Consider the following 72,089-nt stretch of genomic DNA (forward strand, 5'->3'; position numbering starts at 1 on the left):
CCGAAACTTTTCATACTCTTCCTCTCTGCTCCCAATTGCCACCCTGACCAAGCTCTCCTCTTTCCTTTTCTCTGTATTTCCTTTTGATTTATTCTTTTTTGTTGTCTGTTTGTTTTTCTTTGCCCTGCTAAGCAAGGCTGCTAAACTTTTCCTTTAAAAGGGAAAGACTGCTAGCCTGAGGATAAGGATTCTATTTTGCTTCCTTTAGAATCATAAGGCCTCTGAACATGGCAAGAGCTCAAAATGTTGATGTTTGCAACCCCTGATAATTGAACTATCTAGCCATCAAGATCCTGTCCTGTGGAAAATCTCAACTTTTATTTTAAAGAAATACAAGGCTGTGATTATTTTTAAGTGTCTCTAAAGCAACTTGATAGAGGCATGTGACAGAATAAGTAGGATGAAGTCTCAGGAAACCTAGTTGGACTGCTAAAGTAAACCTTTTTAAAATAAATAAATAAAATGATTTATAATTAAAAAAAAAAAAAAACAGGCCACCAAGTTGCTTTGTTGATGCATGTATTTCCAGGACGCTGCTGGTTGTGTACCAGTGTGGCTTGCTTCATTTGAAACAGCCCAAGACCACCTGTACTGGGGAGTTAACATGATGTCTTACAGTAGAAAGACCCAGATATAACACATGGACATCGAAGGGAGTGCATTCTAAGGATGGTTTACTTGTCTGCAAGGTGATCTTATTATTTCTGATATTTTAGAATCCACTTTGAGGTTTTTCCACTCAGACATTCTACAAAAATTTCTTTTCCTTTTGTTTTTAATTTAAATTTTTACCACTTTAAGGATGTTCAAAGTGTGTAACACATTGAGTACTGTTCAAAAGAAAAGCAGAATGAAAGCTCCTTGGATTCAGAGACTCTGTCTGTCTCATTGACCACAATTCCCCACACCTACAACACACCCTGGAAAATGTATGTGTACATGGAGAAAACTGGCTCCAAAGTAGGGAAATGTTTAAAACTTTTAAAACGTAAAGCAAAAAAAGCAAAAAATTTGGACTTTTCAAGTCACCAAATTCTCTAATCAATGAGAAGAGACAGTAAAGGATGATTTTTTCAATTATATTTTTAAAAATCAAGCTATTATTGATCCAAAACTACTGAAATAAGAGGCTGAAAGGAAAAGCTGAATAACAGCAAAAGAATGCTCTCTAACCTTTGTGTGCCAGACACTGTTCTAAGTGCTGTCACAGATCAGCTCAGTTAACCCTCCTAACAATGCCCATCATCCTCATTTCAGTAGATGAGCAACGGGGCCACAGAGAGGCTCACTCACTGGGCCAGTTTGCACAGCTAGAAAGTGGGGAAGCCGGATTCGAACCTCGGAATCTGCTCCAGAGACCGGGCTCCCCGCCACTGCACCACACTGCCACGACTGCACCCAGTGAAAGCTGCCGCACCACTGCACCACACTGCCACGACTGCACCCAGTGAAAGCTGCCGAAGACTGAGAGGGCTCCCGGGACCAAGACTCAGCTCCTTGGGGCCACAGCCCTGTGAGTATTTGAGAAGGAACATTCTAGAGGAAATTCAGACATTGCGTGGGAAGAGGCAGGTTTGAACTAAATTACTTTTCCAGTTTCTTTCAACCCCGAGATCCACAATTCTAAGAAGGCTGGTGTCTGATTTCTCTAACATTTTGTATCTAAATTCACGTTTTCCTTCAGTGCATCCAGTATGCTTGGGTTTACACGAGTGAGTCCATAAAACTGGCTAATACATTTGGAGGGGAGGGAAGGAAATGGATTCACCCAGATGAATATCTGCAGAGAGCAAAATTTGCCAGATAGCTGCCAAGCTTCCAAATTAGCCAAGACCCCAGAGGTTAACTCAGGAGGAGCACGCTGACACCCCAAGAGAACACCAGCCCAAACAACTAAGAGCTGATCTGATAAGAACACGATAGAACCCCTCCAAAGTCTGAAGAAACGAACTTGCCCGGGCGGAAAAAAAAACCTTGCTGGGCAACTTAAGAGGCCTAGGTGATCCCGGATGCTTTTTCTTGGGTTCCTTGGCCCAACCCATAAAACTTTCCAAGCTGCGTTTGTGTTAAACTGTTCCTGATGTGCTCCAATAAGTGTGCTTTCGACACATTGTTAACATAAGGCCAGATCTGTAATACAGCATGGACAATTAAGCCCACAATTTTTGTATAAATGCAAAATCCCTCACTGTGAATTATTTAATTAATGCTCTCCAGTTCATTTAATAGAGCTCTTTCAGAGGCCATTTCACTCACAGAAAACTAATTTCATTCTCTGGGTTGATTTAATTAGATCGTATGATATATGGATGGTATTGCTAATTCAGCGACTCCGGACGCCGTGCCTGGGCCCGTTGTCCCTACTGTCGGCAATCTGTCAGCCCCATTTTTAACAGTATTGAAAAATTCAAGCTTTATTATTGCTCGTTCACTCTTTCTCTCCCATCAGGAGGAAAGTAATGAGCTTTTCTTCTTACGAGAGCCGGCAGAGAGCGTGGTACCCTCAGTGCTTCAGGCATGAGGCAGTATTAACAGGGCTGATTCATGAGTTAAGTTTCCAACTGCTCCTGGCTATTAGCACTCAGTCCTTTGCTGTCATTTAGTTAAAAAGACTCTTCGGTTAATTCACTCTTTTAATGAGACGGCGCTATTCAACTAATGTATTTTACTGTATGAAAGGTCACACCAGGAACCAAAACAGATTGGAGGGAATGTAGCAAGAAGCCTGGCTGTCAAGAAACAATTCAAGCCTCCGAGGCATTTAGCAGCCCCTGCGTCTGTAATAAGCTACGGAACTGATGGGCCAGCATTCACCTCCAGAGTTGAGCGCCATAAATCAAGGCTAAAGAGAAGGCAGATTAATCAGAGGCTCAGACAAAAAGAGCACGTGTTTCATTACCCATATAATCACTAACATGATTGCCAGACAAGCTGAGGAACTGGATGCGGGGCTGGAAAAATATAGTTGAAGAGAGCGCTGGAACTCAGTTCTGTTTAGCTGCAAGCACTAAATCTTTTCATTAAGGCCCCGTTGCCTCCATTTTCTGAGCTGCCGCGCGGGGTGCGGGACAGAGAAGAGGAGGACGGAGGGGCCGTAAGTTTGGGGTGAGGGGGCATGGTCGGCGGGAGAAGGCTGGGCCGGGGCGGGGTGGCGGAGGCAGCTTCCACAGCCTCCGCATAGGACGAGGGTGCAAGTTGACAAAAGGGTCCATCTGCGCTGGGCTGCGTCAGACCTGGTGGGAGGCTCCAGGCCCGTCCTCCTGGAAGCTCGCGGACCAGGATCACAGGACCAGATCCACAGCCCTCATTCAGCTCTTCAAACACACATGCACACACACACACACACACACACACACACACACACACACACATTTTTGAGGTGGTGTGTGTGAGAGACTGCTGACACCTCCTCAAACTTCTGCTGTCTTATATCATCCTGCCAGCCTACATTGGCAAAAAGGCTCTGCACAGATGTTGCTTATTTGGGATTCCTAAAGCCACCTCCCACCCAAGGCCTCCGGACCACATTAACTTCTGAGGGGACAAATGAGATGACTGGACATTGTGACCTGCCGGTCTCCAGCTTCTTTCCCAGTGATTTGCAGATCAAGTTCACGGTTTCCAAAGTAAGCAGATCATAAGAAGCTGCCCTCCCCTGGCACGGGACCCATCCCTCCTTCTCAGATATCTCTGTACACTTCATCTAATTCCTGTTCTTGGGAAGCAGAGCAACTAGGACCTCGGGTGTGGATGAGGGATGGGGGGCGAGGGAGTAAGAATATTTCCTTTAGAACTCGAGTTTCCTCCAAGTGAACAAGTCATGCCAATTTGAAATTCCTCCAGCTCTCCAAAACAGGGAAACCGTATGCTTAATTACGAAACATCTGTTGCCGAGAACACCCCTACGCTTTTGCGCAGCTCCGATCTCGCGGTCTGAATTTTAAAATCTGTCAGCAAGGGATCACCAAAGCTCTGGGAGCAAAGAACTTCTCATGTTAACCTCTGAACCAGATAATCTAACGGTAATCCATTCAGAACTAATCAAATATTTACAGAACCGCACCGGCATGCTGGCAAACAATTCGTCATCTTCACGCACTCATTACCTTGCACCCTCTCAATCTACCTATGCAAATGAAGCGAGGGAGCTGACGTCGGGACCATGGACAGAAATTATAAACAAATATTCATCCATTATGCTGCTGAAATTTAACAGCTGAAGTACTAACAGTAGCTGAACTTCAAGCCCTGGGTATCAATTATTTATGAACCTAAAACCGACAGGACTGTGTAGGTGAATTAGCTGCATATGTCAAGCTTTGTTATAAATCCCAACCTACTGTAAAACTCATTTTCATAGAATGTATGTACAAGGCTGACAATATATCAACAGCACGGCATTAATAATTTAGAAGAATGGAACCGGGAGGGAACACCTTGGTAACTGCGCTCTGCTCCGTAGTTGATATTACAAATAAAAAAGTCAAATAAAATGAATTTCCCATAAACAGAGAATCAAATAAAGCATTTTCTCCATAATTTTATTTTCAATTTTCAAAAACATACCGGTTGATACTTTCATGTTTCGGTACCTTAAGCATCATCTTAAGTTATCTTAATTTCCATCTTTTTTTTTTCCCAAGGAGATGGCAGGGAAATTTCTAATCCAGTGATGAACGGAAGGTTTCCTTCTCTTTCTTATTTTTATGACAAGCTAAGTTCAAGGAGGAAGAGGACCTGGAGCCTGCATAGTGCTGTTGGCCTTAGTGAAATTATTTGCTATTGTTTGCCAAGGAAAGTATATTTTAAAAAAAGAAGTGCTGCACAGTAATAAAGATGGTTAACTGAGACTCTTTCTCTGGAAAATGTTAGGATTTTCCTAATTGTCACTCTCTATTCTGAAATGCAGAGCTGTAAGCAGTTGTGAAATCTCACTGACTAGCTTGATTTGCACGGTGCAGATATTCTTCTGCAGGGCTCCAACCTGAAGATGCTAAAGGGGGAGGAGTGGCAGAATTCTCCTGGATGAAACAGTGCCCGGCCTCGCCCGGCCTCCACCCCATGTGCCTCTCCTCTGACTTGTCTCCAGCCTTAACCTTCACAATCGTTATTAGGCAAGCGATGCTCAATTATGGGGACCCTTTGTCACTGCTAATGACTTCTCCCTGCCCATCTTCTCCCGACTCGGGATATTTATGGCTCTGTTGCCACATTTGTCACCTCTGACCAGTGAGGAGGCATCTCTCAGTGTGAGGGGAACTTCAGAGCACATTCTGGGTCCTGGCCTCCTTTGAATGATGAGACGGGAAACACTTCCTCTCCTCCCATCTCCCGCTCTCCACAGACTTGTCCTCCAGGTCGGATGAACTGAGAGTCTCCATCTCTAAGCCCCTTCTTGCATCTCTGCTGGTGGGGCCATCCTCACTCCTTCCCAGCGTGAGGCCCCTTCTGAGACCCGGTAACCCTGGCCAGGTGAGCCGCAGGGAGCCTAAGCCCACATTAGGCACCACTAGGTAGCCCGTTCTACCTCCTGACTGACTCCCATCCAGATGCCAAACAAATAAGGAACAGCAGCCAGAGGACCCAGAGCGCCCCTCATTTGCACGAGGCCAAGGTAAAAACCAAACATTTCTACCAGCTCACAGCCCAAAGGCACAGGCCAAGCTTTAAAATCTCCCAGCATGGCACAGGGAGATCAGCTCGGTGCTTTGTGACCACCTAGAGGGGTGGGATAGGGAGGGTGGGAGGGAGGGAGATGCAAGAGGGAAGAGATATGGGAACATATGTATATGTATAACTGATTCACTTTGTTATAAAACAGAAACTAACACACCATTGTAAAGCAATTATACTCCAATAAAGATGTTAAAAAAAAAAAAAAAATCTCCCGGCAACAGACAGGTTATCTGGGTCTCCACCCTGGAGGCCACGCTTGTGTCAGGCGGAAATTTCTGCTGGAGACAGACAAGCACCTTCTGAAGTCTCCCCGGCAAGGCCTGTCCTAACACTTGCTGATGCCAATACTTTTCTTCCTCTGCAACCTCTCAGGGCATCGTTAAGCTTTCCAAGTTCTCCCAGATGGCCTTTAGTAGACGGAGCCTTGGCAAGGAATCATTTCTTTTTATGCTACGTGAAATTGCACTCTGCAAAGTACCTGCTTAGACAACCTGCTTGGGCCATGGAAATTCTCATTTGTGAAGGTTCGTTCTGCCCCATAGAAAGACAGTGGCCCTGTTCTTTCTTTTTAACCTTGATGTCAATGATTTGGAGAAAGCACTATCTCTTCATGTGTCTTGGACTTGGACTGGCCCAAGCCATCTTCCACCACCGCCACTTTGTCCCAGACAGACACACTCAATTTATTGTGCCCAAGGCAAGAGAAATCTCCCTGTCCCTTTACAAGTGAATTCCTGAGTCCAAAGTGGCAGAAATGGGAGGGAGGCAATGGTGTGACTGGGTTGGAGTTGGACCATTCTGCTCCCTTGAAAAATGACTCTGGAAAGCTAATTGATTAGAATGGGTAGGAAATACTTGCTGTTATTCAAAGGACTGTGAAGGTAGCCTCGTATGTTTCTAGTTTTATGAAATGCTAAAATATTTACACTCTTTTTACTTCAGTCAGGGGGAAATCATTTGGATCTGTTTAAAAGGGAAAAGAATTAAGAGAGCTGACATTTCCGGGAGAAACAACACTCGTGCACGCAAGTAGAATTTAAATAAGAACCTGCGGACGATTCTGACAAAACAGGCTTTCGTTCCTGGCTGATGATGGCTTTTGCCATCTTACGGCGCCATCTTCTAGGGCCTCCTCAATCACCCACGGATTCACTGAATTCAACCAGCTGATAAGTGAAGGGAGCGTGTGGAAGATTGCTCAGGTGTTTCATGGCCAAGCCTGGAAGTGATGAACACCTTTCTGCCCACATGCTATTGGCCAGAACCCAGGGATCTGGCCCCAACCTAACTGCAAGGGAAGCTGGGAGGTGTGATCTTCATGTGTGTCCAGGAAGAGGAAACCAGACTGGAGAGTGCACTGGGTTAAACAGTGTCCTCCTAAAATTTCCAGAACCTCAGAAGTGAGCTCACTTGGAAATCGGGTAGTTGCAGATGTAATTAGGTACATGAAAATGACATCATACTGGAGTAGGGTGGGCCCTTAATCCAATATGATTGGTATCCTTATAAGAAGAGGAGGAGAAGAGACACACAGCAAAGTCAGCCATGTGATGACAGAGGCAGAGACTGGAGTCGTTCTGCCACAAGCCAAGGAACACCAAGGATTGCCAGCAACTACCACAGGCTAGGAATAGACAAGGAAGGATCTTCCCCTGGAGCTTCAGAGAGAGTGTGGCCCTGCCAACAGTTTGATATCAGACTTCTAGTCTCCAGAACTGTAAGAGAATAAATTTATGTTGCTTTAACCACCCAGGTTGTGGTACTTTGTTCTGCAACCCTAGGAAATAAATACACCTAGTGAGTGTCTCTGCCACAGTGCCTGTAGACAATTTACTTCTCTAAGCCTCAGCTTCCTTATCTGTAAAGTAAGCATGTTAATAGTAGCTAACCAGAAGTTCTCTCTGAAGATCAAATGAGATAAAATATGTGAAATGCTTAGCACACTGCCTGGACCATAGTGCCTCAAATAAAGATATTATGATTATTACTATCATTAGTCAATTCAGAGGTAAGTATGAGGCATACAGAGCATAGGAAAAGAAGCAGGCTAAACGGATTAATCAGCTTTGAAAATCATCACTTGCCTATTGGCCCTTTTTTTTTTCTTTTAGAAAAATGAACATGTTTTTATTATCACAGCTACCCTCTCTTTTTGATAAAAAGAACCCTGTTATTTTTCAAAGGTCTTAATTTTTCAATAAGATATGCAGGTATTAGAGTAGAGACAGTATTTACTCCTGAAATAATATATTTCTAATAAACTCAGGTGTGGTTTCTAGGAGATGCACAGCATGAAATGAATAAAGTCTTCTCTGTTCTTCTCATGGTAAGATGAGAAGAATCTAAGCCTCAGCATCCTAGAGGAATATCCCGAAGTGCAGAAAATGAAGGATTAAGAGCTTGCAAAGCTGGGACTGAGCCCAACTGTAAATCATTATCTGTGTGTCATTGAGCAGGTAAATCCAACCATCATTTCTTTATCTGAAAAATGGGGACAATAATAAGTGCCTACCTTACCTACTTTGAGAGTGTGTTTGGAGTCTGAAAGGAGATATACAACCTTTTACCTAGGAGTACAGCTTGTGAAAAGCAAAAAACTTTACCAGAGATGAATTCATCCAGAATCAAGTTCTAAAAGGCTGTGTGAGGCTGCAATCACCTAGAAGCAAAGATGCCCTTGGAAAATCCACTAGGAACCACCTGTTGGGCACCACCGTCCTGTCTCCCAAAGTTCAGCCCTGCCAGGTTTTCCTCCAGGTCTGAAAGAAACCAGTTTCTTCAGCTAAGTTTAATAATAAGTTTCTTCAACTAAGTTGATACTGAGCTGGCTTGCATTTAGGAGCTATGTTGTATGAATATCTTTAAATTGTAGACTCACACTCAGCATGGTGAGACGCCCCCATAGGAGAGGCAGAAAGTACAGCACATAGGAATGGGGACCAGGAGGGAACATCAGGGTCACTCACTCTGTGGCAAACCTCTGATAGGGAAGGAAGCAAAGACTTTCTCTCACTCTCGCTCTCCCTCCCTCCCTCTCCCTCTAAAAGGCAAATAGCTGAAATCTCATAAATTAAAGGACAGTAATCCACTGTACCTAAGTATTTATGGTCGTGGTTGTTTTATGGGGAGAGAGAATTCAGATACCTGTTTGTGCATCTGATGTAGAAAGATAATCCTTGGGATCCCACGGCCCCCTGGCAGAGAGTTGAGAACCTAACCTAATCAAAGAAAACTGATTTTGTCTGCAGGTAAAGGCACAAAGCAGCAGTAGATAAGTGGGTGCAGAATTTGGAGGCACCAAGATGACCCTGAAAATGCCCCTTGTCCACCTATTCTGCAAGCAGTGTCCTAACATTTGGGTGCATCTGGTGCCTCCTTAGCCATAAGCCAAATTCTCAAAGGGCTGCTTGGATGGTAGCTAAACCCACTGCCCCTGCAATTTGCAACCTTTTTCCAGGGCCACGGGAAAAATGTAAGTACAAGTGCATTCTTTCATGGACCTTTGAACTGGATTAGAGTCTGGCCGCTTGGCCGTACCCTTTAGACTCTATATCGGCTTCTGCTCGATGGTGAAGTCAGGAGCGAGGGCAGCTGCGTCATCACAGTTGACCGTTTCCCTTTCAGCTGAAAGCATTGCCGTGATTTTCATAGTTGTAACCTTAACTTTGGATCCAAAGGATTACTAAAGTGTATTTATGCAGCTTCTGAGCGATCAGAATGGATTTTATGACGACAGCTATTGAGGACCCAGAAATTCAGGATCAGAGGCGCTCCAAAGGACACAGGTCATCAAATTCCAACCGTATCATAAGTATCTGTGATGACATCGAGATTAATTCCCAGCTCCCTGCATCTCAACCACACTCTATTTCTGACCTTGACTGCAGTCAAATTGATACCCGGACCAGTGAGCTCTTCAGAGGCAGGCAGTGAGCACATCACTTTGCTATAAGAACAACAATAATAATCAGAAATCAAACAGAACTGCTTTTTAAGATGTGCTTTTTATCCAACGTCAGTATTTTTCCTGAACATGCTGCTGATAATTCCTGAGGACTCCAGAACTCTTAAGGCTTATACATCTAACAAGGCTATAATCAATGGATATAATCAAATAAGAAAGACCTGTGGGCCCAGCACATGACTCCAGCTACCTAGAAATTGGAAGACAAGAAGAGAGACAAGGGGACATCCAAGAAAATATGTTTGTTCTACCTCTGGTGACACTTGAGAATAATTGGGTCACATGCGGGAGCCCCAGATGAAGAATAGTCCGAAGTACCAGGAGACACTGCAGATGGCAGCCCACGCTGTAGACAGAGGTCTGGACAGGCGGCACTAAGAAAGAGCTGTTGAATTGAGATCAACCTGAACAGGCGTCTCCGACCACCTCCCAGACCCTACATGGGCACCAGAGTCCTGAGCCACTGGAGATGAAGCAGAGAAGCAAATGTCTGCTCAGAGGAAAAAAAAAAATCAGTGGCTACAGGCAAGAGAATCTATTTTGTAGACTAAGGTCACCCTGAAATTCTAGAGGCTTAAATACCACATACCCACTTAAGGTCTGGCATATGAATTTCTCATTTCTTGTTAATTAAAGATCTTAATGTAACTTCGGGGTACGAGTATTTTTCCAGTGTTTTCAGAAGCATTCCCAGGAATGCCAGAGAAGGGGAACTCTCTCTCAAGAATCATACAGTAAGGGCTTCCGTGGTGGCACAGTGGTTGGGAGTCCGCTTGCCAATGCAGGGGACATGGGTTCGAGCCCTGGTCTGGGAGGATCCCACATGCCACAGAGCAACTAAGCCCGTGCACCACAACTACTGAGCCTGCGCTCTAGAGCCCACGAGCCACAACTACTGAGCCCACGTGCCACAGCTACTGAAGCCTGCGTGCCTGGAGCCCATGCTCTGCAAAGGGAGAGGCCACCGCAATGAGAGGCCTGCGCACCGCAACGAAGAGTAGCCCCCGCTCGCCGCAACTAGAGAAAAGCCCGCGCGCGGCAACGAAGACCCAACGCAGCCAAAAATAAAATAAATAAATTTTTAAAAAAAGAATCAGACAATAAAACAGATCATCTGATGAAGTTTATGAAAAAACATGCATGCAAGGATGTGCGTCTACAGCAAAAGGTGGAAGTGGGCAGGGAGGAGACCTAGCCCTTTCAGCCAGGAGCCGGGAGCAGCCTGAGTCCACCTAGATACCTAATAACAAATTGGGCTGGAGGGGGAAGGATGGGATGGTTATTTGTAGCACAGTAATGGACTACTTTACAAAAACTAAAATAGAATAAGAAAAATTACATAACTCTAGTAAGAAAATAACCTGAAATATAATAGGGTTCCATAAGAGAATGAAGAAGCTGGAAAGAGCCTTTGAGTTCAGCATTCACTTCACCCTTTACTCCCTTTGCTGGCTCCTTCCATCCCAGCCTCCAGCCCGTTCCCTACCATACACACACATACACACACACCTCCTTGAAGCCTGAGTCCCAGACAGCTAAGCAAAGATCCTGAGATCATCCAGCTCCGGGCTGCCATTCAAACCCCACCATCTGTGCTCCAGGGCATGGCGCTCTCCACTCCATCACATTTGCCTTTAGGGGCAAGTCTTTAGATGATAAATGCCTTACAAAAAGTTTTGCCACAAGGCTTCTTTAAAAAGTCATTTGTCCTAACTATTTGTAGCATGATTTGGTTCTGAGAAATTTCCTTATCATGAACAGATCCATGACCAAAAACAGGGTCTGTTTGCAGAAAACAAAGACCACTTGCATCCAAACCTTGTCCAATGCAAACATTTAAATTAGGAGATAGAGTGTCTTGATATTTCTCCTTTACCAGGGGTTTCCAATGTGGCTTATTAAGAATCATAACCTCCTGGACCTCAAGCCAGGCCTGCTGAATCAGAATCTACAGGGATGAGGTCCAGGAATGTATATTCTAGAATCATCCCTGGCTGATTCAGATTCAGTCTGATGCTCGCTCAGTGACCACTATTTGTGTCTATATCATAGAAAACACCAGAGTGAGACCCGCTATTGCATTACAGCAGGCATGCCCCACTGGCCCAACCATGCAGGCAAAAATAGTGTGTTATGATGACTGGTAAGGTGGAAAAAAGTATCATTTCATTCCCCAAATGACCAGTTTCATTTTTGACTGTGTACCCTACTCAAGAATCTTAAACATCTTTAAAACATCATTTATGCATCCACTTTCTCTCTGAGAAGACTAAAGGAATTCGGTGCAGAGGTAGCATTTGCTCCTAAATCACATGCCTTTGATTTCAGAAGCGTCCCCCCCCCCATCTCTCCTCGTGCACAAAAAGACCTCCCTCCCAGAGCCCCCAGGCTTATTGAGGTTGGAGCAGGAATGCCAAATTTTATTTTGGATCTCCCTTATCCTCTCTCTCCTCTCCTCAAAATAAAAATTGATCTCTAAGGAGCACAGGTATTGGCTTAACTCGTTCTGAATTACTCTAATCTCAAGTGACTCTTTGTCACTCACCATTTTACGGGAAGCAAGTAAGATACCTATTATCCTGTTATCTCCTCCCAGAAAAGAACATTCTAATGGGAACTCACTGTTCTGGTTTGCCAGCAGCCAGGCCTCAGAGCCTCTGCACAGAACTTTATGGGGACTGAAGGTTTCCTTCTCTGCTCCTCTTACAGAAACAAGGGAAAAAACAGATTTCTCGCCATCAGCCATGTGCCCACCTCGGCGACGGAGGACCCTGGCACTGGGAGTCAGGCAGACCTGCGTTCAGATCCTGGAATCTGCCACTGGATCACGTGGAGGAGTCTAGGCCTCTGATTAACGCTCTGTAAAATGGAAACCATGGGTTTGTAGGATACATATGGAGAGATAATGGTTTTCAAAATGGTATAGCTCTGTATGAAAACGCTATGGCTTATGTTATATTTTAATTAGGGTAACTAGATAAAACAGTTGCCCAGTTAATTTGAATTTCAAATAAATGAATAAACTTTCATTGTAAGTTTGTCTCATGTGATATTTGGGACATACTTAACTTAAAAAATTATTCCTTGGGCTTCCCTGGTGGCGCAGTGGTTGAGAATCTGCCTGCTAATGCAGGGGACACGGGTTCGAGCCCTGGTCTGGGAAGATCCCACGTGCCGCGGAGCAGCTGGGCCCGTGAGCCACAACTACTGAGCCTGCGCCTCTGGAGCCTGTGCCCCGCAACGGGAGGGGCCGCGATAGTGAAAGGCCCGCGCACCGCGATGAAGAGTGGTCCCCGCACCGCGATGAAGAGTGGCCCCCACTTGCCGTAACCAGAGAAAGCCCTCGCACGAACCGAAGACCCAACACAGCCAAAAATAAATAAATAAAGTAGCTATTAAAAAAAAAAAAAAAATTATTCCTTGTCTATTGGAAATTCAAATTTAACTGGGGGCTTCCCTGGTGGCGCAGTGGTTGAGAATCCGCCTGCCAATGCAGGGGACACGGGTTCGAGCCCTGGTCTGGGAGAATCCCACATGCCACGGAGCAACTAGGCCCGTGAGCCACAATTACTGAGCCTGCGCATCTGGAGCCTGTGCTCCGCAACAAGAGAGGCCGCGATGGTGAGAGGCCCGCGCACCGCGATGAAGAGTGGTCCCCACTTGCCACAACTAGAGAAAGCCCTCGCACAGAAATGAAGACGCAACACAGTCATACATAAATAAATAAATAAATGAACGTGAATTTCTTAAAAAAAAAAAAAAAAAAAAAGAGTGGCCCCCGCTTGCCACAACTAGAGAAAGCCCTCGCACACAAACGAAGACCCAACACAGCCATAAATAAATAAATAAATAAATAAATATTTAAAAAAAAAAAATTTAACTGGGATTCTTGTATTTTTATTTGCTAAATTTGGTAACCCTAATTTTTTTTTTTTTTTTGGTCATGCCATGCGGCTTGCGGGATCTTAGTTCCCCAATCAGGGATCAAACCCACGCCCCCTGCAGTGGAAGCGTAGAGTTCTAACCACCGGACCGCCAGGGAATTCCCTGGCAACCCTAATTTTAATGGAACATTTTATTAACATGATTTAATCAAATTCCAAGATAGAGGAAAGAATGTGCTATTTGTTTTTTTAACAACTTTATCAAGATATAATTCACATACCTTGTAATTCATTTTTTTTTTCAATTCATTCAATTTCAATTCATTTTTTTTTTCAGTATGGAACTGTGTAACCATCACCACAGTTTAAGCTTAGAACATTTTCATCACCCGAAAAGAAACCCCACACCCAATGCAGGAACTCTGCATTTCCCACACCTGACACCCCTGACCCTACACCAAGCTGCTTCATGTCTCTATGGATTTGCCTATTCTGGACATTTCATATAAGTGGAATCATACAATATGTGGTCTTTTGTGATGGCTTCTCTCACTGAGCATCATGTTTTCATGGTTCATCCACATTATAGTATATATCAGTATTTCATTTGTTTTTATTGCCAAATCATATTCCATTGTTGATAAACCAAATTTTGTTTATCCATTCTTCAGCTGATGGATATGTGGGCCACTTCTACTTTTGGTTATTATGAATAGTACTGCTATGAACATTCATGTGCAAGCTTTCATGGAAACTTATGTGTTCAGTTTTTGCACATATACCTAAGAGTAGAATTACAGGGTCATGATGTAACTCTATGTTTAACTTTTTAAGCAACTACCAAACTATTTTCCAAAGTATCAATAGCTGCACCATTTACATTCCCACTAGCAATGTCTGAGGGCTGCAATCTCCCCTCATCCTCATCAGTTCTTATTATTGTCTGTCTTTTGGGCCCTAGCCATCTTGTGGGTATGAAGTGGTATCTTATTGTCACTTTGATTTGTATTTCTTTAATGACTAATGATTTTTAGCACCTTTCCATGTGCTTCTTGGCTATTTATATATCTTCTTCAGAGAAATGTCTATTCAGATCCTTTGTCCATTTTTTAAATTGGGTTATTTATCTTTTTATTATTGAGCTGTAAGAGTTTTTAATATATTCTGGATAAAAGTCCCTTCTCAGATACATGATTTGCAAATATTTTTTCCCATTCTATGAGTTGCCTTTTCACTTCCTTGCTGGCTTCATTTTCAGCACAAAAGTTTTTAATTTTCAGGAGCCAATTTGTTTATTTTTCCCTTTTGTTGCTTGTGCTTTATCTGAGAAGTCATTGCCTATCAGAAAATCACTAAGATTTACTCTTTGTTTCTGCTGCTGACAGATTTTTAAGACCTTTAACTTACACTGGATTTAGAAACCTTTTTGTTCCTAAATGCAGGTTTATCAGGCTCTAAAATTTGAGTCCTTTCTTCTGGACCCCACTGACATACGCTAACCTGTTTTAATTATTTCTGCTATGAATGAGAATATGGGGTGGAATGAAGTGGGGGGAAGGCAGGCATGTGTGATTTATAAATAAAAAGGGATGCTGAAATATAAAGCAAAATGCCCTTCCAACTTACCAACCCTCAAATAAACTTCAGTGTGATTTCCAAATGGAAACTAATCATAAAAGTGATACTAACATTTCCAATTTCTATTCTTCCTGTATGTGCCCCCATCCCTGACCTGGAATTGGCTGGGCCAGGCATTAACAGAGAGGGTGGAGTGAGCACTGGGTTCCCAGGGTAAGGCTGGTACAAGGAGTTTCTGGGCAAAATAACAAGAGGTGATGGGACTGGAGAGACTGATTAAGTCAGAGGCTGGGAGAGTTGAGGTCCAAACACCAGCTTAACACATTGAGAGCAAAGGGACAGAAGGAAGGCAACGGCAGAGAGAATCCATAGTCACAAAGCCAAGAGTTGTGGGGAGATGAAGGATGCTGAGGAAAGAGGAGTGGTTATCTGGAGCAGTGGTCCAGAAAACTCCAGAATTTGAGGCTTCCTGGGATACGGCTCATCAGAAGTGTGAGGAAAAGGGGGAGGGGGTGTCAATCCTCCTTAGAGCAGCAGGAGTGGGACAAGCAGAATAGGTGATTGATAGCCACAGCTTCTGAAAGCAAAAGTTATTTCAGATACGTTACTTTATCTTCTAAACAGTCTCATGAAGGAACCAGTGTTGTCTTGCCCGTTTTATAGATGTGAACACTTCATCCATGAAAAGTGTATGGATTTGGACTGTCCTGCTCCATTTGTTTCACTGATAGCCTTATAAGAGATAAGGTCAATGTCTAGGGATCTCCCTTTCCCATAAATAAATAAATAAATAAACAAACAAACAAACCTGAGCTAAATATAACCTGCAGCAAGCAAATAAGATGGGGTTGCACTGAGCACAAACGCCAGCACCAGCTCTGCAACTAACATAAACCCTGGGTTGTCACTAAGGTGGAGGAACTAAGCGTAAGACTATCATATTAAATTAGAGACCTTCAGCAGAGTCTCAAGTGACCCTACATGTGTAGCCCTTCTTATTAACCAAAAAGAAAGCTAACACAAAACCTTTCCAGAGGAGAGCATCTCTTACCAATTAAGAGCGTGCAAATGTAATTCCACAATAAAAGATCACCAAACACATAAGGAAGCAATCACCATGATTTAAAGTTAGCAGACACATCAAACAGTAAACTTAGATGGCCAGTAATTCAGACAGTGGAATTATTAGATAGGTATAATATGAAATAATTATTCATTAACTGTTTAAGAAAATTAAAATTAGAATCACAAAAATAAACAGCAGTAAAAGACCATCAAAACAACAAGGTTATCTGAGAAATAATCCAATAAAACCTTTAGGAATGAAATTGTTGTTAAAATCAGAAATACAACGGATAGTTAAACAACAGGTGAGACACAACTGAAGAGATATTAGAGAACTGGAAGATAGAACTGAAAAAAACTGCCCACAATGTATCACAGGAGGCAAGGAAATTTAAAGTATGAAAGAAAGGCTAAGACCTATGAAGGCTAGAGTTAATAATTCTAAATCACATTTAATCAAAATCCCAGAAAAAAAAAAAAAAAGAATGCAGAAAATGGAAAGGGGAATTTTTTTCAAGGAAAATGGCTGAGAAATTTTCCAAACTGATGAAAGACATGAATCCATAGATCCAGAAAGCATCAATCCAAAAAGGATAGAAAAGAACATAGATAGATCTAAACATATTATATAGAAATTGCAGAACATCAAAGACAAAACAGCTAGAGAGAAAAGACAGACCACCTGCAAAGAAACAAACTGATAGCAGACTTCTCAACTGTGACAATGGAAACCAGAAGACCAAATGGAATAATATCATTTCAGTGCTGAGAGAAAATAACTGTTAACCTAAAATTTGTTCTCAATAAAACTATTTTTCAATAACATAGTTTGAACTAAAAAAGCAACTTTATACAATTCTGTAAGCAGAAATAAAAATTTAAAAAGAGGCTTGCCACCAACAAATCTAAAGGAACATCTTCACTCAGGAACATCTAAAAGACATTTATTAGGAAAAAAAATTAAAGATTACCGAAGGTATGACTGTGCTACAAAAAGGAATGATGAACAAGTAAAATGGAAAAACACACAGGTAAATCTAAACAAATTTCTATTATAACTAAATATGGAACTAAAATACCAAAAACCCACAAAGTGTAGGTCAGAAGTAGGTGAGGGGAGAAGTGTATTTGGGTTAAAAAGTTTTCTAAAGTCCTGTGTTTTTCATTAAAGATTTTGCTAAAAATGCATGTACATTTTAAAACTAGAACTGTCCTGGGAAAACACCTGTTATCCCACATGACTATTAATAGCAGTCCCTTTCACTCTCAAAAGTGTCCTGGTTTGAACAATACATTGTCATCCTGTCTATGACCCATGTCTCACTCCTGGGTACACACCCCAGAGAAACTCTTGTACATCTGCCCTGGGAGATGTGTACAAAAATGTTCACTGAGACAGATATTGCCTAATGGGGCCTTGTAAACTGTTCAGCCTTCTTCCCAAGAAAGGGAATGGCGGAGGCGAGGAACAGATACAGAGCCCTATCCGGTAATGAGTACACCATGAGCCCGCCTTGCTTGTCCCCCAGCAACACCATTCTCCAGCCCCGAGCCCTTGGTCAAGTTACCAAGCCTCTCTGAGCCTTAGCCTCCTTACACAGAAGATGTGGAGAATAACTGCATCTACCACATAGGGCTGTGGAGGTGCACATCAGCAATAGTAACAGAAATTTCCATTTACTGAACACTCACTATAGCCACACAGTCTGCTAGAGGCTTCATAGAGAGAGCTCATTTTTTAAAATTTTTATTTTATATTGGAGTCGAGTTGGTTAACAATGTTGTGTTAGTTTCAGGTGTACAGCAGAGTGATTCAGTTATACATATACATGTATCTATTCTTTTTCAAATTCTTTTCCCATTTAGGTTATTACAGAGTATTGAGAAGAGTTCCCTGTGCTATACAGTAGATCCTTGTTGGTTATCTATTTTAAATACAGCAGTGTGTACATGTCAATCCCAAACTCCCAATCTATCCCTCTGCCCCCACACTTCCCCCCTGTAACCATAAATTCGTTCTCTAAGTCTGTGAGTCTGTTTTCTTTTTTGTAAATAAGTTCATTTGTATCATATTTTAAAATATTTATTTACTTATTTGGCTGCAACGGGTCTTAGTTGCAGCACGTGGGATCTTTAGCTGCAGCATGCGGGACCTTTTCTTAGTTGTGGCATGCGGACTCTAGTTCCCTGACCAGGGATGGAACCTGGGCCCTCTGCACTGGGAACACAGAGTCTTAACCACTGGACCACCAGGGAAGTCCCATTTTTTTTAGATTCCACATATAAGCAATATCACATGATATTTGTCTTTGTCTGACTTACTTCACTCAGTATGATAATCTCCAGGTCCATCCATGAGAGAGCTCATTTAATCCTCACAATGACCTTTAAGTGGGTATTATTATTATTCCCATTTTACAGGTAAGAAACCTGAGGCTTAGCAACACTAAACAACTTGTACAAGGTCACACAACTAGCAACACTCAAAACATCAGCAGCCCGACAGTAGCCCCAAGGCTCCTCACACTGCAGCCCCCGTCGCCGCCCGCCCACTGTGAGCACCTCATGCTCACATGATGATGACCATGGCAGTGTCATCCTTGTCGAACCAACAGGGGGCAGCAGAGGATGGAGGGCCTGCAGACCCTCCATGAAAGGTGGCCAAAGACTGTGCACGGGGTGGTCTGTGGCCCACTGTGGCACCCAACAGATTCTCCTCTGATGCCATTGGGTTGAAACACCAGTATCCCCTGTGACCAGCTGCTGGTGACAATCCACGCTCCAGCTGTGCTTGGAGAAACCACCAAGATTCGCAGACCCTGGCACACTGCCTAGGTTATGGACCAATGTCTCTCTTTAACAGAAATGTGGACAAGCTGGAAGGAGGATATGGGAGACTTTCTCTTGGTTTGTGTTTCTCTGGATGTGCTTTACTGTTCAACATCAGGCAGGGAAACAAACAAGAGAAGCGGGTGAGAGTCTGGGACAAAATACCCACTTCTTTCTTGGCCAAAACAATAGAGCAGATTCATCTCCAAGGATATTGAGGTTTAGACTAAACTTGAGCCTGATCTGCCCTTACTCCTTTTTGGTTCCTTTCAGTTCTAACTTTCTACAATCCAAGTGATGAGAGAAGAAATGGGCCATCTTTTTTACAGATGAGGAAACAGAAGTTCCCCTTGAGGCAAAGGGGCCATGAAGGAAGAGGACTGGGGAGGAGGCCAGGAAGGTGGCCAGGAGATGGCTCACCCCAAAGGGCAAGGGGGACCCTGAGGTTCATGAGAAGGGGAGAGGCGAGAATGCCCTGTCAGAGTGGACTATGGGGCTGGGAGAGAAGTCTGCCTTCCCCCTTTTCTGTAAGTCCCTTACGTCTCCTTCCCTCCTTCCTTCCCTCCTTCATGTAAATATGTATTGAAGGCCTACGGAGGCTGATCTAGGCCCTGGAATACTGTGGTGAACCAGCAGCTTATTCTGCACTCTTAAGGAACCAAAGAATCTGTCCCCAAAAGATTCATAGGAATCTTTCTGTGAGCCCCAATCAAAGACAGGGGGCCCTGATCTCAGGTGCCGAGCCTCTTTAGGCGGTGATTAGGTATCCAGGCCTTGCTGTGGGTCCCCCCGCCCCCGACCCAACTTTAAAGCCATTAAGACTCAATCCATGCACTCATGCCCATGTGGGCCACAACCCAGGCCCCAAAACTGGCCTTGCTGCCCTCAGGACCTGACACGTTCCGCATCTTCCAGGTTTCGATGGATCCGGAGTCCCCACCTGCATTTTGCTTGTTCTCAGGCCTGGTTACGCTTGCCTCGATACAAAGCTCTTTCCCAGGAGCTAAAGTAAAATGATCTCTCCGGTTTGCAGCCATGCTGCCTGGCTTTCTGATGCTAAAGGTTTCATTTTCTACAGCCACAAACAAACCCACTGCCTGTGTGGCTTTGGTCTCCGAAGCTGCCCTTGTTCTCCCAGGCGGAGTCAACGGGGGCAGTATGGGGGCCCATCCCACCACCGGCACCGAGGACCCCCATCACCTCCACGGGCTGCCTGACCCTCAGGCCTTTGGCAGAAGGGGTTTCTGTGGCTTGGCCTCCAGCCCTTCTGTGTGGCCTCACCTGCTTTGCCTATCTGGTGCCCAATTAACACCCCAAGGCAAGCATGCGACTCCCCAGCTGGACCTAACTCAGTCCTCCCGGGTGTGCTGAGCACCCACGCGTGCCAGGTGTGTGCAAGGAACTGGAACCCACTGCTGACCCAACTGGACGCAACTGGGCCTTCCCCCCACCCCCCGCCACTGTGCTTGCCATCCAGCGAGGGAGGGCAACATTCCTCAAATCCTGACAAAAATACTCACCTCCAATTGTAACATAGGATAAACCATAAAGGAAAAACACAGGGTCATGGGAGTAGGTGGCAGAGGGACCTGACAGGGACAGGGAGGTCCTCTTCTCTGATCTTTGAGCTGAGAGAGAAGGATGAGTGAAGAGGTGAGTGCTGCTGGGGGGGCAGGTTGCAGGAAGGATGTTCCACGAGAGGGAACGGCATGTACAAAGGCCCTGAGGCAGGAGGGAACACGTGTGCAAGAAGCAGGCTGCCCAGGAGCTGTGGCAGCGAGAGCAGCTGGGGAGGGGGCAACGGCCAGTCCAGGGGGAGCACCTGCCTTCCTCACCACCTTGCCACCTTGCGCACAGGGTGCCCTCTGCCCAGTACACCCACTGCCCCTAGCTCTGTGCATGCCTACCCTTCCCCTCGCACCCAACCCACATACCACCTCCTCTGGAAACTTCCTTATTCCCTCATTTGCAAATGTTCTCTCCCCACTCTGAGTCCCCACTGGTGAGAGGTGCTCCAACAAGCCCACGAACTTGCACTGAGCTGCCACTCCCCACCTGACCCCGTGCCCGGGAGATGCCAGGACAAGGAGCCCAGTGCCTGACCCCAGTGGGCAAGACCGACGCGTAACAACTGTGAGCAGGGTGATTTGTGCAGGTTTAGGGGCATGGATGAGGGGCTCTGGGTCCACAAGGGACGCACCAAATACTCCTCGAGCCCCCATGATATGCCGGGCACTGTTCTAGGGACCGGGATGCAGCAGCCAACTGAACAACCGTGGTCCCTGCCTTCATGGGGCTGGCGCTCAAGCAGGGACAGAAATAAATGCGTATCAAGTCAGAGACAGACTTGAGACAGAGATGGTGAGACAGAGAGAGGAACATAAAGCAGGTTGGAGAAATAGGGAGTGTGGAGGAATGTGCGTGTTATTCGAGTCTTAGGGCAGCAGAAATCTGACGAAAGTGAAGAGATGAGCTCTGAGAATATCTGGGGGAAGACGTGTCTAGTCAGAGGGAGCAGCAAGTGCAAAGGCCCTGAGGCAGGACCACGTCTGGCATAACTGAGGAGCTGCAAGGGGGCCAGCGCACCTGGCATGAAGTGAACAGGGCTGGGGCAGGAGAAGAGTCTGGAGAGACAGTGGGGGTGTTTCATCGTGGCACCTGGAGTTTAATTTGTGGAAGTGACTGAGTGACAACATGGAGGGGTCAGTGCCATTGAAAGAAGTGTTTATATACTTACAGTCCCGAGAGGAGGGGACACACCGGGCCATGCAGGGCCACACAGGAAGGAGGAAGAAGGAGGCCAACGCAGGCACAAGCCTCTAATGTGGGTAGGGAACGGCAGGGCAGGCAGGGTAAACAGCTTAGGACCGGCCAGTGTGAATAATGCCTGCAGACTCCGGGCTGTCAGGGTGGTCTCCAGTTCTCTGGTACCTGGCCATGGGGTGACTTGGGGCAGAGGCAATACTGGCACGGTGTGTTGTTGTGAGTTAGGTTAAGGAGGTGACGTGAGCTTTGGATTGGTTGGTTTGCATAGGAGCGGTGCAGGCAAGCTGTTTGCTCTCTCTCCCTGGCCAGCAAGATCCCCAGGATGTCAAAGCATAATAAAATATAGAAAATTTTAAAAACATGATTAATACAGGGGTCCAGATCACACAGGGCCTGGAAGGAAATTGGGAAGACTTGAGATTCCGTTTAAATGAATCCCCTTTGGGATTGCTAGATCTGCCTAAGGATGACTAAGAAAGTTGCAGAGAGTAGGCGCCCTGGGAGCAGGATCCAGAGAAGACAGGAATTCTAGGTAGAGGAAACAGAGTTAACAAAGGCTCAGAGGTGTGCCCGTGCATCGGGGAGAGGGGCGGTCAAGGTGATAGGGCTCTGAGCCTATGGCTAGGGCAGCAGGGGCCAGAGTACAGAGGCTGGGCACCGGAGACTGTGTTCAGGGTTGACACAGTAGCCCCTAGGCCCAAGGATCAGCTGTCAGAGGTCCTCAGGCAGGCTGGGGAGTGGCTAATCAAATCTCTATATTATTAGACTTTTATATTTTATATTTGGACCTATGCCACCTCCCTCCCAGGATACTGACATATCCCTGGGGCCAGAACCTACCTTCGACTCAGCTGTGAATCCCCCTGAAAACCCAGTGCTGTGAGCTTCACACACACTATATCGCTTCATGCCCTGTGACCCCTTTAGGGCAGGTGCCACCTCAACCGCCACACAAAGAAACTAAAGCACAGAGAGTTCAATAACGTACTTAAGGACACCCAGCTAATAAGATGCAGAGTCAGGAGTCCAATGCACCAGTGAATATTTAGCCAGGTCTCTGGGAAAAGAAGCCCTGATTACTAGTGTTTGCCAATTGCTGGGGCGTAAATACTGCCACCACAGTTGATTTCAAGCTACCAACGTGAGGTCACAGAAGGTGGGGTTGGGACGAGAGGAGCAGGAACACAGTTACAGAGTGTTTCTGGCAGGCAGATGTCGCAGACATAGATAACCTCAAGGGCATGGATTGGGGCTGGCAGACTATAGCCCAGACTGTGGGCTAAATCTATGCTACCTGTTTTGCAAATAAAGTTTTATTGAAACACAGCCATGCCCATTCAATTAGTGCCTAAGGCTACTTTCACCCTAGTATAGCAGAGCTGAGTGATTGGGACAAAGATCATACACCTTGCAGAGCCCAAAATATTTACTATCTAGGCTTTTAGAGAAAAATGTTTCTGTCCTCTGACACAGATGATAAAATCTTGTAAAATAATTAGGCGGTCATGACTTTTGAGTGTTCATTACCTTTGTTTTTGATATAATTTATTTCATTCATCATTTAATTTTTAATAACGGCTATATTTAACAACTGGCCAATAAAATTCCTGAAAATTCCATGGACAACTTTCAAAAGCTGGTGCGGTCCCACCCCAGCACAGCACAGAGTGATGCCCGCATCGGGTGCCCTTCCCTTGACACTTTGTTAATGAAGGAAGGAAGGAGGGAACAAGGGAGGGAGGGAGGACGCACCTGAGGACTCGGGAGGCTGGAGGGGAAGGCTTTTTGGCTCCCGCGTTGGGAAAGTGCTGCATGTTTGGGCAAGGCCCCAGATTCAGTCAGAGCAGAGGCTCCTTCAAAAAAGCCCAGCGGACAGGAAGAAAGAAGGGCAGCAGACCTCCCTAAGTGGTTAAAGGAAGAATGGGAGTCATCAGGTCTGAGCGGGAGACTCAAGAGGAGCCCTTCATGCCACAATCAGGCTTAATTCACACAAGCAGCACAGAGACGGCCGCGCCACAAAAGGGCTGTGTCCACTTCAGCGGCACGCCTGTGGGTCCCATTATCAATAGAAATGAAAGTCTAATTAACAGATGCTGTTTTGCCCCGGGCTGAATGCAGAAAAGTCTAACTTGGTTCCTTAAAAAGCCATGGATGCGGAGGCGGCTGGCGTCTTGTGTGAGGCACTTTGTCAGTTTTCTTGTAGAATCCTTTGCACCTAATGGGAAACCATTTGGAGTGAAAACCACGTGGGCAAAAAAACATCAGGTCTAAGATGCGACTTGAACATGTCTTTAGGAAGGGATGCCGCAGGGATAAAGATGCCCGCCCTCGAGGGGCTACACACACACACACACACACACACACACACACACACACACTTGAACATGTCTTTAGGAAGGGATGCCGCAGGGATAAAGATGCCCGCCCTCGAGGGGCTACACACACACACACACACACACACACACACACACACACACACACACACTCTGCATGTTAATACTGGGCCTGTCCCTTCCCCCAGGCATAACAGTCCCTGGAGCCTCTGGCCCTTCTGTCCCTCGAGAACTGCATGCAACACAGTGCAAGACACACAGGCCAGAAGTTCAGCCACACAACACCGTGAAAGGGGAGAGGGGCCTTAGAGGGGACAGCGGGGGAATCTGCAGAATCCTGAGCACTGGGAGGCCACGGTCATGCCTTTTTCTCCCAGATTGTTCCATGTGCCTTTTCTGGCCTGGCCCAGCCAAGCGGCCCCAACAGACAAAGAGCAAGAACTCTGACTTTCTTTTCTTGTCAGGACACTTCCCCCCGAACCCTTGCCCTTTCCTATTCTGGACAAGGCCGCTCTCTGGCCTCAAGATCGCCCCTCACCATCTCTTGGATGGGATACCCAAGGCTGCTCATGCCCAGAAGAAATGCCTGCCGCCCTGCCTTCAAGAGATGCCCTCGGCCAAGAGATGCGCAGTCTTGCCGGTCCCTCCCACTTACCCCGGGCCGCTCGGGAGACACAGGCAAAGGGCCCCAGCTCCCAGCCCCGGATTGACAGGCTCATCATCACAACCCCACACATGAAACAGACAGAGAAGGGGACCCGCCCAAGGTCCCCCAGCTGGGCGGGGTAAAACCAGGCCCAGAATCCGGGTCTCCTGTCTTCCAGGCCTCTCAGAAACTGAGCAAAACCCAGCTGCCGAGAGGAAACTGCCCCTTCCTCCTACTTTCCTATTATCCGCTAATGACACAAGTTATCAGCACAAACTTTCTAAACAATACAAAGGCCACAGTAAGTGTTCTTATGGGAGTGGGAGGGGAGGAAAGAGAAACTTTATACATAATAATTTTTGATATTGAATGAGGAATGTAGGTGACGAGCAGAGGCCGAGCGTGGCACATTTAATTTAAGCCGTGGCAGCGCGGGGCAGCTTCCGTTGCAGCCATAATAAATTACATACAAGTGCCACCGAACAATAACAAAAAACTGTGGGCCATCTATTTCAGTCCCATTTACAAGAAATCAATATCAATACTTAATGCAATACTGGTGAAAAATGAGCAGAGATACAGAAAGCATAATAAACCAGGAATGGGAAGCTCGCAGTGTTTCACTCTGGAAGAAAAAACTAACTGTCTATATTTTCATGTTGAGGGATATTTCACCGAAACCTTGTGCTGGAGGTATGAGGGTTTTCCAGATCTAAGTTTAAAATAACTTCTTTATTAAATTAAGAGAGTTCTTTAAACTGTGGATTACTAGCTGGATAAAAGTCATACATATGGAAGGAGGTATTTCCTCTTTCCCAATGTACTGGACATCGTTCATCAAATTTTCTTTCTTAAAATAGCCTTACTTTTATCATGCACATTTCCCACAGTGTTTATGCTGTAAGTAACAGCCTACCTTTGTGTTGAGGGCAGATAGGAAAAACTAATCTCTACTTATTCTTGGCGTCAAACCAGATAAATTGGGGCAGCCCAGTCACAGGTGGGGCAGGGAAACCACACCAGAGGCCCAAGGTACATCTGTGCACACGCACGACCCATTCAAAAGCTCCACCCAAAATGCAGGGCAGACCCTGTCCCCCGTTCCTTCACCTGGGTATACGACAAGCAGACACTGACATCTCACTTTGAACTGCCTGCGGCCATTCAGCTTGACCAGAATTAAGGCCATCAGACCCCTTGTGCACCCCAGCAGCAGGCCCAGAGGGAAGCCTCTGTGTCCCAGAGGTGGCCAGGAGCCAGACCCTCCAAGCCAACCCGAGGCAGAGCAAGCACTGCCCGCCACACGCAGTGGTTTATCAACCAGTCCCCCACCAAGCGGGGTGCAAATAAGAAAGAATTTTATTTCTCTGAACACTGCCCTGACAGTGCCTTACCAAATGTCCCTCCCCTGTGAGGAACATATCCTGTAAGGGTCTGCTGGACAGATTCTAAAACTTTCAGGTTATTTCAGTTGTTAGAACTGAGTCCAGGGGCTTCCCTGGTGGTGCAGTGGTTGAGAATCTGCCTGCCAATGCAAGCGACACGGGTTCAAGCCCTGGTCTGGGAAGATCCCACATGCCGCGGAGCAACTGGGCCTGTGAGCCACAACTACTAAGCCTGAGCGTCTGGAGCCTGTGCTCCACAACAAGAGAGGCCACGATAGTGAGAGGCCCGCGCATCGCGATGAAGAGTGGCCCCCGCTTGCCACAACTGGAGAAAACCCTCGCACAGAAACGAAGACCCAACACAGCCAAAAATAAATAATAATAAAAATTTTTTTAAAATTAAAAAAAAAAACTGAGTCCAGTTTAAAACTTCAATCTCATGCCCGACTTGCCCACCACTGGCCAGGCTCATGGCTCCCGGGGCTCGGGGAGGAGCGGGTCTATTCTGTCCCTCCCCTCCCTTCTCTCCTTGGAGAAGAGCCTGCGTCACCTCCTCCCCCTGCTCCTATAGCTCTCCTCCTGGAGGCTGTGCTGAAATGCAAACCCAGAGGTGTCTGGCTCCACTGGAAGTGGGAGGGGGGAGGGTTGCAGGGATGAGGTCATTAGGAGACATCAGAACAAGCCTTGTATGCCTACGTGCTGCTGCACACGCAGTGGAGATCACTGGGGAGCAACATGGTGAGGTTTTGCAGAATTAATTAAAGAAACCGCAACTAAAATTGAAGTCCGGGAAGGCCTGTAGGGGGAGCTCTCACGCCCGCCATGCAAGGCCAATTACTCCCAACAAAAAGAGACTTAAAAATGCATACACAGGGACTCCCCTCGTGGCACAGTGGTTGAGAATCTGCCTGCCAATGTAGGGCACACAGGTTCGAGCCCTGGTCTGGGAAGTTCCCACATGCTGCGGAGCAACTAAGCGTGTGCCCCACAACTATTGAGCCTGTGCTCTAGAGCCTGTGAGCCACAACTACTGAGCCCACACACCAAAACCAAGAGTAGCCCCAGCTCCCCACAACTAGAGAAAACCTGCGTGCAGCAAGGAAGACCCAATGCAGCCAATAAATAAATAAGTTTATTTTTTTTTAAATGCATACATCTCCCACAGGAAGGTTCTACTTTACCATCCAGCACGAAGAAAAAAGTTTCTCTCCACCCCCAAGGTACACAGCTCAGCCAATCAGAGACTGTTGCAGCCCAACCAATGAGAAGCCTCCATACTTTGGACTATCAACTTCCTCCAATGGATTCTTTGCTTACTGCAGCCCTGCCCAACTCCCCCCTTTCCCCTATAAAAGCAAGCCTGGCCGCCTTTTTCTCTGGATTTGCTTATGGGCCTCCATAGTTCACACTTGCGCAATTGCAATTCCTCTGGCTGTTCTCAAATGAACTCACGTTTACTGGTAAAATACCTGGCTATTATATTATTGAAGTTGACATATTGAACGCTGGGAAGATACTCTGATGGAGGGAAGGACTAGCAGTGAGAAATGGAGCTGGAGGCTGTTAGAGGGTACAGGTGAGGGAGAAGGCGTGGCAAGAAGCGTGTCCAGGAGAACAGAGAGGTGCGCGGTGGAAATGAGAGACACTCAGGAAGAGGAATTAAGGGGGCTCGTGCTCAATGGAACATGGTGGGAGGGGGGTGGGGAGACTGTGAAGATGCCCAGGTATCCGTATCCAGTAGCACACCTGAATGCACGACTGTATCACTAAGCAGGACAGTGGGGAGGTGCAAGCTTGAGGGGGCTGGAGAAAACGTGATGTTGTCATGTAGGACCACATGACTTTGAAGAGGCTGCGGGTCTTCAGAACCTTTTTTTTTTTTTTTTTTTAGATTCCATATATATCTAACACACCATTGTAAAGCAATTACACTCCAATAAAGATGTTAAAAAAAAAAAAACAAGAGGTTGCAGGTCATCCAGGATGGCTGGGGCTGGAGATGCCAGCCTGGGGTCTCCAGTGTCAGGAGCGGGTGCAAGTCACTGTGTGGACGGACAGCCTAGCTCCACCTCGCTAAGACTGCACAGCCCCAGTGCCTTCTGGGGATGAGAGCTGTGTGGGCTCACACCCCAGCCCATCTGCAGCGCCTTGTAGTCTGTTCAAGCCTTCATGCTCTGTGTCGTGCATGTGTCATCGGGTCCTCAAACTTGAAGAGGATTGCTAAGTGAACCAGAGTGTTGACCCTTTGCCCCCAGCCGGTGACTTCTCTCCTTCACAGAGAGCCAGGGCTTTTGTTTCCTTGTTCGTTTGGTTTCATTTGTGATCTTCTGTGGTACTTGCAGCACAAAGTAACCTTTTTTCAAGCAACTAAAAACATGTACATAATACAATGATCCAAAGAGACTGGGCAAACAGCATCCAATGCCTCCTCATTCTACTATTAGGTAATTGTGCATTCATTCATTCATTCATTCAATTATTCACTTGTTCAGCAGCATTCCCCAGGGAGAGGTATGGAAGGAGTGAGAAGATGCGGGTACTTCCACCTGTAAAAGAGCAGCTCAGCCGAACTGGCACTTAACTGAGCCTTGCAGGATGGGGAAGCTCATTAATCAGAGGATGAGGGAGAGTGTCCCACACAGAGAGACCAAGTGAGGAAAGTCTGGGGACTGTCTGTCCAATGGCAGTCTTGAGAATTGTGACCCCAGTTAGAGGGTCACCATGGATTTGTGAAAAATTGAGATGATCGTATTGCAGTCTGCTCTTCCCTCTGACAAACTCCTATTCACCCTTTAAGTGCCAATTCAGTCATCACTTCCTCCAGGAAGCCTTCCCATCAGGCAGGGTTGGACATTCCCATCTTTCTATCTTCACAGCCTTGTTCATGCAGTGATTCCTCACTTGTCTGGCAGGGGCAGGGGGAGGGGCTTACCTCTGCTGGTTTAACTCCAAGCTTCCACAGGGCACAGACCTTCTCACTCTTTTCAGCCTCCTTAGCCCCTTGCACAGGCCTGAAGCAGGGCAGTGCACAGCCGAACATCACAGCTTCGGCTTCCTGGGCTTGCTCAGAGGATGACAGGAAGCCAGCTTTGTAAAGGGTTTAGCATGGGGCCCAGCCATGGGAAGTGCACAACCAATGTCAGCTATATTCTTACTAAATGTTTGCTGAGTGACCAGTGGCTTCTATAATACGCGACCTCTCTTCTTATCGGTCAGTATTTCAGAGCCACACGGGATGAGAAAGGGGCAGCAGAGGTGGGGATCATTCTCCCCTCATTCCTCACCCATGGAAAGGCCTGCAAGAGTAATTGAAGAGAGGAAAATAATTCTTAAACATTCCTCCTTTTGTGCTTTTATTGTTAAATGAAAATGTCACACTTTTTGAAATGCTCTAAGCAAGTTTGCACAGCCCTTTCTGCAGAAAATACTGTGTGTGTTGGGGGGAGATTTGTACGTGTGTGAGAGTGTGTATAACCTCTATCTGTTCTTCAACAAGTAATTGGCCAAAAGCAGGTGGCTTCGAAGGTGAATTAATTCTCTACTGGAAAAATTGTGTTGTGAACACCTAGTGATGAGGGATCTTAGACTCTGCTGTACCAGGAAGATGTCTCAAGCCCCAGAGCCAGGTGAGTAAGATGTGTAACTTTAACGTATGTGAACCTAATTTTTATCTTGAGTCCTCATTTCCCTGAGGAAATTAGCCCTCATTAGCCCTCATTTTCAGCTAATTCGGCGCTGGTTTAGCCAGCCCTGGGGCCGTACTTGGGTTTCCATTGGGGCTTACATGTGGTCAGGTCTGGTCCTGGCCACTGTCATCTCACCACAAGGCTGCTGAGGTGTCCTCCCTCCCTGCTGGTCTCAGCGCTGACCCACTCCCGTTGGTCCAGGGAGGACCCTGCTGCGCCCCCTGCCGCCCAGCTCATCCCCACAATCTCTCCCCCTCTCCCTCCCCACACAGCCCTCCTCTCCCCAGAGCCTCTCCAGCACCCAGAGCCAGCCGGCTGCTCCTGCACCACTCTGGGGTCACTCAAAATCCCTTTGCCTTCACACCCAGTGCCTAGCTACTTCTGCCCATGGCTCTGGCCCCGTGATGGGTGAAGGGCAGCTCTGGGATCCCACCACTCCCCGGACCTTACCCCGGGGATGGGACATGCAAGTATCCTCTGCTCTCAGTCTCCAAATCTGGAGAAGGGTCCGCTTATCCTCCCCTTCCTGTGAAAGTCAAAGCCCTCTCCTCCCCTCTCACTTCCTCCTTCAAGTTATCTAGCCACAGGTTAGGAAGACTGGCTTTGGTTGATTTGCATTGTTCCAAACATCTTTCTGTGCTCAGACCTAGGCTGCTGGAAGTCAAAAGCCCATTACCTGACTTTTTGCTCTTCTGCTGCCTGTGTTAGGGGATAGAAGGAGGGTAGCAGGAAATGCCAAGAAACGAATTTTGTGATTAATCTCACAAAATAGTATACTTCCAGGGCAGCATGCCAAGTCCCGGCTTCCCAGGCTTATGCAGATAACCCAGTCCAGCGGTGCTGCCCGACAGCTGCCTTAGATGCCTCCGCATAGCGTGCTGACGCTGGCATGGGTGTGGGGATGGGGACCACTGGGGCCACAGTGCCTGGGTTTGAACCTGTGCTGCTCCTTCCTCCCTGTGTGACCAGAACAAGCATCGCCTGCCCTCAGCACCCTGGCTCCTTATCTGTAGCAGCACCATCCTTCTCCCAGGACTGCTGCTGAAAGAGAAATCATCTAAGAGGCAATCAATGCTAGGAACCCGGAGAGAACCGCCGAGATGCCCTGTTTGCCCCACGTCTGTTCTCCTGCCCAGCATCAGTCACGCGCGCGGTAGAGAGAGGACCAGAGAGCACGGAAGGCATCTGCCACCTCTGAGAAAAGTAACTCTACCCTCTTTCCCAGCAACTCACAGCCGCTTTGGAACAGCCAGAGGTGCAAAGCCCCCAGATTCCTTGCAACGAGGCTGTGGATGAGACTCAAGGGCACAAAAGAGGTGGTGCTCACACTGCCAGCTTTCCAGAGACTTCCTGCGCGGCTGCTAATGCTGCTGCTTCTCTAAGAACAACTCGCCCACCCGGACAGCCCGACCTGTGTTCCCTGAACTCCCTGGAAGAGGAGCAAAGGGCCCCGGTGCTGGGTCTCCTCAGGTGCTCTTTCTAACAGGTTCCCCCAGACCTCCTGCTCCCCCGGGCGCCTCCCCGCCTCTTGGTCTCTCTCCAGGGAACAGCGCTCAACCTCTGTCTTGTCTCGGTGGAGCCCGGGAGAGGGCTTCCAGGGGAGGCGGCGAGGTTCCGTCCTGTGCTGCGTTCTCATCCCCAGGGCCGCGCAGCCCTCCCGTGGGGTCTCCGCAACTGAGCCCGCTCTGCATGGATTCTGCTTCCGACCCCATCCGCCTCCTTTTCCAGGCAGTCCCACACCGGGGGAACCGATGCCCCTGTTGTCACTGTCAGGGACTGGCCTCGGGCGTCTGTGTCACCCGTGGACGGCGGCCCGTGGAAGTGCAGGGGGGCAGGGGGGGCTGCTGCACGAGCAGGAATCCACTCTCTCAGGGGGGCTGAACATCTGCCCACACCTTGATTTAGGCCCAGTGAGACTGGCCTCCAGAACTGTAAGAGAATAAATTTCTGTTGTTTTAAGTCACCAAGTTTGTCATAATTTGTTACAGCAATAACAAATTACAGTTACAACACAGTGCTACACACACAAAAGACATACACTCCTGAGAAAGAGATACAGAAAATTCAAGCCAGTCCCAGCACTGAACATGGATTGGTGTGGGAAACTGGGAGTTCCGCGTCCACAGAATCTCAGGTCACTGGATAACTGCCCAAACTTTCATTTTCATTTGCCTCAGTGTCCCCATCAAACCTGGGCCTGTGTTCACTCTCATATTTTATCTGTGCGAGTACAAAATAGCACAACCCCTCTGGAGGGGAATTAGGCAAGACATTCAGCCCTTGGCCAAGCTGTCGCGGTATGAGAATCTGCCATGCTGAGATGCATGCCCATAGGCCCCTGGCTGGATACACTAGGGTACATCCCCAGACAGAGTGCTCTGCAGCCATAGAAGGGAATGAGGAAGATCTCTACAGATAATATGGAGTGAGTTCCAGGATCTCTGTTAATTGAAGAAAAGCAAGATTCAAAAGTATATGTATACATACTTTTAATATATATTACCTTTTAATATATATATCACCTTTTAATATATACATTACCTTTTAATATATATTACCTTTTGTATAAGACAGAAGGTAAAATTTATGCATGTATACACATACATACACGCTTATTTTTTAACAAGGTACACAAGAAGGATAAACCAAAACTAATAAAAATGCCTACCTGCAGAAAGTCAGTGGGAATGGGGTGGAAGGAAGAGGTTGGGGGTGAGATTCTGAGTAATCCCATTTATATGGTTTTTGACTTTTGAACCATGTTTGTGTTTTATACAATTTTCAAAATATTAAATCAACAAAGATGAACAAAGCAAACCCTAGAATCTAAAACAAAAGGAAACAAATGAATCTAAATGAATAGCAAATTTATAACATAACCACTCAGAATAGAGAATAAATTCAAGGAATTTTTGAACTTATGCCTCTCACTCTATACCCTTAGTGTGATGCATTCCAAGACCAAGAAGAGCTATGGAGAAATCTGCCACTTTGACTTGGTGATTTTCTTATTGGTGGGAGTAATTCTGACAGTATTCTGATGGTATTTTAGGTGCCTTGAGGATACAGCATATTAGTAACTAGATTGGTGTTGGTGAAAACCATCTTTGTCCCTGGGAGAAGGGAAGTACAAATATGAAGTGAAGGAGGTATCAGTGTCTACATGTGATTTGTAAAAATACAGAGTACATTAAGGGCTCTGCTTCTTCGCTCCTCCCTGCATCCACACCCTTCGCCACGTGACTTTGCAATTCCTCCCACTAAGGAGGCAGAGGACACCTCGCTGTCCTTGACTGTGGTTTGACCATGTGCCTTGCTTTGGCCAATGGAGTGTTAGTGGCCATGATGTGGCCAAAGGCTTGACAAGTGCCTGTGCTGTTGGGTTTGCCTCTTGTGCCTTTGTCATCACCATGAGGAGAATACGTCCAGGCTCGTCCACTGGCCCAGGAGAATGAGAGGCATGTGCAGAAGAGCTGAACCACCCAGGGGAGCCTAGCCTACATGGTCTGATCCCAAGCAGATCCCCAGACACATGAATGGGCACAGCCAAGATCAGCTGATCTCCAGCCAATCCAGTGATCCATGAATATAAACGATTGTTCTCTTAAGCCATTGAGTTTTGGGGTGGTTTGTTAAGCAGCATTTTTGAGACAAAAGCTAACTAATACAATCAGTGGGTTGATGGGAGGGAGCGGCAGGAATTAAAGAAAGGAAGGACTCTGCGCAGGGCGGGGCACGAGCCAGGAGCACCGCAAACAGCAGTTTGACAAACACACCTGGAAAGACGTCACCTTCTGATAACACGTGAGCACAAGAATTGCATTTTTCAATTGAGAGCTCGGGCTAAGACCAGAACCGAGAGAACACTGGTGAGCTCTGTGGCTGTGACTTCACAAGGCATAACTCAAATTTGCAAGGATTATACAAACTCTACGTTTTTTTTAAAAAAAGAATAAGATTAAGGTCATCACATTTTAGAGTTGAACATATCCCCATAGGTCATTTAATCCAATCCCTCCTTTTACAGATGAAGAAACTGAGGCCCAGAGAAACCCAAAGAGACCATTAGGACATAGTGGACGCAGGACAGACCGTGGGTCTCGTCACTGCCTCTTCCCACTCCCCCAGGCTGCCCATGAAGGCCACAGAGCCTTCTTCCCATAAGGGGAGACTCTTGGAAGACAGCCCAAGACTGATCCCAGAGGCTCCAACCCCCTTCCTCTTCCATCTCTCATCATGAAGCTGGAGTTTCCATCACACCTCCGCCCAGGAGAGGGGCTGCCCCCTCTATAAAAGCACTTCATGTCCTGAAGATGCTTGGGCCACAGGCTGACCCCCAGCGGTGTCATCAGGAAGCAGGGGCCGACTGACTCAGCCCTCCGCTTCTTTAAGTTGTGTACCTGTTGCATTTATTGATGTCTCCCCTTGTTCCACCCCACAAAGAATCAAGATGCAGATCATGTAACCAGATGGAATAACATTTAGGAGAGAAAATGTATTAGGAACCATCTTAAGAGGCTGACATGCGCTTATGGATACAAGTGGGACACTGTCAAGAGGCGTCTAATTGTTGCATGGTGAGAAGAAATTTGGACCAAGCACTAGGAGAAGTGAGAACCAGCTTCTAGTGCCAGTTTTGTCACCGCTGGGGGACCCAAGGTAGGTTACTCAGCCTCTCTGGTACCCACCCATCTGTAACCTGGGGATGGCGGCAGCCTCCTGTGTCTCTCAGAGATGGGGCTGGGGGGTAGTTCCAAGACTGTGATGCTTAAATTGGCCATTATCATGGGGGAGGGGTGGCAATCCTGCCTCTGTCCCAAGGCAGCCTGGCCCCTCTCTGCTCCACGTACACAGGCGATTTCTGCTGAAAGTCAGTCTCCTCCCTTCCTCTGTAGGTGGTTTGGTCCCAATCATTCCTTCATTAGTTACACATCCGACCATCTACCTTGTATCTCGCGAATCCCTCCGCTTCCCTGCCCCCATCGGCCCCTCCACCTCCACCCCCGGTGGAGCCATCCTCAGGCGCCCTCTGCCCTGCCTGCTCTCGAGCCTGCCCCTCCAGGGCTCCCCACCCTGCGACGGAGAGGCCTCCCTGACATGCCTCGCTCTTAGGACGGAGAACACATCTCCAGCACGACTACTAGACTGGGCGGTCCGGCGCCGCGACCTCACCAGCCTCCCTCTCCTTCTTCTCCCTCCTTCTCCTTCTTCTCCGCAGCCCAGCCACGCAGGGCTGTACTCTCTGTTTCCTGAGACCTGCTGTATTGCTTTCCAAGCGCTGCCATAACAAAGCACCACAACCTGGGTGGCTTAAGACAACACAAATTAATTCTTTCACATTTCTGGAGCCAGAAGTCCAAAAGCATGGTGTTGGCGGGGTCACGCTCCCTCTGAAGGCTCTAGGGGACAGCAGCGTTCTTCCCTTTGGGGACACGCTCCTCTGCCCACCTTCCCACCCACCTTCATGCCATCCCCCTGTCCCACCCTGCAGCTCAGGTCAAGCACCCCCTGCTCCAGGCAGCCTCCCCTGATCTTTGAGCTCCGTTCCTGTTATACTCGTCCCCTTCTCTCTAGTACCCGTTCTCAGTGTGGGTCTATCTGATTAACGTCTGTTCCCTGCCCCCCCATTAGACTGCTCGCTGCACGAGGACAGGATCAGGCTGTTTGCTCACCACTGGGGCCCCAGCACCTAGAACAAAGCAAGCGCTCAGCACACTGAATAAGGGTGAGTTAATGAATGAACAAACTGATTGAGAGCCCTGTGTGCCAGGCCACAGGGACGCACAGATACCAGGATAAGGAGGCAGGGTGTCCTGATCTCTTGGCTTGGTAGGGAAGGCGAGTGGACAGACGTCTAAAATGGAAGGTGACACACTCTGCACCCCAGGGATGAACGAGGCCAGCGGGACTGGGGAGCGGGGAGGGGATTACCTGCTGGGACAGCAAAGAACTCAGCTCAAAGTTGCTGGTTCAGCTGGGGTTTAGGGGGGAAAGAACAGAGAGAAGGGCATTCCAGGCAGAGGGACCAGCCTCCACAAAGCCACAAAGGTGAGAAAAGGTTCCGTGGGTGTGTGAATGGTGAGAGCCAGCCCTTGCCCAGTGGACCAGCTGTGGCCAAATTAAAGGCAGTTATCCAAGAGAAGGAGATGCTCTGCAGGTATAGACGTGCCTCTGCAACCCATCACTGCCACATCCAGGGTGAAAGAAATTCAGTGATTAGGGTGCCTTGGCCATGGCAAGTGGAGGAAGCTGGCTGGCTTTGCATCTGACTGGAGCCCCTCACTATAGCCACGAAGCCGTGGCCTCTGTCAATGTATATGCCATATCAGTCAGCATCTCAGGGGAACCCAAACCCTGGGATTTTTTTCTTTTTTTAACCAGGTCTCTGGAAAAGCACGGCCGATGCCTTTTAGGAAACTGGGAAGAGAAAGGTCCCCTCCCCCTGCTGGCCTGGCTCCTTGCTCCTTCAGTGGCCGCGAGTGACCCCGGGAGGCCCACGGCAAGGCCTGGCCCCGACAGAGCACACGTGAGCACCCAGAGCCATCTCATCTTAAGAAGTCCTCACCTGGCTTCCAGAAGCACACTTCAGGGACGCTCTGGTGTGTTCCGTCTCTGTTACTTCCTGAGTGTGACTAATGCGATTCGTCCCTTCCCCGCCATGTACACGGAGTCCTTCCCACTTTCCTCACCACTGCAGGAGTGGCCTATCGCGCAGCAAGAAATCCATGCTGATCAATTCGGGACAGGCTGCATAAGGAAGGCAAATTACACGAATATGAGTTAGGGATAACTATGATTAATCCTTTGGCCAGGCAGAGCCCTGATTCCCATCATGCCCTTGGGCAGCTCCGGCGTGACAGGGCTAAGGACAGCACTTCTGATGGCCGCGGCACCCAGCCATTCATTACGGTGGTGTCCCCATCACTGAGCCTACTGATGAGGTTATTGATCCCAGGAAATAATCGTATGAAATGCATCGCGGTAAGCGCAGGCCATTGTCTTTGTAAGTATTTATTGGCAAGGGATTTTTGTCATTTTAGTAGAGCCTCACTTTTATGAATTAATCGATGGCACCTTTTCAAACTAACAGTCGGTACTTCTACTGGAAGAAAGAGCAGAGGAGAGAGGAGGAGAAAACAGGAAGAAGGAGCAAAACCCAACGTGCAGGAAAGGTCTAGAAAAATGGGAAATCTAGCACCCAGTAGATGGTGCTGTAATCAAATTCTAAAACCTGTTACAGCAGAGGTTTAGAAAAGTGTTAGAGAGAAGGAGGGGAAGGAGAGCTTGTTAGAATTAAAGGTATATGGTTAAATGGATTCAGCCATTTCCCTCAGTTTGGATAAAGATACGATGACGATGGTGATGAAAGCAAGGCCTCCTTCCAGAAATCGCAGGCTGGGAGGGTTTCTGCCTCTCAAGAAGTCAGTGCAGGTAGATGGTGGGTGATAACAGCCCCACCCAACCAAACGGACTTGCTCACCACCTACACTGGTCCCTTGGAAATACCAGGAAAATCCGTGAAAAGGCCCTTTCCACACTGAATATTAAGGTGGCACCCAAAGATATCTTTAATTCCACCCCATTGAGAACAAATGTCACTCATACACATTTTCGTCACTTAAGGAAATTTGTCTACGCAAAACTGTCCTCAGATTTGGGGACGGAAAACTGGAGTGGAGCAAGGTGGGAGCTGAGTGTGCAGATGCACAGCCTCTCGCGACAGTGTCTCTTCGCTGGCCCGATCCAGAGCCCTTCCGGACCTGTCTGAGTCCAGCTCTTCTCCAGAGTGGCCCAGGTCCCTCAGCTAGAGGGGAGACGTGCCCTGGAAAACACCTGATCACAGCCTGTTGTTTTGTGGGCAGCTGGGGGAAGGAAGGAGATGGGTGAGCTGCCGATGGCTGGGGGGCAGACGTGTGCGGGGAGACTCGCCTGCAGACTTGCACACTCAGTGGTGGGCGGCCCTGGCGCCTGCGAGGCTCTCTGCATCTCTTAGATCGCAGCCGCCCCAGGCGGCTCTGCCAGGCTTCCAGCAACCCTAGGAGCACCGGGCCATCTTCATGAGGACGTAGAAGCCCCTCCAGAGCTTCAGGCTCATGACTGACTAGTTGACAAATCCCCTACACTCTTGAGACAGCATCTGCATTCTACAAGCCATTCCAAAGGTATCTGGGTGGAACTGGGGTAAGGGTTAAGGCCGGGCACCTAAACTGCTGAGTGGTGGCCTGATTCCTAGGGACAGTGTTGAGCTGGACACAGATAGGGGCACAAGGCTCGTTGGGAGTGGAGGTTGGAATGAGGAGGATGCTGGAACCATGTATATTTCCACAAACAGGCAACTGATCAGTTGACCCTGGTCCCATCTCAGAGACCGAATTAAGGCAAGGAGGGCTGGGGTGGGCTTCGTGGGTGAGATAAACCTTGAGCTTGACCCTACAGGCCCAATAGAATGTGATCGGATAGAGAGGGGAGAGAGGGGTCAGGAAGGGGGCTCAGGTAGGGGTGGGGACAGAGCAGTCAGGAGGTGGGAGGCCTGGGGAGGAGTGGGTCCCACTCAAAGACAAGGGAGGAGCTCTGAGCAGAGACCCCACAAGACATGGGCCTGAGCAGGAAGGCCTACCTCCCCACTCCCAAATTCTTCACCAAGAACACACTGCAGGTCCCTGTGGGACAGGCACCATGTGCTTCCCAAGGGTCACCAAGCTGCTGGGGTCACAGGCTCATTATAAAAGACAAAACTTGAGGCAGTGTCCCTGCAGCTACAAAGCCACAGAGCCTTACTACTGTCAGCAAGACTCCTCTCTCCAGGGAGCAGTGCAAACCCATTCAGGGAACATTTTCATCCTGACCTTCTCAGGCGAGCACTTGGTACACATGTAACTCTGCCACCCCTGCCTCCTGCTCAGCGTGGTGTGGTTGAATTCCGCAGTCAGCCAGGGCCCCAAAATAAATGAACTTTTTTATAACTGAAAAATTGAATCAGAGGTCCAAAACCAAAGGAAGAACTCTGTAAGCCAGCCTTCATATGACAGTTGCGTGGAAACATCCAACGCTTAAAGTCAGCCAGAATGAAATCCATTTTTTACCAGATCCAAGTGGCCACCAGCCTCACATGCAGTATCCTCAGGCCCTGATCTTCACTACCGTCCCAGGCCCAACGTGAGGTCTCACAGAACCTTTGGCCAGGGTGACCCAGTCCTGAGGGCTAGGACCTGCCCCACGCCTGCTGGCCTCTCCTGAGCAGCACTGACCGAGGAGGAGCTAGGGCGTGGCTGGGCACTACAGATGCCTCCGGGCTGGAGTGAACAACAGCACATGCGACGGTTAATTTCATGTTGTCGACTCGACTGCGCCATGGGGCGCCCGGATGAAGCACTATTTTTGCGTGTCTGTGGTGGTGTTTCCAGATGAGAATAGCATTTGAATGCGGACTCAGTAAAGCAGATTGCTCTCCCCAATGTGGGTGGGCATCATCCAATCCTTCGAGGGCCTGAATAGAACAAAAGGCAGAGGGAGGGAGGATTTGGTCCTTTCCCACCTGCTGCATAAGCTGGGACAGAGGTCTCTCTTGCCCTCGGACTGGGATTTACTCCACTGGCCCCCCTGGTTCTCAGGCCTTTAGACTCAGACTAGAGTTACACCTGCAGCTTTCCTGGGTCTTCACTTTGCAGGGGGCAGACTGTGGGACTTCTCAGCATAGCCAGATAGATAGATAGATAGATAGATAGATAGGGATATTCTATTGGTTCTATTTCTCTGGAAATCCCTGACTAATATAAGCACAGAACAAACACCTCCATAATACAACTACCAGTTTACGCTGAGGAATCAACCAAAGACAGACCCTGCAGATTGTTTTATCTGAATCACATAACCATCCTTTTAACTGCTTCTCAACAAAGCCATGAAAAGTCTCTCACAGATGCCTCCTGCATCTGATGGAATTCTGGAATTGAAAAGACGCCCAGCTCGCTGCAGGGTTCAGGGATCTGCCGGGTCTCTCTCTTGAGGGGCATCATCAGGCAACATCTCCTCCCTCACTTGGCCCAGTGGAGCAGGGATTGGCAAAGGCCTGGGCACTCTGAGACCCGCCGGATGGATGCAAGGGTGGGAGGGACAGGGTTGGGAAAGGCGGGCCCGGGGAAGAGGCCACCTCAGCCCCGCTGCTTTTTGCTTTCCACGCCCAACACTTGGTGTGGCAGTTCATTTCCAGCAAATTGTAAATATTTAGACTATTGCCTAAATGTTCAGCATTAATGGATTCAAAGAAAACAGCTGCAAATTCAGAAAACTTTTTCATAAATCACATTCCCTTGTGTAACACTTCTCATGTTACCGGTCTATTGACCCACAGATATGTTTCCTTGGGCTACAGAATTTCATTTAATCCACAGTGGGTTTCTGCTAATAAGGGATTTCAGCAGGCTGATACTTTCAAAAGTGTGAAAGTCAGTTCTAAATACGCTGCATTGGCACTGGGTTGGGGGGTCGTGGGAAGGTTGCCAAAAGTCACGTTATGCCTGATAGTTTTTACTGATGACTAGATTTCTAGTACTCACTGGTGATCAGTCTACCACTTAGATGGCATGCCCAGAACAATTCGCGAAGGATTACTATAATCCCGTGTCTTGTTTTCATTTACATCTTCCTGGCGCACCAGCACCCACTTGCCATGGCCCCGGGCAGTGTGGGGCAGTGGGTACATGCTGATTCTCAGCCACTTAGAAATGGGCTGGTCCATCCACTACCTGAGCCTCAGGTAAACTGCAGACCTACTCTGTGTCATGTTCACAGTAGGCATTCCAGAAATGCTTTCTAGATGGATGCCTGAAGGAATGGTTGAATGAAGAGAAAGTGATTTGTAAACTGTAAAGTACTTTACAGCTCAGGAGGAATGAAGACTCATTGTAATTTAATTTTATGATCTAGTGTGCTACAAAGCTTCCTAAGCAATGATCTAGCTTTGAAAATAATAGAAAACATGGCTTCACCCCTCCATTCAAACAGCAGATATTTTTTGAGGGCCACACTGCAGAGAATTCTGGGGACAGAGCAGTGAACAAGAAAGAGTTCCTGACCTTGTGGAATTTAGCCTGGCAGGGGACCAGGAGAGTAAACAAGTAATTACACAGATGAGCTTTTCATTACACGTGTTACAAGCCATGAAGGAAAAGTGTAGGGTCCTGCGAGAGCAAACAATGGGGCCTGCCTGGGCTTAGGGGTCAGGTGTCCCTAAAAGAGTGACATGGAAGCTGAGACCTGGGGAGGAACAGGAGTTGGAAAGATAATGGCAAAGCGAGAGCATGAAAGCGTTCCAGGACTGCGAGGAAGGAAAGAAAATCAGACCCAGAAAACCGGAGGAGGCAGGGGTGGATGAGCAGGAACTTGACTGTGGCCACGGCCAACAGAGGTCCCCCTACCGCGCCCCAGACTCAGGCTGGTGGCAGTGGGGGAAGAGAGGGCCTCCGTGCCTGGACGGAGGTGAGGGAATGCCCCGACTTCTCCGTGGTCCCCGGCCCATCCTCCTCTGCACCACAGGGGCAAAGCCAGACTGAATCCAGGATCCCTCTCCCCATGTGGTTCTGGGTTAGGGTCGGCGGATGAACTTGCTGTGCAAGATTTGCACGGTGGAAAGGAGGAAGGAGCCATTATTAATCTCCAGGGGCAGCTGCAGGCAGATATACGGACAGAGGGCGAATCTGTGGGCTGAAGTCCAATCCCCCACTTTGGAGATGCAGGCGGTGAGTCTGGCAGAGGTGGCCTCGACTGAGGTTACGGACGCCCAGGATGGGCAGTTTCTAGGGGAGACGCTGGGCATCTCCTAGGCAGACTGTTCCTCAGCCCTTCTGAAGGCAGCGTAAACCTCTATTCTCCTGTATTAAATCCCTTTTCTACTTGGAATACCTAAAGGTCCCTCCTGTCCTGGGGGGAAAGGGCCCCGGTAAAGCAGTTCACACCCAGACTGCAGCATCTGATGACACACAGCTGCCCTCCCAGGATGTTTGCATTTGAAAAGTCTCAGCTTGGTTGGGGGGATTGGGGGGAGGCGTCTTCAAGCAAGTGTCACAGAGTCACTCCCTGTAGGCAAATGCACAAAGAGCAGGCAGCATAAATGCATTTGCTGACACTATTAAGGGAGCAGATCAGCGGGTCCAGGACAAAACCACATTCACATTTGTTCTGTGGGCTGAGGCTGCCGAGACCCATCTCAGCCCCAAAGGAAGGAGAAGGGGAGTCCAGGCTAATTAATTCCTCTCCTATCACTTTGAAGCCAAAGTGAATGCTTCAAAAATGGGTGCAGAAGCAACTGGGATGGGTGAGAGGTGAATTTTGCTCTCTCTCACGCCTACCTTCCTGCGGGGAGGCAAGACTTCTGCTCAGAGTCGACCCCATCCCACTAAGATGGCACTGGCTGCAGGGGACATGGCTCGTCACTGCTAATCCAGACTGAATCAGGGCTCTTCCCCCAAAATACCCTAGCCCCAGAGGCCAGATTTCATACGAAGGCCTTCCTTCATTTTCTATACCATCTCTGCCTGTTTATTTCCAAATCTTGAAAGAAAGAGTTTTAAAAATGCAAGAGTGACTAAAAAATAAAAGTTTATTATCCAAGATCCCACAGGCGAAATTCCAGGTAATTCTCTTCTGAAAAATTGCTACCTTTTTTCTTTCGATAGGGTAATAAAAATTCCATAAACCATCACAGCTTCAGCAGTCGGGAAGCTCAAAGCCAATGTGAATACACAGGGCCACGTGCTCCCTCCTCGTGATAAACAAAGCTGCTTCCTCTTCTTTCATTTTGTGATTTCGTAGTTTGGGGTCTAAAATCTTTAATGTATGCCTAACTTATAGAGAAATTTACATTACAGCACTTATAAATAGAGGCTGATTTTAAAAATATTAACCAACCCATAGATACCAGGAGGAAAAAGAGACAAAGAGAAAAAGGACAAAAGAATAGATTAATAGAATTATACAGATCAAACCTTAGCACCAGGGGAAAACAAGAACTATGGCAGAAATTTCATACCCCCTTAAACAGAGAGCTAAGGCCAATAATGAGTCCAGGTCTTATTTCAAATAAGTACCATTTGAGAAATGTCCTGTTCTGAAACATGGGAAAATGAGAAATTATAGAGCCTATCTAACAAATCAAAAATAAATGAAGTAACAACATAAAGGTAGATTTACCATTATTTATAATTTACCATTTTTACCTTGTTTTCAATTGTCTCTCGTCCTCTTCATTTGAGGAGCCCGTTACATTTTATTATGCTAAACCCTATCTTCTGTCACATAAATTACAGTTAAAGATCTTAATATTAAAGCCTCTTAGCTCTGAGATCATATTTCAAGCTTTGTTCAAACCAGACGTTAATGCTGGAATTGAACACAGAACACTTTGTCATCATTACCTATGATCTCAAAAGTATAATACAATTTTTGCTATATATGGCACAAAAATTCCTCTTGGTATAACACTGAATTATGGAGATATATTGATTTCTGCAGTATTTTGACAAAACAATAAAACTAAACCTGTTAGCTCCTAAACAGATACCCAGACATCCACCCAGCCATGATAGCAATGGTCATGAAGATAAAGGTTTCATTTAGCCCAGTTAAAATAGAAAACTACTCAAACCCATGTCCATCCTGGCAGTTCCTGCAGCTCATAATTTTATGGTTCCTTTCTCTTCTCAGGGGCAGATTATGAGAGGAAAGAGAGAGCCAGTTTTGCCATTGGGTTGGTTCAGGTGGGAATCCCAAACCAGCCCTTACTGACCATCGGGGGAATCTCAGGCCACTAACCTCACCTCTGGGAGATCAGCCTCCTCATAGGTAAAATGAGGACGACATCAGCCTCCTGGGTTTACAGAGGGGAATAAAATGAATGAATGCACCTAACTTACCCTCGGGCCCCGTATGCAGTAGGTGCTTGATAAATGACGGCTGTCAAGATTATTCCTGGGAGAATGTTGCACAGACATGTGCCTCTTGCCCACACGCTGCTGGGAACGAGTTAGAAGAGCTGACCAAGTTCTCATCATGCCTTTATCACTACCTTTTCTTGGGATCCTGGGCAAATCATGCCTGTTTCCAAGTCTCCATTTCCTCATCTAGAAAGCAGGGATAAGCACACCTGCCCAGCTAACCTCAGAGGGTTGTTTGGTGATAAAATGCAATAAGAGAGGTGACAGTGCTTTGCAAAGCGAAGAATCCTACACTCGCATAAAGGATCATGACCGCAAATCAGTCTTACGGTTTGAAACTGTAAGCACCCTCAGAGTGCCATGGCATTCCAAATCAGGCGTTTGGCTGGCACAAAAAGAGAACTTCCCAAGGAATAAATCAACGTGTCCTTTCCCCCTTAGTAATGGTGATGTTAATAGCACCGCAACCACAGAACTAACTTTCCCCCTAGTAATGGGAAGAATAATGCTGCCGCCATAACAGCTCACATTTATTAAGCTCCTACTGTGAGCCGAGCACTGGAATAATATTTCCACATAAAATGGTTATCCCATTTTATTCTCACGACTACTATGATCTGTATTTTACAAATAAAGAAACAGAGTGTCACGGCTGCTGAGTAGACGCCCAGGGTTCAGATGCAGGTCTGCCTGACTCAAGTCCAAGGTTCTCCCCACCACGCCTCTTGGGATCCATCCAGGATGCTCATGTCCAGGTCTCCCTATGTGGTTGCAGAATTGCTGAGATCACTGGGTTGGTTTGCAGTCGTCGGAAAAAGACTATCTCTGAGCCCTAAATCGCCAGACCCAGTCTTCTTTTTTTTCTTTTTTTTAATAAATTTATTTATTTATTTTTGGCTGCATTGGGTCTTTGTTGCTGCACGCGGGCTTTCTCTAGTTGCGGCGAGCAGGGGCTACTCTTCGTTGCGGTGCGCAGGCTTCTCATTGTGGTGCCTTCTCTTGTTGCGGAGCACCAGCTCTAGGCTCGCGCGCTTCAGTAGTTGTGGCTCACGCGGGCTCTAGAGCGTAGGCTCAGTAGTTGTGGCGCACAGGCTTAGCTGCTCCACGGCATGTGGGCTCTTCCTGGACCAGGGATTGAACCTGTGTCCCCTGCATTGGCAGGTAGATTCTTAACCACTGCGCCACCAGGGAAGCCCCAGGTCTTCTTACACCTGCTCTGAACCAAGGGTTTGCCCACAACCCAATCCCCAGACCCGCCATTGACCTGGAAATAGCCCCACAGCATGAGCCAGTGGAAAGTTTGAAGCCTGGAAAAACACATCTAACTGGTCATGATTCCTGGTTATGGGTGATGTTGAGGAAGGAAGGGGGCTTTGGAGCAGGAAGGCCAGGTTGACTCTTGCCTGGCAGAGCATTCATGAACAAAGCCCCCACCTTCTCTGACCCTCGGTCTCCTCCTCTGTAAATAGGACACTGTAAGAGATACAAATAGCAATGACTCTTCCCTGGTCAAATTGTTGTGCAGTGAAGTGAGATCCTAGGTATGAAACAGCTCTGCAAACAGTTGAACGTGGCCCCAGTGTCCCCTCACCTTGTTCCCCATGGGGTCTGAGGTCCCACCTTGGTGCAGTCTCTGCAACTGCATCAACCACATTTCCTGTTCCAAGACCAGGTTCACCCACAGTGAAGTGCAAGTTCTCCCCAACACCTGCACCCCACTGTCCACACAAGCCTAGCACACGATCCTACAGAGCCTCATGCTCTGTGTCTCTATCCCCCCCAGGCAGCAGGAGAATGTGTGAAAGATGCAAACAGATGCACATGGCGCACACACCCCTTCAAAGACTTCAGGGTCCTCCCACTGTTCTCAGGATAAAACAAAACAAAACAAAACAAAAAACTCAGCACTGCTTACCAGACCCCATGTGTGGACCTCCAGCCAGACACAACACACCCTGGGGTCCCTCAATCCACCACCCCATTTTGCCTAGTTACCTCCTAGTTTTCCTTCAGATCTCGATTCTGTCATGATGTCTATGTATCTTCCTGGAAAGCCTTTCCCCAAATATATGTGAAACAAGAGACATCTATTTCTTAGTTCCTACCACAGTAGTCATTTACATTTATTTGTGCAATTCTTTCATATCTGTCTATCTATTTTCTAGAAAATAAATTCCACACAGGCAGGAGATGTGTCTATTTAGATACTATTATGTAACTCTAGAGCTTAGCCCAGTGACTGGCACCCAGTAAATTCTCAAAATAATTGTTGAATTAGTTAGTTTATGGTTGAAAACCAACATTCCTCTCACTTGCCCTTTTCAACTGACCTATGCCTTTTAATTCAATTGAAAAATATTGATGAGCCTAGACCCCCTACCTCACACCATACAAAATGTTAATTTGAAATGGATCACAGAGCTAAATGTAAAAGCTAAAACTGAGATGAATCTACAAGAAAACATGGAAGAAAAATCTTCATGATCTCAAGGTAGACAAATATTTCTTAGGACACAGAAAGGATTAGCCCTGAAAGAATAAAATAATAAATTGGACTTCATCAAAATTAAAAATGTCTGTTCTTCAAAAGAAACCATTTTTAAAATGAAAAGACAAGCCACAGATTGAGAGGAAATATCTTAATGTATATATCTGACAAAGGTCTTATGTCCAGAATATATAAAGAACTCTTCCAACTCAGTAATAAGACAGATCAATCAATCAATCAATCAATAAAATGGGTAATAAATAAAAGAGGCAAAAGACTTGAACAGGCACTTCACACAAGAAGATATACAAATGGCCAAGAAGCACATGAAAAGATGTTCAATATCATTAGTTGTCAGCAACATGCAAATTAAAACCACATGAGATACCACTTTTTAACAACTTGAATTGCTAAAATTAAAGATTGATAATAACAAGTGTTGGCAAAAATGTGAAGCAACTGGAACTTTCATGTCCTGCTGGTGTGGCTGTAAAAATTCCAAAGTGACAAAACCACTTTGGAAAACCAGTTGGCAATACCTTATGAAATCATACACTTAACATCCCAGGCATTTACCTAAGAGAAATAAAAACATATGTCCACACAAAGACTTGCTTTATTCATAATAACAACAACTGGAAATAACCAAAATGTCTGTCGATCAACAAGGGAACTGATAAACCATGGTATATCCATTCAGTGGAATACTACTCAAAAATTAAAATGTCCAAAATGCTGAGCAACAACATGAATCAATCTCAAAAACATTATGCTGAATGAAAGAAGTCAGGCTTATAGAGGACAAAATGTATGGTTTCATTTATATGACATTTATTCAAGAACAGGCAAAATGAATCTATGCTAATAGAAATCAGATCAGTGGTAGAATGGGGCAGGAGGTGGGATAATGGAAATGCTCAGTAAGGCGTTAGTTACATGACTGTATATGTTCATCAAAAACTATCAACATGTATATTTAAGACCTATACTCTTACTCTATGTAGGTTATACCTCAATAAACTTGAAGTTGAGAAAGAAATAATAAAACAACATTGACTAAGTCCTTACTCTGCCACATGCCTTACACTGAGTCCAGGGGAGCAAAGAAGAGGGGTCTGGCCACTTTCTCACCTTCCACCCCCTAAACTTTGATCAGAGAAGAAAATCAAATTTTAAAAAGGAATTGATGCATGGGGTCATGTTTTTCAAACAGTAAAGGACAAAGTTGTCTCTGCCTCTTGTCTCCCTCCCTTCTATCCATTCTCCACAAGAGAACCAGATGATCATTCCAAATCACCACCCTAAACATGTCTCTAGCTGCCTAAAAAATCTTCTCTATTCTCACCCCCATATAGACTGAGTTGACTTAGTTATATTAGTTTCCTGTGGCTGCTGTAATCATTACCACAAACTGGGTGGCTTACAACAGAAATTTATTGCCCAACAATTCTAGAGGCCAGAATTCCAAAATCATGGCAGGGTCATTCTCCCTCTGAAGACTCTAGAGGAGGATCCTTCCTCGCCTCCTCCAGCCTCTGGTGGACCCAGCATTCCTTGGCTTGTGGCTGTATCACTCTGCTTTCTGCCTGTCTTTACACAGCCTACTCCTCTCCCCCATGTGTCTCTCCAAAGAACACTTGTCATTGTATTTAGGGTCCACCTGAATAATCCATAATGATCTCACCTTGAGACACTTAATCACATCTGCAAAGACCCCTTTTCCAACTAAAGTTGAATTCACAAGTTCTGAGGGTCAGGACATCGACATTTTGGGGGCCAGCATTCATCCCACTGCACTGGAACAGGCCAATTTTTAGTGGCCCCAACTTTCTTTTTATTTTACACTGAGATCTAATACATGTTTAGTAAAGAGCATACATCACAAGTGTTCAACATTTTCACGAACAGAACCCACCCATGCAAATAGCACCCAGATGGAGAAACAGAATTTTTCCAGCTCCCAACAGTCCCCTCATGTCCCCTTCCAGCCACTATCCCCCCACCCCCAAGAAGATGTCCCCTCCCAACTTCTAGTGGCACAGAGTAGTTTTTCCTGCTCTTGCCCTTTGTATAATTGGAATCGTACCCTGTGCTCTCTTCTGAGTCTGGCTTCTTTGTGCCTTATATTTGAGATTCATCCACAGTGCTGCATGTCATGGTAGATGATGCATCCACACTGTGTACAGTATTCTATCATGTGGGGAAACCACAACATATTTATCTTTTCTACAGTAGATGGGCATCTGGGTGCAGTCTGGTCTGGGGTTACTATGATGAAGGCAGCTCGGAACACCCTCATCTGTGTTCCTTGGTGCACGTGTGCACACAGCGCCGTTTGGAGCATGACCAGGAGCAGGCTTGCTGGGCATGGAGTGTCTTCAGCTTTAGAAAATACAGCCAGACCACGTTCCAAAATGGTTGTACCAGCTACACCAGCACCAGCAGAAGAGGAGAGTTCTCCCATCCGCACCAGCTCTTGGGACTTTCCATGTTTTAAGTTTCAGCCCTGCTAGGGGATGCTGCAAATCCCTTCTTGCTCTCTGTATCCTGTTTTTTCACTCTTTTTAGAGTGTCTTTTGATAAACATAAGTTTTGCTACAGACTGGATGTGTCCCCCTAAATTCATCAGTTGAAGCCCTAACGTCCAATGTGATGGTATTAGGAGGTGGGGCCTTTGGGAGGTAATCTGGTCATGAGGTGGAGCCCCCCATGAGTGGGTTTAGTGCCCTTATGAACAGAGACAAGCGAGAGATAATCTCTCTTCCCACCACGTGGGAACACAGAGAGATGGTGGCCGTCTATGAACCAGGAAGCAGGCTCTCACCAGATACCAGACCTGCCAGCACCTTGATCTTAGACTTCCAGCTTCCAGAACTGTGAGAAATAAATGCCTGGAGTTTAAGCCACCCAGTCTAGGGTATTTGTTAGAGCAGCCGGAACTAAGACCAGTTTTTTTGCCTTAATATAGTCCACATGGCAATTTCCCCCTTTTGATTAGTGCTTTTTGTCCCATTAAGGAGTCTCTGCCTCCCTAAGACCCTGCCTCCTGTTCATCCTTCCTGCCGTCCAACACGTCCCCAACGCTGCAGAACCTCAGACCTTCTTTCTTTCCGCCAGTGCCTCAAGGATTTTCCTGGTTCTGTGCCTTAGCTTTAAATACATACCCATCCCTTCTCTGATGGGGAAAAAAATCTCCTTTTCATCCCTTAAGGACCAGTTTAAAAGCCTCTTTTGCGTTGCCTTCCCTCACACAGCCCCATTCACCCTCCTACACACAATCACTCTCACCAGCCACTCCCTCCGTCTGAGCCTCCAACCCTCCAGGCTTCCCCCCACCCCACGCTGCTCTTTAGTATAATCTTTCCTTTACACGTCTGACTCCTCCACTCCAGTGATCGCCTCTCAAATGCAATGACCAAACCTGGCTTTTCCTGTGTGTCCCTGTCCTGCATAAGTCCTGGAATACTTTGCTGAAGTGAAACATACAAACATAAGGTAATACTATACTTATAATTTTATTACAACTATTAGGTAGTATAGCCTAGTGGTCAGGATTATTAGGGGCTTTGGATTCTGAAAAACCTAGGTTTGAATCCCAGCTCAGCCATTTGCTAGCTGTGTGACCCTGGGCAGCTTACTCAATGTCTCTGAGCCTCAGCTTCCTCATCTGTAAAAATGGAGATGATAATAGTAATTGCCCTCATGGGTCTGTTGTAAGGATACCATAATAGATGTAAAATGCTCAGCTCTGTGCCAAATACATAGTAAGCACTCAGTAAAAACTACTATAATGTACCCTCCACAGAACAGATTGTAGAGCCATGCTTTGCCTCTGGATACCAAGGGAGCCAAGCCAGAGTTCAGCAGGAGAAAACATTTGCACATCTTTACATAAAGCCTTGATGAAGAGCAGAACAATCCCACCCCCAGTTTCCAGCTGGTTCCAGACAAAGGGGCTGAAGTAACAAGGAAAGCTACAATTTTCACACCTGTGTCAGGCACATCACCTACGGAGGTACCAGGAAAGCAAACTGGGTTTATGTTGCAAATAGGAAATGATGGCACTAATTATGTTACATTGTGGTGGCCTGGGAGGCTTCCCCGAGCACTTTGCCTTCCATTATCTTGTTTGATCACACTATGAAAGACGAGAGACTCCCATCTGGGTTGCTCACGGCTGGATTGAAGATTTGGGACCACCTCTCCTCCCCACTGCAGTCTTTTTTTTTCCTCAGGAAAGAGAGAGGCATTACTTCTTTAGAGGGAAGACTTGCCACGCTGCAGTGGAAAGGGAGTTCTGCTTCTGGATCTGGGGTGTAGGCCCCTGTCCTTAGGGCCTGGAGAGCAGGGTCACTAGGAGGTCACCGTGTCTGTGTGATATCCAGAGCTGGGACACCGTTGCCGATGTCAGAAGATGTTTCCCTGGGACTTTCCCGGCGGTCCAGTGGTTAAGACTCCGCGCTTCCACAGCAGGGACCGTGGGTTCAATCCCTGGTCGGGGAACCAAGATCCTGAATGACATATCCTGGGATTCACATGGTTTCACCTCTCAGAGTTGCAAGGGGGCTCCACCATTCTGCCTACAGCCCCTGAATTATTGGGATAAGACGAAGGACTGGGGTATAACTGCACCTGAACATCACACAAATCATCCTAACCTGACACAAAGCCATTTCCCTGCCAAGTATCTCGAATATTCTGCCAGGTCTTATTGGCAGCAGAAGAATCACCCTCTTCAAAATACCCAGACAGGGTGTCCCATCTTGGATTCCATTTTGATGTTTGAGAGTTCCCCTCTTCATTAAGAGAGAGATTTTATTTCAAAAAAGAAAATTAATATATACCCTTTTTTCCTTCACAACTAAAAAAAAGGGTCACGAGCCTTCCCGCGATGAAGGTATAAATATTGCATTCCAGAGGTGGAACGGTTTGCCTCTCACTTTGCAGAATCCCCTTGGGTAAAATCTCATCCAGAGCTGCAGTAGCCTTGCCTCTTTTGACATGCTCGTTTGCAAAAAAGCTCCCAAGAAGTAATGTGGGCCCTTTCATTTCAAATGCTGCAGCTAGTCTCAGGGTAATTGACCAACCACGTTGAAGGACTGCTTAGGGAAGGGCCCTCTGCATCTCCATCACTCTCAATTTTCCCTTTTTGTGGGCAATCCAGGAAATTTTGACCTTTTCCTATTTGGGGGAACAAAATATTTACCAAGAGATGAAGCATTCTTCTAGGGGAACACCCCACTCCCCATCTCTCAAGGAGGGCACCATATTCATCATCCAGGAGATCTTTAAATGACAGGCTTCCTCTCTCTCTCTCTTTCTCTCTCTCTCAATTTTCAGCTGTCCACATGGCCTCTGAGAAGAGCTCTTCCGGAAACATCTCTCAGCCCTGATGGAGCCTGCTTTCTCCTATTACCTTTAGCATGCTAAATGGTGCTTTTTCATTTTGTTCATTTATAGGGCTACTCTTTTATCTGAGGCATGTTTATTAACTGGTAGCTGTTAATTATATAAGAAGATAATTTCATGTAAATGCTGGATTTAAAAGCAGCCTATCTAGCATGCTTACTGTTTAACAAGAAGGCTTTGGGATTTGTTTTTGTTTTTTTTTTGTCCCTATGTGAGTAAAGCAATTAATTGATTCAGTTGATTGAATGAAAAATGCATCATAATTGCTTTACCCCATCAAGCAGCTACTAGAATGATTTAGTGCTGGCAGAGGGACAACGGCCTCTATGATACACCATCTCTGTTTATTGCCCTAATAAGGCACAGGGGCTGGGGCCTTTGGTGAACAAAGGGATACACAGATGGGCTTCTGGTGGTCCTTTCTCTGAGAGCAGGGAGAACAGCCCCAGTGACTTGGACTATTCAGGACCCCCAAAAAAAGGAAGAAGAAAAAAATCCACTTTTGTCTCAATTATTCAGACAATTGCCACCCCTCTCCTTGTAGACACAAGCCCAGGGGCTGGAACGCACTTCAGTCTTGGCGTTCTAGACTTCTCGAGTCCAGAACCAAAGGAGAGGGTCTTACGGGATCTATCTACACTATCCAAGGATCACATATCTGATTCATCCGCAAGTCCCCCGTGCCCAGCGTGGGTACTGGCACTCCACACAGGCTCAGGTTGAACGGGAGTGAACAAAAGCCACCAACCCAGACCTTCCGGTGCCACAGCTGCAGATTGTTAAGCTCAGGCCAAATCATGTTGCCAAGCCTGATCCAAGCTCTGAGTCCAGGCACATTCAGAGATTGAACCTTGCAATAGTCACAAGATGAGCTTCATTTGACATTGAGAATCAGCCCTAATAGTTTCTCCCAATAGAGAAGAAAAGTCCCTATTAGGCATCTACTATGTGTCAGGTGCTCTGCAATGAACTTGGTTTACATTGTCTCATACGCATGGATTTATATTTGACAATAAACTTACAAGGAAGATTTCGTTATCTCCATTCGTGGAATGGAGAAACTGAGGCTCAAAGAAGTTGGCTGGTTCGCCAGTGAACATGTCAGTAGGAGGCAGCAGAGCTGAAATTTGAGCCCAGCTCACGCTGCTCCCAAGGCCAAGCTCTCTCCATATAAAGTGCCCAGTACTGACCACATCAGGCACATAGAAAGGGCCCCTTCCTTGTTAACTGTTATTGTTGTAGTTCTTGTCTTATTGTAGCTGTTGTCATCGTACATCATGATGCTAATTGCCTCTAAAGGGACGCACAATATCATCTAAGATGCGTGTATCCAGCCCAGGTGGCTTATATTCCATACAAGTCTTCCGACTTCCAGGTGGAGCCCCGTGATTGTCCTCGTCTTCTCGTCCCGTTTGTGATAGGCATTCCAGTTGACTGGTTCAGACCCACTCCTGAAAACTGTTAGGGAATGACATTGGGGCCGCCAAACTGGGGCTTCCTCAAGTGCGTTCCAGCCCCTGGGCTTATGTCTGAATAATTATAATAAATAATCCAAAAGTGGATATTTTCTCCTTCCTTTTTTTGGGGGGTCCTGAATAGTCCAAGTCACTGGGGCTGTTCTCCCTGCTCTTAGAGAAAGGACCACCAGAAGCCCATCTGAGTATCCCTTTGTTCACCAAGGGTCCCAGCCCCTGTGACTTATTAGGGCAATAAACAGAGATGGTGTATCTAGTGGCCTTTCTGGCCTCTCTAGCTAGAAATCCTAAAGAAACATTCAAATAACCATCGTAGGATGGCTCCAATGAACTACATACACACGTATGCATAAATATAAGTATTATATTGAGAAATATTGACTCAAAAATTTAAATCTTTTACTTTCCTCTTTTAGAAAAAACATTGGGTTTTGCACTGTTTTCCCGATCTGAACAGTAATACACCATCACGAGGGATCTCCTAATTTCTCATCTGCAGGAGAACAAACACGAAGCCGTTCCACTGCTTTGCCATAACTTGCTCCATGGCACCAAACAGCAACAACCGTAATAAGTCAAAATTCACTTTGGGTGAATTAACACAGACTGGCCTTGAATTTTTTCTCAGTAGCCAATATGAATTATTTAGTGTTTCTAAAATTAGGGGGCACTTCCAGTGCCTGCGGTAATGACCTTCCAGGTGAACGTCCATCACCATTGAAGACATTTGGCCAACTGGGTGCCGTAACAGTGGCCATACCTCACCTAGACCCTGCTCTCCTGGGACCCACTCTGCGTGTTAGAATTAGATGAGAATGCTCAGGGGAAATCCCTTTTAGACCTGACCGTTCTGTGTCCCAGCCAGTGCTTTCATGTCATTGCCAGAGACACACACCACCTTTGCTCAGAGCGAGGGTCTTGCCAGTAGGGCACCCCTTGTCAAGTCTGGATGTCTGTTTTCCACAACACACTTGCAGGAGAGAAGGTGGAAAGCGATGGTAGAGCTCTTACAGGGCCCCGGTTTCCGGGTCAGATGGAAACCAGCCAGCTGTGTGGCTTCAAAATCCAAGTCTCAGCCACTTGAGTGACTTGAACGACTTGAACTACATTACGACTGTGCAATGCTAATGAACTTTAAAAGGCTCTCACGTTTAAATGTTTTGAGAAACGCTGCATTCTCTACTCCCCTCTTGCAGACGCGCACTGCTCCTCAGCACTATAAAGGCTCTGAGAAGTCCCACAATAAAGAAACTTGTTAAACAGCTTATTTCATCCACCTTTTCCCACTTTCATGACCACCAAATGTTTTTCAAGAAATATCTTTTAAATCCCACAAAGCTACTGTATAGGATGGCAGCTCTGGTCCTTTCCAAAACTGATGCTCTAGAATCTTTGAAGCACTGCATCCCTTCTGAAGATGTCTTGTGACATCACTCAACTAAAAGACATTCTCTGTCTTGTGACTTCCTCAGATTAGTTAGAACTCCTTTGTTCTCAAGTGAGCACAACCTTCCTCCAACTACTGTGCATATAAAGGAGATTCATTAGGGTATAGGGGATATTGGGGTAACCCAAAATTAAGTGTGTGCTAAAGAATTAGTACCTTGGGGACTGAGTCTGCACCCCAGCTGTGTGTGGGGGGGAAGATGGGGGTGAATGGAGGGGCTTCTGCATCTTCCATTAGTCTTTCTTTCTACCTTTCTCTCCCCCTCTCTCCATCCTAACTCTCTCCCACTCAGCCACTCAGCCAGCCAACCACCCGCCTCACATTTTCCCTTGCCTCTGCTTCTCCTCACTCCTGCCACAGATGGTCCCTCCCCACAGGTGGGGAACATGACCACCAGCGCCCCAGCTAAGCCAGCCCAACAGAGAGAGACACAGAGAGAAAGAGAGAGACTTTCTATTTTCTCCCATTTTTACATCAGCCCTGGGGCCGGACCCTGGGGCACCCAGCTCTACTCACACGTCCACTGCTAGGATTCCTCACGTGTCAGGATGGTGCGTTGCTGCCCCTGGACCTCCTAGGTCATGTACTTCCCCCTATGGCCAGGAGGGGGCAGCACACCGAGGGTCGCGGCCCCACCACGACTGCATGGGTGGAGAAGGGGGTCTCCAAAGGAAAGAGGGACCATTGCCACAAAAGGAGGGTAAAGCAAAGGATGCTGGACACACACAACCAATAACCACCGCAGACCACCTCCCCTCTCAAGTAGGAAACATTTACAGCAATGCTTCGTGGTGTCTCACCACTTCCATTTACCTTAGCTTTTACTCAAGACAGCGGGAGTCTTGAATTGGCACAAATTAGGCTGTGGAAGGGATTCTGTCCTTATGTGAAAGACATCTGTTGGTTTGCTTCCGTCTATTATATGCTCTCTTGTAAAAGAGAACAAGACTGGGGTACAGATTAACAAGGGCACCCAGATCAGCAGCCACTAGTCTGAACTAACAGGTCCTTCTTCAGACGTTTCCACCGGTGAGGGTTTCTGTCTGGACAAGGATTTGTGATCAAATCAGCCATTCAATGACACAATACAGGACCCTGGAGTCACCAAGGTTGTTTGTGTCAGGGCAGAAGATGGTTCAATACTTAATTATTGCTTTCCCTGGAGTTTTGTCCACACCAAGCCAAAACAGCTAGTTTAAAATTGAAAAATCAGGTTCATCACGCAAAAGCATTGTCTCCCAAGCACCAGTCTGCTGTGACCAAGGGTTTCCAACCAGCCACGTGTTGCTCTCCCAACTGTGTTCAACCTCCCTGGTTCTCCAGATGTCTGAGAACTCCAGGCCAGGGGCCACTCTCTCAGGCCTGGGTGGTGCTCAGGATGGAGCCGTGGCCTTGCCCACCCTGCACGCACACCTAGAGCTCGGTGCTTGCTCCCTTGCCTGTCCTGCCACCAAGGAGCAGCGCTGGGGCAGGAACGCTCACTTATAGCCTGGCAGTCGGCAGGGGCTCAAAAAACACCTTTGTGAAATGGATGAATGGCTGAGCGCTCTGCAAAAGCGGAGACCATGTTATTAGAATATATTTGCCCTTCACCACCTACAGGCATGATACACCCACATGGGCCCCGCTGCTAGAAAGATGCCGCCGTGACTTAGAGATCGTCTCTAGCCTTGTAGTCAGGTGGTCTGTGGGGCAACTGCTCCTCTCCTCCAGGCGGTCGATGACAAGTGGTTAGAAATAGCCACCAAGGTCAAGTTTGGTCCCTGAGAAAGCCACCCTCTCCCTCCACCCAGATGGTGCCGTTGCACTTGACAGTCACAGAGAGAATCTAATCTTTAGAAAACGGATCTTCTAACGGCATTAATTACAGCATTACGCACTGTAATTACCCTGGTCAGGATTTTCACAACTCAGACCTAACTAACTATGTTATTAAATAATTAGCATGCAGTTGGGATGTTATATTTCATATATTAAAAGAGGCATGCTATGTTAGAAGCTCTAGAATGTTAATTCCATGCTCTATCGCTCGGTCAGTAAAAGGAGCATTGCCGTGTCAACCGATGGCAGTTTTTTGTTTTCACACCTCCAGCCCATTACCCTTTAATTGAACATTTCCTCAAGAAATGGAGCCGAGATGTCACTGGAGAGATTTCTGGAAGCTCTGGGGTGTAACCCAGCTACAGTGCAGAGACAGAAAGGTATCCAGGGAGAGAGGCTTGGCTACCAGTTCCTCCCTGCGTAGGGCTTTTTCCAGGCAGAAAGGGTCTAAGGAAGGCATGGATTTCCAAAAGGTGCCAAGAACATTCGGGAAGGCACAAGTATTTAAGTTCAGGAAGCTTGGGGAAAAGGCAAGTTCATCTTCAAACCTCGACCCCAGCAAGAAAGAAGCAGGTGTCTCCATAAGGATCAGGCTGGAGGTGGGAAGCGAGTGCTGTCTTTGCTTCATTCCTCAGGCGCGCCATAGTACTTCCTGTCTCTGCGCCTCCCCATACTGTGTCCTGCGCCTGGAAAGCGCTCCCCCGATGGCCCCCCACCAACCACCCCCCGTCGTTAGCTGCTTCTCTTCAGGTTTCACCTCAAACGTCACTCCTCGGGGAAGGCTGCCCAGAACCTCCACCACCGGTCCCGTCAGGCTCCCGGGACTCAGTAGCACAGCCCTGCCCGCCTTTCCTCCTTGCCCTGACGATAAGGTGCAAAAATGTATTGGGTTATGGGATTTTTTTTAATCAGTGCCTTCCTCCTCTACGGAATGCAAGCACAGTGTAGGGGTGAAGAACCCCACTTCTGCTTATTATGCCCCCAGGGCCCACCCAGCACAGTGCCTCCCCCTTAGAGACACCCAACATTTGCTGAATGAATAAAACAGATAAACTGAATGAGAAGCTCAGCCAGGCTGGAGTGGGTGGGCTGCTTTCATTCTGACCTGTTATCTCTCTGGCTTTAGCGGCAGTTTTACGATTTTCTTGCCCTTTCACTAAGTAGCTGTACAGTCTAAATGGCGGCATGTGTGGTGAGCCAAGGATACTCCACAGGAGGAAATGCCGGGCCCAAAGCCCCCGTCCCCAGGGGCTTCCCTGGTGGCGCAGTGGTTAAGAATCCACCTGCCAATGCAGGGCACACGGGTTCGAGCCCTGGTCCGGGAAGATCCCACATGCTGCGGAGCAACGAAGCCCGTGTGCCACAGTTACTGAGCCTGCGCTCTAGAGCCCGTGAGCCACAACTACTGAGCCCACGTGCCACAACTACTGAAGCCCGCACGCCTAGAGCTCAAGCTCCGCAACAAGAGAAGCCACCACAATCAGAAGCCCATGCACCGCAACGAAGAGTAGCCCCCGCTCACCACAACTAGAGAATGCCCGTGCGCAGCAACGAAGACCCAACGCAGCCAAATAAATAAATAAATAATAATTTTTTTTAAAAGCCCCAGTCCCCAACACAAAGGCTGGAAATAACCAAAGGCAGCTTCTGTGGAAGAATAGGTTAGGACTTCAACACAGCCACCCGGGGCCTATTACAACCCATATTTTCCTTAAGCCCAATCATGAATTCCTTAAGCGGATCTTTATGGAGTATATACTGCATGCCAGACTGTGTTTAGGTGTCAGGAATACAGCAGCAAGTCAACCCAAAGCCCTGCCCTCACGGAGCCTGCATTCTAGTGAGGAGAGACAGACAAGAAACAAAGAGGTAGGTGGAACATATAGGATGCCAGGTGGTGATAGCATCCTGGAGAAAAATAAAAATGGAGGACAGCGAGGGCTGCTATTTTGAGGCGTGCCTCTCAGATAAGCTGCCAGTTGATGAAGCAGTCCAGGCAGCGGGACAGCAAGCGCCAAGAGTACTTGCCTCCTCCTCAGCCTACTTTCCAGTGGCATTTAAAGAAGAGAGAGTAGTGGCACCTGGTACCCAAGATCTCTCTGCAGCATTTGTGGCTTGTAGTTATAGCCGGTTCATTAGGTGAGGCCAAAGGGGTGGACTGCCCACACCGACCAAGGGTTCAGAGGACCTGCGTGCCCAGAGTCCATCTTTTCCGGAGCCTCGGGGCACTGCCAGCTGGCTGCTCAGTGGGGGCTTTGGAAGGTGAGCCGAGGAGGGAAGGGAAGGAACGGTGACCCAGCGTCTGCTTCCAGAGCATCTCAGAGGGAACTTTTCACACCCAAGAAGGGCATTGCTGAAAGACCTCTTAAACAGAGGGGAAGGACAAACAGCAGATGTTTTTGAAACTTCTAGAACTGCAAATGGGTGACATCAGCCCAAATGAAGCCAGCTGCAGGCCTGCACAAGAGCCTCAGGGAACTGCTGAGTCACTCCCTATGCGTTCCCTCCCGCCCGCCTCTGATCAATCAGCTTTCTAACTGGGAGCCAAGGAACAAGCCATTTCGCAGTGGGACTGAACAATCGGAGCCTTAATGGCTGGTTTCTGTTATAACCAGTCAGGCATCAGCACAGCAGGGCCTCAATCAGAAGCATCCACTTCAGCTGTGTTTTTCAGATCCGTGAGCGTTAAAATCACCAAGGACATGTTTGAAGATGGCTCCCTCCACCGGTCCTGATTTTGCTTTTACGCAAGAGCAGCTGTTGTAGCCTAGAGCCTACAGACGCCCCTTTCCCGCACCCCCGAAAGTCCAGTCTCTGAGATGAAAGGTCTGGCGATCCACCTTCCTACCAGGAAGCAGAAGCAGGTATTGGAAGTCAGCGTGTGCTCCTGCATCCCAGAATCAGGGTTTCCTATGGCCCGTGGGCTCCCCTTCCTGGCACCAGGGCCCTGTCTAACACCTGCAAGTTGAAGGTCATGGACATACCGAAAGGAGGTCAAGGAGGACAACCTCTCACTCTCTAGAGCTGCAGTCTCCTCACTCTGGGGCTCACCAACTGGTCAGCCTTGCCCTTGCCTGGCCTCCTGCCCCAGACCCACTGCCCACTCTGTCCCTGAAGCTTTGACTCTTGTGTTGTGTGTAGACATCTTGGACTACAGGACTGTCCTGAATGCCCAACCTTTGCTCAGAACTTGGAATCTAGGCCCAACCCTCCCTGAGAGCCCGGCCTAGCAGTCACCCAAGATCCACCCAAGCTGTGTGTGCAAAAGCACATTTCCTTTGTGTTCTCATCCACATCCTCTCCCAACACCCAGGAATCTTTCATGGCAGCCCTTTCTCTGCCTTCCCCTCTCCTGATGCTCCTCCATCCTCCACATGAATCTTGTTATCAAGCTGTTACCAGAGAGCACGAAAAAAGAATGAAAGCAACCAAAGCAAAACCCCACACTCCAAAGCAGCATATTATTCATGCCTCTTAATTTTAAGGTTCACATAGATATTAGTTTCACTTTCCATTGACTTTCTGGGAATATATAACATGAAGGCTTTCGCCCTGTAAAGCACATGTTTATATTAAATTATGTTGGGGAGAGGGCTGGATCAAGATGGCTGAGTAGGAAGACCCTGATCTCACCTCCTCTCACAGTCATACCAAAACTACAATGACATGTAGAGGAACTATCTCTGAGAACAACCTGAAGGCGAGCAGAACAGATTTTCTACAGCTAGGGTTATAAAGAAAAGGCCACAGGAGATGGGTAGGAGGGGCGGAGAGGCCATCTAGTCAGAACCTACACCCCTGGGGTGGAAACCCACGAGCAGGAGGGATGTCATAACCACGAAAATCCCTCGTGAGGAGTGAGGGGTCCAAGCCTCATGTCAGGATCTCCAGCCGGGGGTAGTTGTATGAATGCTCACCAAACTCGGGAGAAGAATGGATGAACTCAGTGAGAACTTCAACAAAGAGATAAGAAATATTAAAAGAAACTAATCATAACTGAAGAAGACAATAACTGAAATGAAAGATATACTAGAGGAAATCAACAGCAGATTACAGGATCTGATGCAGAAGAATGGAAGACAGAGTAGTAGAAATCACCCAACCAGAATAGCGAGGAAAAAAAAAGAATTTTTAAAAATGAGGATAGTTTAAGTGACCTCTGGGATAATATCAAGTATACTAACATTCACATTATCCGGGGCCCAGAAGAAGAGAGAGAGAAAGGGACAGAAAACTAATTTGAAGAAATAATGGCTGAAAACTTCCCTAACTTGGCAAAGGAAACAGACATCTGAGTCCAGGAAGCACAGAGAGTCCCAAACAAGTTGAACGCAAAGAGACCAAGCCACATTACAATTAAAATGTCAAAAGTTAAAGATAAAGCATAAATGATAAAGATAAAGCTTAAAAGCAGCAAGATAAAAACAATGAGTTATATACAAGGGAACCCCCATAAGACTATCAGCTGATTTTTCAGCAGAAAATTTTCAGGCCAGAAGGGACTGGCACGATATATTCAAAGCACTGAAAAGAAAAAACTTACAACCAAGAATACTCTACTCAGCAAAGTTATCAGTCAGAATTGAAGGAGAGATAAAGAGTTTCCCAGACAAGCAAATGCTAATGGAGTTCATCACCACCAAATCGATCCTACAAGAAATATGAAAGAGACTAATTTAAACAGAAAATAAAAGGCCATAACTAGAAACAAGAAAACTATGAAAGAAAAAAAATCTTGCTAGTAAGGGCAAACATATAGTAAAGGTAGTGGATCAACCACCTATAAAACTAGTATGAAGGTTAAAACACAAAAGTAGTGAAATCATCTATATCTAAAATAATTAGCTAAGTGATACACAAAGTTAAAAGGCATAAAATATGATGTCAAAAACATAAAACATGGGCTTCCCTGGTGGCGCAGTGGTTGAGAATCTGCCTGCCAATGCAGGGGACACGGGTTCGAGCCCTGGTCTGGGAAGATCCCACATGCCGCAGAGCAGCTGGGCCCGTGAGCCACAATTACTGAGCCTGCGCGTCTGGAGCCTGTGCTCCACAACAAGAGAGGCCGCAATAGTGAGAGGCCCGCGCACCGCGATGAAGAGTGGCCCCCGCTTGCCACAACTAGAGAAAGCCCTCACACAGAAACGAAGACCCAACACAGCAAATATAAATAAATTTATAAAAAAAAAAAAAAAAAAACATAAAACATGGTGGGGGAGTAAAAATTTAATGATTTTATGGTGTGCTCAAACATAAGCGACCATCAATTTAAAATAAACAGCTATATACATAGGTTGTTATGTATGAAACTCGGTAACTGCAAACCAATAACCTATAACAGAGACACACAAAATAAAGCTTAAGGAGTACAAAATAACACTAAAGAAAGTCATCAAATCACAAGGGAAGAGAACAAGAGAAGAGAGGAACAGATAAGAATTACAAAAACAACCAGAAAACAAGTAGCAAAATGTCAACAAGTGCATACTTACTGATAATTAATTTAAATGGACTAAATGCTCCAATCAAAAGACACAGGGTGGCTGAATAGATTTAAAAAATCAAGACCAATATACATGCTGCCTACAAGAGACTCACTTCAGATTTAAAGACACACACACACACACACACCTGTCTGAAAGTGAGAGGATGGAAAAAATTATTCCATGCAAATAGAAATGAAAAGAAAGCCAGGTAGCAATACTTAGACAAAACAGACTTTAAAACAAAGACTAAAACAAGAGACAAAGAAGGGCACTACATAATGATAAAAGAATCAATCCAACAGGAGGGCATAACAATTGTAAATAGCTATGCACCCAACATAGGAGCACCTAAATATATAAAGCAAATATTAATAGACAGAAAGGGAGAAATTGACAGTGATACAATAATAGTAAGGGACTTTAACACCCCGCTTACGTCAATGGGTAGATCATCCAAACAGAAGATCAATAAGGAAACTTTGGCCTTAAGCATTTTAGATCAGATGAATTTAATAGATATATACAGAGCCAATGGATCAACAAAGAAATCCAAGAGGAAATCAAAAAATACCTTGAGACAAATGAAAAAACCATGTTCCAAAATCTATGGGATGTAGTAAAAGCAGTTCTAAGAGAGAAGTTTATAGTGATACAGGCCTACCTCAGGAAACAAGAAAAACCTCAAACAATCTAACCTTACACCTAAAGGAACTAGAAAAAGAAGAACAAACAAAACCCAAAGTTAGTAGAAGGAAGGAAATAATAAAAATCAGAGCAGAAATAAATGAAATAGAGACTTAAAAAACAATAGAAAAGATCAATAAAACTAAGAGCTAATTCTTTGAAAAGATAAACAAAACTGACAAACTTTTAACCAGACTCATCAAGGAAAAAAGAGAAAGGGCCCAAATAGATAAAATCAGAAATGAAAGAAGAGAAACTGGTGGTCACTGGAGGGGAGAGCGCTGGGATTGGGCAGAATAGATGAAGGGGATTAAGACGTACAAACTTCCAGTTACAAAATAAATAAGTCATGAGGATGTAACACACGGCATAAGGAATATAGTCAATATTATTGTAATAACTTTGTATGATGACAGATGGTTGGTTACTAGACTTAGCGTGGTGATCAATTTGTAATGTATATAAATGTCAAAGCACCACATTGTACACCTAAAACTAATATAATATTGTATGCCAACTATACTTCAATTAAACAATGACCGTTTACACAAGGTCCTAAGTCTATTCACATTGTTAATTGGCTTACCTTTGCAAAATTATAATCTTTTAGCAAAAAAGATAGTTAATGACTACAGAAGCCAGATCGCCACAACTATTGGCCGTATTCAGAATTGTCCAGAGACCCCCAGCCCCAAATTTTGCCCCTCGATTACCATCCTGGTCTTGCAACACTTGGAGCATGGGCTGTTAGCAAGTGTGATGGCAGTGGGAGGTATGGGTGAACCTCAGGTATACAAAAGTTTCTCTGACTCACACTCTCCCCAAGATTAAGATGTCTTGCTTATCTTTTGTACCTTAGAGACAGATAGAAACAAGTCTTTCCAAACTGGGAGCAAGGAATGCCTGGATTCTCTTAACCTGTCGTTGAGGCCTAAATAGAGGTCATATCTGGAAAGTCTTGGCACATAGTAAATTCTCAACCAATCGTGGTTGAGACGATTATGACTGAGTTAGGACAATTCTGATGACAATGAAAGTAATACAGGCTCTAATCCTCACAGAGGGGAGGGGGCTTTGACAGGTGCATGCAGGTGAAGAGCAGGAGGCAAAACTCTAGGCAGGGTTCACCTGGCATTGCTCCTCCACACAAGCAATGGGCTGGCCGTGCTGGGTGCTAGGTGCTGCGCCCATGACGCAGGAAGCGTCAAAGCTAAGGGTGATTTGCAAGTTCACTGGCCCAGTTCCTGGGCCCAACTTCTAGGAAGCAGGCACTTGGTAAACATAAGAGATGCTCCACTTTCCCACCACTCCAGAGAATGGGAAAGAGAACTCACATGCGGACATGGACACATGACCTAACACTTCACCATTTCCAAAGAGCCTGGCTCACAACCACCTGACAGCAGCAAGGCACATCATTGTCACCAGTCCCCAAGAGGTGAAGGGACTTGCTCAAGTCCCACAGCTCGCAAGAGGGCTGAGATGCAAATTCAAAATCCCAGGTTCCTTTCACCACACAGCACAGAATAGGTTGCCTTTAAAATTGAGGTTATTCTTGCTATTTGATGAGTATTTTTTTATAGAATGAGGAACAGACTGATTCAGTTCAAGCAGTGGGAATAATGATCGAGTCATCTGAGGGCCACTGAGAAAGCAGCTGGAGGCCCACCTGCTTCTCACAACCAGTTAGGAGTGAGTACCTAGGAAAACCCGAGAGTAAGAACCAGAATTCCAAAAAGCAAAGTGGAGACAGTGAGTCTGGTGAGAGGACAGACCTGTTCTTGTTAGCACCTTCTGAAGTGACCCAAGTGCTCGTTCAGCAGAGTAAATGGGAAAATGTGGAAATGTCCTTACATAAGCAGTGTTCATCAAGGGCCTCCCTGGGCTCAGAAGTGTGAAGGGCACTAGGGTTACCTGAGCCCCCCCCACCCAGAAACATGGACAAAGGATGTCGTCAGAACAAAGGTGTTGGGAAACACGTGCTGCGGTAGAGGCCCAAGGGGGGTGGTAGGGATATGATAGCTATATGACTATAACTACTGCTAACAACACCAAAACAAATGATAATACTTAGATCTACAAGGTGCTTGCTGTGATTGTGCCCATTTTACGGATGAGGAAAAGCATGCCCTGCTGAGTTTCCAAAGCTGGGACCTGGAGGAGCCAGGGATCAATCCAGGGCCCCATCCTTCACCTCTGTGAGCCTGGATCCCAACAATGGCTTAGGAAATGGCTGAGAACACAGACAGCATGGACCCTTCCCACAGTCTCTCTGTTCCTAAGGCTCCCATCTCCCCAACCTGAGGGCTACTTGAAGTTCCAGAGCCTCGAGGGGCCTTCCGCCTTGAGCCCTACCTTCCCCCGGATAACCCGGCACTGTTTCCGTCAGCAGCACAGGTCTCCCACTGAAGGCTTGGCCCTTCCCACAACCAAAAAGGCTCACCCCAGCCCCCTGGAGTGTTGTCAGCCCCTGACTTAGCCTCCTCAGGTCTCTCTGAGAAGCAAATGCCCCCCCCCCCGCCACGTGCCTCCCCCTTCTGTCTCCCCGCCCCAGCTCCGCATGGCGTGCTATCCATCTCCAGGTACAGGCTCTTCAGCTGTGCGTTTTCAATGGTGCCACGCACAGCGGGCCTGTAGCCACTGATCCCCACATGTTATTCTTTGCCTTCATCTTGTTAGCATAATGTGCAGCTTCATTAACCAGCCAGATGAATCATTTAGTAATTGGAGCTACTGAATTTAATTTTCCACTTTCTATTTTTTATAATAAAACAAGTCATAATTTGCCCACAGGTCAAGGAAGGCTCCAAGTTGCTGTTTTGAGTCAAGGTTAGGCCAAGAGTACAAAACGGCAAGGCAGGGATGGAGTTTATCCCTCTCACTGATCCTGCCACAGTTGTTGGAGTTTCTCAGGCACTAGACCCAACTGGGTCACTTTCCCAGTTCTACAGAGAATGAAACTCAGGACCTGAACGAGAATTCATTTTTCTTTTTACCATGAGATATAACCATGATGGTAGCATTGCTAATAGGTCAGCGTGAAGAATAGGAGTAGCTCATAGAATACAATGCGCAAAGTTATCAAGGAGACGTCATGGAATCAATTAGATGTAGAAGTATAAGAAAATCCATTTGTCTTGCAAAGATTTTCTCCCAAGAACTCTACTCCCCCTGCAGTCAAGTGACCTGGATTGATAATATACACCTGCCTTCTCACTACCCTGTTACTGAAAAACATGAACCCCAATGATGAACCCAGTACTCGAATATCAACATCGGAAGGAAGGCTAATTAGCGTGAACCCCACCCTCCTTCCTACATAACTGAAATGCACCCGTTGAAGGCTCCTTGTAATTTGACTACCGAGTGCCTCATCCCTGATTAAAGCCTGGCTGCAAACTAGAATGCAGTTAATTTATTGTAAGTTTTATTAGGTATATAAAAGGGAGCAGGAATGACTAGCCTTTCGTTGCTCGAGATACATTTCATCCATGACTCAGAGCAGATTCCTTGCAGATTAAGCTTGTTAATTTCCCACCCCGCCAACATTCTTCTCCGCATTGCTGAAGCAGAAGCCACAGGCTCTTGTCTGAAATGGACGGGATGAAAAGGGCTGGGCACCCCACTCCCACCCCCCGGACAACAGTTACATTAACCACTTTGTCCTTTTAATTCATCTAATTACAAGCGGGGAGAAAGCTGCTGCCTCAGAGGCTCCGCTCCTCCTGCCAGAGCGCGAAGCTGCTGGGCCATTGCTTGGGGCTTTTTGTTGTCTTATTAGGGGTGCTTTTGTTCAGAGAGATGGTTAAAGCCATTTTCAGCAGCCAGCGAGATGAAGCAGTTTCAATAAGGATACAATGTACTTGTTTAAATTACCTTTCAAAATGCTCAAAACCATTAAGGGGGAGGTGCTGCAAATAAAAGTTGGATTTTTTGTTATAATGTTTTACCCTAATAACAGCTTTTATTTTATTATAATCCATTAGTTGACAATATTATTCTATAGATTATTAGGCAGCAATTTTGTTATTTTATCACACTTTCAGCACTCACTCACCGGGCCAGGATCCACAAATCTCAGTATAATATGCTTTCAATTTTGTTAAAATCTCTATTTAACTGGTTTGGCTGCGGAACATCTTGGCAAATGTGTTTTTAATTTCGTTCTAATTAACTTGACAGTTGACGGAACTCGAAGGTGGCGTGATGGTGTCCCCTTTTTCTAGGGTCCCTGCAGCTCCGTTCCTGGGGTCCATTTTTTTTCTCTCTCTGGTCCTAACAAGCAAGATGTCAGAGATAACACCCAGGAGAAGGGTCTTTCGTCTCTGTCAAAAGTACATGCAATTTTTTAAAAACCAATTTAAAAAATCTGGCTTTCTTCTTCATCTATAAAAAGGAGGTCACTGGTTCTGAGGGGTTCTCAAAAATGGCTTGTTCCTATAGGTGTGGCTCCTGAAAGATGAAATGAAGGCAAAGCAAGTGAGAAGGGAGGGATTTTGTTGCCCAAATAGGAAGCCAGCTCTTTCTGAATAGATGTTATGAAAGAGAAGCCATGTTCCTTCTATGTCACCCATACTTAGTGGGGAAACAGCCTTAAATGCTCTGCTTTTGGGGGGTCAGCCCTGGGAATAGCAGCTTTAAGACAACTTACCCTTGCTTTTTAAACAATTCCAAATTTTCTCTCTTCCGGGGAATTTTGCCCCGGCAACCACTCTCAAGATACCATCTGCCACTTTGCTTCCAGAATCCTGCAGCATCTCAGAACCAGGCTTCTCCCTGACCCCGAGCAGTGCCAGCAGGGATGCAAGTGACCACAAAATAACAACTAGTTGGTTTTTTTCTGAACAAGTAATGCCTTCCTGACAGAGAGGTAAAGCGAATCTCTGTAAAGAGAATCCAATCTTCTCTATGACTTTTCTTATACAAAGAGATGAGGGCATCCAGGAGTCTGCATGGAAACCTTAAGATGATTTGAGGCCAGGTTCTTGAGTGAATATTCACAATTTGTAGTGAGTCTGCAGTGCAGTTTCTCCCATCACTTAGGTGCATCTTCTGCGCCTCTCTCTCTCTCTCTCTCCTTCCCTACCTTTCTCAGATGTTATGAATTTTGCCCCTAACTGGAAATTCCCCGATTCTACATTTGTAGCACTCGTTATGCTTCTGTTCAATTATTAAGGATGTCAGTCCTACCAGGACCCTCAGAGATGAATCACTACAACATCCTCATAACATTAATGACAAAAATTCATGGCAGCAGGGACTTGGGACTCAACCCCATCCAGCCAGCAAGGAGCAGACTGAGGCTGCACGAGTCTTCTGCCACCCGGTCCCTGCTCTTCCCTGAGCATTTTCTTGGAGAAGGTCCCAGGGCCTGTCAAAAAGAAAAATCAGTGTGGTTCTTTTTCTAGTCTTTAAACCTGAATTTTGACTTTCCATTTTTATTTAAAACAAGGATGTTGCTACACAATTTTTTGGTATAAGCCATTAGATGAAAACAAAGCATTTGGTGTGCATGTTTTTAAATGGTGCTATGTTTCAAGCAAACAAAACATGAATGTCTAGACCAGTGATTTTCAAGCAGGAGCTATTTTCTTCCCCAGAGGACATTTGGCAATGTCTGGGGATATTTTTGGTTGTCACGATGAGGGGTGTGCTCCCAGCATCTAGTGGGTTGAAGCCAGGGGTGTGGCTAAACTTCCTACAATGTACAGGACAACCCCCTGACCACCACAATCTAGCCCTCAAACCCTGCCTCAGCTTACCCTCAGGGGGCTTACGTCTTACTCACAAGAGGAGAGAAGGACTAACTTGCAAGGGAGAATGGGCTGGGTCATGTCACCAATGCCTGGAGAGCAGTTTGCGTTTTACCCACTTTCCCTGCCTCTGCTACAGAGTGTTAATAACTGAGCCAATTTCCCTTGGCCTGTTTCCTCTTCTATTCAGTGGGGGCATAACGGGGTCATAGTGAGATAACCTATGCAAAGCAGCTAGCCAGCAACGAGCACACAGTGGGCAGTCCATGAATTAGAATCTGATGATGACGAGTTGGCTGGGGTGGCGAAGGTGTGAGTCTCATGACCCAGCAGCTTTTTTTTTTTTTAGGACAGCAAGAATATGTCCATTCAAATTCTCTAGGAATCTCCTGCAATTGTCCCAGTATGGGAAGAAGTTCACAGATCTGTGAGAATCTGGCGGGGAGAGGCAGAGAAGGAGCCAGAGAAGAGAAGGATGAGAAAAGAAGATACAGGTTGTCCGGGTCCGTGTGCCGCCTCCCTGCTCCACGTGGCCCCCCACCCAGCGAGGCGTCAACAAAGGCTTTGACGGGAACCAGTCCAGGAAACGCAAGGGGTGATTTCTGCTTCCTGCTGCCGGAATCTGGCCCATAACCCTGAGCAATGACTCCGCTCCAACAACTTTGGGCTAGTTCGGAAACACGAGCTCATGCTTCTTCCCGAGCCCCACGTGGTGAACCCTGTCGCTAGGTGTAGAAAGCCACCACTGTCTGAAACCACATTTTCTGATCAGAATATTAGTTTGCACCCTTAAATATCTGTTGGGCTGTTAAAGTGCTCAGTTCCCAATACTCCTCCCCCTCATTTTATTTGCATTACTTCTATGGATTCACTGCAAGGGCGGGGCCTAAGTGCAAGAATCACCTGAGAAAGACATTTCATGAAAAACTTCTTTCTCGAATTAATGCCAAAGAGAAGTAAAATGTTCTTCCGCTACTTTGTCTCTAAAACTGCTCTCTGGCTTGTGAACATCTGTCAAGAATATATATTTCCCGGGCTCCAAATTGCCCAGATTTTAACAGCCAGTTTAGTTAAGCCACTAGAGTTTAACTAACACGCTGCCTATGAAATGGAAACAGTACCAGAATGAAAGGACGTTGGAGCTGTTCGCGAAGGCATTTCGCTCCTTCCAGATGGATGGTCGGAGTTTTGGGTGTTTCTCCTCCCAGTATGGCCTCACAGGTGGAGCCTTACACACTGAAAGACGGCCCCCATCTTACCAGGCCAAAATTAAGTTTTGCTGGGGACACTATAGCAGGGCATGTGTTTGACCATCGAGCACCACATGTGGCCATCAGAAAGAAAAGAAAAATCAATAGGGTTTCATTAAAACAGCAGGCAATCAGGGCCCAGCCCTGGCTTAATTACAGTTTCAGTAGCATTTGCTTTAATTGGAAAGAATAAAAGAAGTGAAGTGGAGTGAATGAAGAAATTAGCATATCTATCACTGTTGTCACATTGTACCGTGGCCTTAAAACACTGTGCGCGCCATATCTCTGAAGCTGTGCCGAGCATTGAAAAAAAATCTGGAATGGCAATTAGCAAACCTCAGACTCCATCTTTGTGAAATTCTAATTAAAGTCTTTTATAATCTTTGGGAGGTATTTTTTAAAATCTGCTAGATACACTTTGCAACAACTGTTAATTATGCCAACGTGGCATGGTCCAGGCCAGAACTGCAGTCATCTTGTGCCGTATATTCAAGGCGGTTCTGAGCCAGCTCAGGCAGCCCAGAAAAGTCGCAGAGCCTGCTTGCTGCTGAGACGGTGGGTCCCAAGGGCAGCTTCTGACAACTGGAATTTTTTCTGCTTACTGGACTTCCCAATAGTCACCGACACAGGAAATGTCAAAGCTTCGAGATCCTTAGGTATGGAATAGCCTAAGCCCCATCCCACCTCCTTTTTATGGATAGGGAAACTGAGGCCCATGGTCCCCAGACTAGGATAGAGTACAGCAAGGACTTTTTCCCAGTCCTGTTTTTTTGGCAAATTCCAGTCTACTCTGTCATAATATTTCATCTGGTGGCATCTCAGGAAAACCTTTCCCATTGAAAGAAAATATTGTCATAAGGGATCAAATTTCATTCACTAGAAGTCAAATATTTCCTATAACCCAGGTAATATTTTCACATGCCCCAAAGTAGTATATTACATTTCATACAAAGAGCCTCCTCCTTTGGCATGGTTAATGCATACAAATCAGTCTATGACTCTGAGTTCGGTTAGGATGTGGCCAAGGAAAGTTTTTCAAGATCACGTCCTCTGTGGAAGGAACAGAGGTATGTACTAGAGATGTACTATACCTTCCCATTGGCTTGGATTCTGGAAAAAAAGCTCAAATGCATGATAATCCCAAGAATCTCATGGAGGTCACAGAAATGGCTCATAATAAGAGCTCCATTTTGTGAGATCCTCTTTTGTGCTGACTCGTCACGTGGTGGTTCTATTATCCCCACTTTGAAGATGAAAAGACTGAGGCACAAAGGAGTTACGTGCCCAAGGTCAAATAAGCCACGAGCTGGGCTTTAAACTCCAATTCGCTTCCAAAGGGCTTCTTCCACCAGCTACCCGGCCCTCCCAAGGCAAAGGACCAATTCCAGAGTCGAAAACGAGAGAAGGCCTGTGCATCCCGCACTATGAATCCATTCTCCTCCTGACAGAGCCCTGGCCAGGTGGAGGCCCAGGAAGCCTTGCCGATGAGGCCCCAGGCGAGGCTGGGTCCTTCTGGACGTTTACCCCGACCAAGGCCTTCCTCCCAGCCCACTGAGGACGGCACTGCTCTTTGGTGACAAGCCCTCAGAACAGTAGCTCATTGTGCAGCAGGAGAGGTGCCGCGTGGCCAGGGTGCAGGGCCACCTCTGAGGTCAGAGGGAAGTGGCCGGGGGACAGTAGCGAGACCTCCATGCAGAAAATTACAGGGAGGAAACCATTCATGGTCCCTTCACAAAGTGGTCATCAAGAAGCGTGTGACTGGCTTCTCGCTGGAGCATGGCGAGGCCCTGTCCTGGGTCAGTCCTCGGGGCAACTCCACAGGGCCTCACGGCGTCCCCACCGCAGTGGGCGTGACTTGAGCACAGGAAGCTCTTAGTCTCCTTCAGCCCTCATTGCCCAGGAGGGGCCGAGAAATGTGTTTCACACAAAGGCATGTCAGAACACCCAGATAAAAGGGTGACGAGGGGCCAGCCAGAGGCAGAGGCCTCTGGTCACCCGAGCCCAGCTTGGCTCAGTACCTGGAGTGCCCGGGAACAAGAGGCTCTCTGACTCACCTGTCTCCAGCATCAGACACCTTCTGGCGCTGTTTGGAGCTCTTGCTCCCGGCTCAGGGGCAGGCATGTCGCTGCCCCCAGAGGTAGCTGTGGGAGGGACCAAAAGGTTTCGCCCCGCTCTCCAAAAACGAGAAAGAGGCCGCTCCCCCAGCCGCGTGGAACCCCTGCTGGCCTGGCATCTGGGCATCCTGGTGAGGACCATGGGGACCCAGGTCGTGTGAGCCACAGAGAAGTAGCAGATAGAGCCCTGGTCCCACGAGGATCCCACAGCCCACTCTCAGGTACACATCGCAGGAAGAGGCGCAGGGCTGGACACTTCCCGAGTGACCACCATGCCCAGGCACGCCCATCCTTGGTCCCCTTTTGTCCTCATGACTCTTGGAGGTCGGGGAGAAAGCCTGGTTTCTCTCTGCAGGACCTGGAGCAAGCCACCTCTATTCTGGGCCTCAGTTTCCTCATCTGTATGATGCACCCAGCCC

Source organism: Balaenoptera acutorostrata, chromosome 16 (genome assembly GCF_949987535.1).
Source record: "Balaenoptera acutorostrata chromosome 16, mBalAcu1.1, whole genome shotgun sequence".
Taxonomy (NCBI): Eukaryota; Metazoa; Chordata; class Mammalia; order Artiodactyla; family Balaenopteridae; genus Balaenoptera; species Balaenoptera acutorostrata.